The 62,280-nt window shown below is 46.0% G+C and overlaps 1 protein-coding gene across 2 annotated transcripts; it reads right to left on the reverse strand.

The window, feature by feature from the left end:
• Positions 1–303: 303 nt before the first annotated feature.
• nell2a (neural EGFL like 2a) lies at positions 304–58,932 on the reverse strand. 2 transcript variants are annotated; one of them, XM_084672626.1, is made up of 21 exons: positions 58,571–58,932; positions 58,153–58,281; positions 45,525–45,675; positions 43,742–43,915; positions 43,227–43,323; positions 40,939–41,011; positions 40,486–40,568; positions 40,061–40,189; positions 38,872–38,974; positions 36,440–36,531; positions 34,608–34,713; positions 33,868–33,996; positions 23,189–23,314; positions 16,969–17,091; positions 16,470–16,565; positions 6,872–7,012; positions 5,571–5,764; positions 4,479–4,655; positions 1,619–1,843; positions 786–872; positions 304–648 (listed from the first exon to the last, which is right to left on the reverse strand). In XM_084672626.1, exons 1-20 carry the CDS (start codon positions 58,620–58,622, stop codon positions 831–833), a joined length of 2,442 nt encoding a protein of 813 aa, XP_084528752.1. In that variant the 5' UTR covers positions 58,623–58,932; the 3' UTR covers positions 304–648; positions 786–830. The 2 variants fall into 2 exon arrangements, with proteins under 2 accessions (XP_084528752.1, XP_084528753.1); XM_084672627.1 differs by lacking the exons at positions 304–648; positions 58,153–58,281; positions 58,571–58,932 and adding an exon at positions 46,221–46,338 and having other exon boundaries at positions 669–872.
• Positions 58,933–62,280: the final 3,348 nt, after the last annotated feature.

A 62,280-nucleotide genomic window follows, 5' to 3' on the forward strand; every position in this document is an offset into this window, starting at 1 on the left:
TCAGGCATGACGATGAGTGAAGCCTTGGTGGGCTTGGAGTGCTGGTGATCCTGCTGTCATACGCGCGGTCTGACGCGACCCCCCCTCTCACCTCTCCGCGCCTGCCACGGGATGTGGAGAGGTGTGGGTGATGAGGCTCATGCTGTTGGGTCTCCTTGTTTTGATTGAGGGTGGAGATTTAGGAAGCGTGGAGCAGACCCCGCAGGTCAAATGGGACGTGACCTCGACGAGACTGAGAAATGAATGGGGATGATTTTTAAAGGCTGGCACTGTGGTATTCAAGGAAGAAGGCCAGTCGCAGGATTAATGTAAATGGAAATACTTTATTTCACCATTACACAATAACAAGCCTGGAAATAAATGACCAAAAAGGAAAAGGAAACGCTACAGAGCACCACGTAACATAGACAACTCTCAGAATGTAGCAACGGAAACCTACGCAAACTAACTTACGCTATCTACGACACCATAGAGAGGTTTTAAAGAGGTTTTTCGAAATAGTTTAGAAATCAGCTAAATGTTTCCACATCGAGCACAGTCATGCCAGTATACTAGTATTTTACATAGTCACGTTGCAGATGATTTTGGGGGGCGGGATGTGGGTGGGGAGTGTTCCTCAATGCACATGGCTCACCCTGATTGGTGAAGCTGAAAAACACAGTGGGGGGGGGGGGGGGGGTATGGGTACTGTAGTCCATCATCTGTCTGGTTTGATACATGTTTGTATTTGGTATAAAGATGCCAGGAGAGAACGGTGAAGAGGAAGGAATGTACGTTGTTTTTACATGGATAACACTGTACACATTGGTGCCTTCAGAGCTGCAGGGACACTAAAGGCACATGGGGTCCACTGAGCAACAGATATGTCCGTTCTGAAAAAAAGACAGAGCGAGAGACAGAAATAGAGAGAGAGAGAGAGAGAGAGAGGGAGAGAGAGAGAGAGAGAGCAAGAAAAGATAGACAAAAAAGAAGATAGGGAGAAAGAGAGGGGGAGAGAAAGCCAGAGAGAGAATGAGTGAGAGAAAGCCAGAGAGAGAATGAGTGAGAGAAAGCCAGAGAGAGAATGAGTGAGAGAAAGACAGAGAGACAGGGAGATAGAGAAAGGGGGATTTAGTGGATAACAGTCAGACTACGGTAGACTTCCTCTCTTTGAGGTTTGATACCTTTGATACCCTCTTAGATAGTACGATACAGAGAGTTTGGGCAGCTCTGTTGACATTTCGAATTTCAATGGGTATTTCATGTTAACACAGAAGTTCCCAAGATAGTGTATCGCAAGTGAGACACATATTGGTTTTGCCATTCAGGGATGGAATATCAGAGAATCACAGATCTGACACCGTAATGGCCAGAGAAGTGCCAGTGTGATGTGGCACACATGTAATGGTGATGTGGCACACACCCAATGGCGATGTGGCACACATGCAATGGTGATGTGGCACACACCTAATGGCGATGTGGCACACACGTAATGGCGATGTGGCACACACGTAATGGCGATGTGGCACACATGTAATGGTGATGTGGCACACATGTAATGGCGATGTGGCACACATGTAATAGTGATGTGGCACACATGTAATGGCGATGTGGCACACACGTAACGTTAATGTGTTACCTTGCACTGGCAGAGGGTGCACTCAGTGCCATGTTTGACCCAGGAGGAGCCGCTGAAGCGGGCGATGCCGTGCTCGTCAGTGCAGGTCTTGGTGATGTCGTTGCGGATGGTGTCGGCCTGGCAGGGGTCGCTGACGCAGCGGGCGCAGCACTCACCCTCTGGCACCACCGTGAAGTCACAGTCCACAGGCGGGCAGGACAGGGGCCAGCAGTCTACCTGTCCCTGCTGGGGATGGGACAGACAGGCAACAACGGGGTGGGTGGGTGGGTGGGAGGGAGGGAGGGAGGGAGGGAGGGAGGGAGGGAGGGAGGGAGGGAGGGAGGGAGGGAGGGAGGGAGGGAGGGAGGGAGGGAGGGAGGGAGGGAGGGAGGGAGGGAGGGAGGGAGGGAGGGAGGGAGGGAGGGAGGGAATAGGCAGCTGTCATAAAACAGGTCATTGGACGGATATGGATGTGGTTCACCATCTGAGTCTATCAGACTTCATTTCCGGAATAAAGACTTGGTTCATTTCACTGTGCTCATGGACAAAGTATGTATTTTTTTGTAATCATAGGTCCTCTTCAGTCAGCAGTTTCACTCTAAAACAGAGGTATAAAGTTTATTCCTTGTTTCTTAATTGAGATCCTCTGGTCTCCCTCTCTCCATCTTGGTTTGATATTAATCACAGCAACCTCCCAGCAGAGAAAACCTTATTGAATTTCTCCTGCTGCTCCTTTAAGCTGGAGAATACAGGTCATTTATTTTGGCCCAACTTTATAGATCCTGGCTAAGCTACGATTCCACATGACCTACTTCTGCTAACATTTTCATCCTTGAGCTTTAGTGGTTTACCCTTTCTTGGAAAATGAAGTGACTACACATACATACTGAGCAAACGTTCACACACACTCACACCCACACAATCAACCTACACACTATACTCACCAACATACACACAGCCAACAGTTTGACTCGATGCAAGACTCCCGTCGGGATATTTAATATCCTTGAAAATCAGCCGGCTCAGCGTTTCAGGGATGTTGTAGTAAATTAAGTGGACTGTGAAATACAGGCTCATGCAGTGCTAATGTGTGCTCTCTGCCATTTGTTTAAAGTGTCAACATTTATAGTGTGGTCGCCCAGGAGTAGATGTCTATGGCCTGAAGGCAACCACAGACTAGGACAGACAGTTAGCTTACCAGGTGTATGACTATGGAGGGGATGTACAAGCAAGACAGTGATAGTCATGAAAGTGGTCAATCATTCCTAAAAAAACACTACTCACTTGTGATTTACACAAAACAAATTTATTTTCAGGCTCTTGTTATATTTCAGGGACCCGCAACGACAAATGTAATCTCATTGCACTTCATCGAGGGAAGAGGCTTACAGAGGGTATCAGTGTGACGCGTGCCACAGAATCCTCTAGAAGGATTAGTCCTGGTTGTGACATTTGGTTTGAGGAGTTGTGGTTGGCTAGTCCGCCCCACAGCCAATGTGTCACACGCTAAGCCAGTGTTCAAGGCCCACTAACATGTCTCACCTACCCAGTCTTGTGACAAGTGTAAGCAAAAACAAAATAGAGCATAGTCTACCCTGCTCCTCACTGATTAGGTATCTTACAAATTAGCGATAAAGGCCAACTGGAGTTGGTTCAGTAAGCTGAAGGGCTGAGAGAATGTCTTGTCCCTGTGTCTCCCGTCAGTGTGTTTCCACTCCCCTGTTGAACCTGAATGAGGTGGCTCTGCAAGGCCCGGAACCATCCAAAGTTGACTTCACATCCTTGTTGCGCCACTGGTGCCTCTGCGTATCTCTCCGCTCCATTCTCTCACTTCCTCTTTCAAGTGCTGCTGTTAAGACCGTTTGGCTGGTAGCAGTGTGTGTGTGTGTGTGTGTGTGTGTGTGTGTGTGTGTGTGTGTGTGCGCGCCTGTATTTGTATGTGCGTGCCTATTAGCCTGTGTGTGCAGACAATACTGCAGCCTCGGTGCGACGGAACAAGAAAGGACATTTTCAGCTGAATCTGTTCTCCCTGCCTCTCCACCACAGTGATTCTCCATCCTTATTATGAGCTGCTGTAAGCAGTCCAAGCAGGGGCCTTCAGGCCCGGCGTTAAGGCCGGCATCACAATAGGAAGAGCAGACTATCACCACTATACAGGCCATGGATCTCGCTGCCTGGCTGGTTTTCCTGCATTCACAGATACAGCCAGGAGAATGATGCGGGGTTTTCCGGCTGTTACACAGCCAGCCTGATGGGGAGGAATTCACTGGGAGGAAACAAGAAATCGTGTGAGACCGACACACCTTTTCTCCACACCTCCAGGAGGGAAGGACGTGCTTCAAGATGACTGGAGTTCCGACGGCAAAGGCAGAGTGACATAAACGTCGGCTAAGTGTTGTTCCGCACTGGGTGAGCGACAGCTAGTGTAGCATTAGCATTTAATAAACCTGTGGCTGCCGGTGCTCAGCTGTGAGCAAAGTAAATATCAGGTAGGACGGGTGTTCAGCCGGATTTATCAAATCCTTGTAAAACCATTTTGTTTCTCATTTGAATGGAGATGACGCCGGGAACCTTGGAGAAGGTCGGCAGGAGGCGTGGAGAGAATCAGTCCAAACACTAAATATTTCTTTATGGGTACTCTCAATAGATAAGGGACTTGGCACGTCGTCATTTGGTTTGATATTTTCCATCACCCGGACCAACTTTGTCTGCACAAGAGAATCACCCACACAGACATCCAGACGTCGACGTATTCACACAAACCCATTCACTCCAGCCTTCGCCAAATCTGTTCAAATATTTGTCACAATGAATCGAGGCACCGCTGACCCCATGGAGGAGGGAAGAGAGAGGGGGGGGGGGGTTTGGATCGCTCACTCACCAGACACTGGCACTGCTGACAGTTCTCCACCCAGGTGTCTCCACTGCCGTAGGTGAGCAGGCCGTTCTGGTGCAGACACTGGCTGCTGAGGCGCGGGTCGCACTCTGGGCAGCAGAACAGGTCTGCTGTGGGGTTCTCGCAGTCACACACCATCCTCCTGCACATCACCTGGCCCGCCTGCACACACACACACACGCACGCATGCACACAAGCGCACAAACAATGACCAGCATGATTAGATGAAGACAACCTCCGTGTTCACTATTCAATTTAACGTCTTCACATAAGGGATGATTATTGTCACGTCAAATAAAAGAGTTTGCGTTAACTACAATGTAGCAACTTTGGGTCTACGAAGAAGCCATGCTTCAAGATTTAGCGGCACGAGTTGCAAGTTGTAGTTACCTACCATGTTTTTATTAAAGGTTTTGCTATGCAGCGACATGGCATTTAAAATAAAATAGTGTTTCTTAAGTGTCAAGTATACATATTTGTATATATATATATATATATATATATATGTATATATATAGACTTGGCTACAAATGTGGTGCCCTTGGTGTTGCCCTCTGCTCTTAGTATCTCTGCAGTAACGCCAGACTGTGTCCAATCCTCTCATAAACAATGACATGTTTACTCCCCTGTTCACTCAGCCGTTCCTTAGCGCTAATTGTGACAGACAGGTCTTCCATTTTTCTAATCTATTAAAATAAGTCATTTAATTAGGGAGTCATTTCTGCCTTGGTCCTCAAATAATCAAGTGACTAATCTGATGTTTGATCATTCAATAACGTGACTAATGCACTTCAGTCCACATCTAGCATTGCCACTGTACACAGAATGAAATAGAAGATTACAAAACGTGACAAGACTACAGGCTAATAATCATAAAAGACATGTGCGTTTATAATAAAATGTCATTGATATAATCTACAAGTGTAGTTGTGTGTGAAGCTGATCTACATATTATCTAAATCTTTCAATTCAGATATTTTCACCGTTACAATATCAAGATATATATATATATAGAGAGAGAGAAATCACACACAGACACACACACACACACACACACACACACACTCTCTCTCTCACCTGACAGGAGCAGACTGAGCACCTATCGTTGTCCAGCACCCAGATCTGCCCATTGTGCTTCACTTTGTTGTCATGGATACAGTCACCGGTACAGTTGTGTCCATGGGGACAGCGACAGTCATAGCCCCCCTCCAGGTTGAAACACACAGTGTCATTCGTGCAGGTGTTCCTCCCAGTCTTGCATTCGTTAATATCTGTTGGGAAAGACACAGGGAGACCACTCCTAATCACTACAGGTCTGGGTATAGCTCATTCAATTGATTGCAGATTAAGAGGGTTTGGATATAAGCATATTCTAAATGAACACTCTATACATTAGCTACATGACATGCATCTGCATAAGCAACATCTCTACTCTTTTAATAACTACTGTACAGTTAGGTTCTCAGACTACAACAAGAAAGACTTTCAACTTAACCTATTTATTTCAGAAGAAACGCAGTCTTTCCCTGGAAATCCACTTTTGGTCAAATTATAACTTTGAATTGGGATATACATTTGTCTTGAAATGGGGATTTATCTCTCTGAGGCTTTTTCACTTGGACTACTTCTGACAGTCAACTAGACAGGTGAGATTAGCCTGGTGTACTGCAGAAGTGGCCAGACTGACTGGGAGATTGAGGGTTTCCATTTTGAAAACTGACAGCTACCTGACAGGCTGAATCGCAGAATGTTCCAGGTAGACCAAATGAGGGAGTCGAGAAAGTAACTCAACGTATTTTTCCCGGGAGAGGGGCATTCTATAGCCGGTCGTACTTCTCAAATCACAAAACAATGCTAAAACAGATTATTATTTCTTTTTCCATGCTGGGTTTGAACTGTGCGAACAGTTTCAAACGAAGATATCTTATGTGTATTGGTGTGTGTGTGCTGTATGATACAAGGACATGGAGGGACACCTATCCTCCTCTTTGAGCCAGTAAGGATTGCCTGGCGATCTACAGTCGTTCTGGCCACACTGAACACCTGTATTCCCCTGGCCCACGTCAAGCTCCAGCAGTAGAAGAACAGCTGGCAGCCATTACGAAAGATTGCACACCGATCCAAAACAACCGCTGAAAAGGTCTAGTTCTTCTCCTCTCTGTCTCAACTCTGCTTGCAATCCTCACTTTATCACCTCATATCGGTAGGCTCCCGTCAACGACTCTTGTGAAGCATTATATCGGTTCGAAGATCCCATTCATTCATGGGGAAAAGAATGAATCGAAAATCTCAGAGCGCAGACAGATTGGGTTTTACGTGAGACGTTAATCCTCCTCTCACCTCTTGTGGTCTGATGAGGAAATGGAACACAGACTCACCTACGCATGATTCCCCACTGGCTGAGAACAAGCCGTTGTCGTGGTAGCCATCACGACACTCACAGTGGTACCACCCAGGCAGGTTGACACAGATGGCTCTGCTGTCACACTCCACGAAGCCATCTGAACACTCATCAATGTCTGAGGGAAAGGGGTGGGGGCAAAGAGAGAGGGAGGGAGAAAGAAAGAAAGAAAGATATAAAGAGACAGGGAGAAAGAAAGGGTGAAATGTGGGGGAGAAAGAAAAAGAAAGAGGATGGGAGGGAGAGAGAGAGAGAGAGAGAAAGAGACATAAGTTTCCCTATTGTTCCCCAACTGAAGCTTAATACCAACTTCTGCTTTCTTTCAGGTGCAGGACCTGCATATTGGGATTTAACTTGATGCCTGCCAGTGCGTTTTCTACGTTGACTCATTCATAATTAATATTAGAGTGTGCCCAGGATTTGATAGCATCTGTATGCTGCATTGATCTAGAAAAGCAACACAGCAAGAGAATGGCATATTGATCAATACTAGAGATCTGTTTATGAATGTGGCAGTGAAGTGAGTCCTAACACGTTGCAGTCGGAAGCCAGGCCTGTGCCAGCCTGCTGTTGACATTCAGACTGAGTTCAGGCAAAGTCTCATGGAGAGCGACTCTCAGAAACCTCATCCTTGAACATTCGTGCTTTCTGCTCTTGTTCGCAGTATGGATTTGACACGTTTGCCACTTTTCTCTCTTTTCCGCCCCTCCCTTGCTTATTGCTCTTTTTTTCTCTCAAGTCAAACCTCCCCATCTACCAATTCAGTCCAACCAAGCAAACCCACTGGACCCCCCCCCCCCCCTCCTCAAAGAAGACCCATGAGGAAAAACGCAATATTATCCTCAAATATTGTATATGGAAGCAGAGAGGCAGACTGTAATATCTAAAATAACATGAAATTAGACGGGGAATCTGCCAGAGGAGAGAAGCTTAGCTGGTGATTGCAGAAAGGGGGTAAGTATGTGTGTGTGTGTGTGGGGGGGGGGGGGTCCAGGTTTTTAGAGTGATTAAATGTGTTCATGCAGGCAGTAATGTCTTCTTTATGATAGTACGTGATGCATGACTCTGCTCTCTCATTATGAGAATGGCAGTGTTCTGTGACTGACCTTCCTTACCCCATACTCATAACCCCCCCCCCCCATCCTCATAACCCCCCCATCCCCACCCACAAACCTGCCATGCCACAGAACTAGTAATAGGATTAAGATCTATTGGCTAATGAGGCCTCATCCTTTTAATAGAATCTCTCCAGCAGATTAAACATTGATCAAACGCTTTGCACATCAGGCCTTTATCTACATGAGTAGTGAAATGTGTCTCTGTCAAATCTCAGTTTATTTTCAAATGAAAATCCAAGTACTCTTTTATTTCTGAATTTCATGGTGGGTTTATAATATATTCTGTTTAGAACATGTGGGCTTAATGCTAGAAAGCATTTTAATCTGTTTCTGTCCTTGAATTGCTGGCACGTTCTGCAGTTTCTAGAATCTAGAATTTGATCTCCAGTAAGACAAAAATAATTGAACATCTTGTAAACACAAACTGTTCAAATCTGAGACAGTGACTTGTACACATTTCCCCTGAGTCTAGTGATTCTGGGTTAAATTCATGATATATTAAACCACATGGTTATACCAGGAGGAATGACTAGCCAGCCCTTGAAATTCAACGTTTTCTCTTTTGACATGAATAAAGCCACATTTCTCATGCTCTTTGTAGCTCTGGAGCCCCAGCAGGGAGAGAGAGCGAAGTGGTTTTGCTGCATGCAGTCTCTCTTGCCAGCGTAGAAAAAAATAGCTGAATCTATTTAAAAACACACTCCCTCCAACATGACTGCATGTAATTGTTCAAAGAAAGACTGGACGGTTTTAGGGCCTATTTTTAACCAACCACCAAAGGGCAATGGGATTCAAAATATACATCAACTCACTATTTTGAGCCTATTCACTCAAATGCTTCATTTCAAACATTTGCCTACCCGGTCATGACGTCAAGTTACGTTTTCAAGAACCATTTTCCATCTTCATCTTTCTCCTGGCATTGAGGCTGTCAACTGCAATTATGGTAAGCACTTCCAAGCCTTTGTGAAACAGACAGCGCTTCAACATGTATACCCTCTCATGTTCACTTCTTACATCTTTAACTGGAACTTGAATTATTTCATGACGTCGTCTTTAATGCTCCCTGTATGTAGGCCAATTCACTTCCTGTGCCTTTGTGCCCTGACGTTACAATTGAAACATTACACGAACTGAAGTCTGAAAATCAAAATGGAAAACAGCTGTGAACACCAACTCCTCTTGGTGCTCGCCGCTCAGGGTCACTTGGAATGCCGGCATACAGGTAAGAAACATTTTATGAGAAACTGACAGATGACAGTCGGACAAAAACGTGAACAATGGGTCCTTATCTGGTCCAGGTCACCCTTGCAGATTTACCTCTGAGTTACCTTGACTACTGAGAGACATGCAAAAAAAAGGAGAGGAAAAAGGTGTGAGAGAGCGATGTAAGGCAATAGAAGGAGAACAATGAGGTGATAGAGAGAGGGGGAGGAGAGTTCATGGGATAGACGTGGTTATTTCACTCGTTATGCTGAGCGACAGGCAGAAAACTAAGGCTCTATTAAAGCTATTCTCCAAGGACAGCCAGTCAGTCGCTCTCTGCCTCAGTCTTCCCTCCATCCCTGGGCTTGTTATGCTGCTATGAACTACGCCTCTTCCCTCTCTCCTCCACCCTCCTCCTCTCCCTCTCATCTTCTGCCTGTCTCTCTACCCGCCTTTTCTCCCTGTACTTATTGTATACCTTCCTTGGGACTCTCTCCATTCATTCTCCCATCCAACTGTCCTTCCAACACTGTTTTGTTCATCTCTATCTCCTTTCTGAACCAGGTACCGGGTAGAGACTTTCTCTCCCTCAGCATCTTGGGCTGACAGGAGGTGCTCAGGATTAACACAGCTCCAGTGAGTTCCATAACCTACCACACACACACACACACACACACACACACACACACTTAACGAACATGTGCCCATACACACGTCACATCAAATTCAATTCTTCCAAGGAAAACATGATCATCCTCATATGAATCTGATGGATTATTCCTCACACACCATAATCCTAAATCAGCATTCATTTGCATCTTCTCCCAGACTTTGGCCCTTCCATCTATCATATGAAGGGGACAGCGTGCGTGGCATTAGCATGACAATGATGGATTCGATTTACAGTCAGACAGACTTCCAGAGAACAGGGAGGTGGGCCTCCGTTGTTAGCATGTACAAAGCCCCGTGTTGGCATGTACAGTTACATAATGACAGGCTAAAGAACAAGTGACTGAGTAAGTCAATGTGCAGTATGGAACACAAGGAGGGGTAGAAGAGTATTTCACTCATGGATAAGGTTCATTGTGACCCGCTGAATCTGATAGAGAACGAGCGTGTCATACATCAATCATTCCTCTCAAGAGAAGCTGGGTCCGGACAGAGGACCGACAGGGAAACATGGAAATGAACGCAAAATCCATAACATGAAGTGGTGGGATTTCAATACAGCAGGTGCACGGAGAGATAAGTGAAGGGCCGTTCCATAGATTTACGTGGCTAACACTTTTGTGCATATATCTTATACCAGGCTGACACTGCTTATGTGCTACAGTGGTTCTGCTTGCTGTCGTCTTCTAGCGTCTTAGCCTGCAGTCTTTCCCAAAGGGATCTCCACAGTCCCCTCTCTGGGTCTCCTCCGTACTTATTACTGGGAGATGCATCAGATGCAGCCAGAAGCACCAAGTTGTTCTCAGCTAAACACTGCTCTGGTCATTAGGAGAACTAATTACGACGCAGTAATTAACGACGGAGTACTTTGTAAGGGCCTTAAATAAATAATGCAATGATAAAAATGGAGCCTAAGCAAGTAGCTTGAGTTTAAACTGGCTACGACTGATGTGCGGGGAGAGAAAACAACGTCAGCAGTAGTGAGGGAGTCAAGGGAGGAAACACATCCAGTAAGATATGCAAGCTGGGACCCTTTCAAATGCAGGTTGTGATTGGAGCCAGACTTACAGTGAATAAGGCATAGTTTTAACCTCGTCTAATCTTCACTGAAGTCCAATCAGCTTAAAAGAGCGCAACATGTATTTTACTTACATCAAAAATGAAAAAAAGATTCATAAGCATTCTCTTTTTGTCCAAAGCGACATACAGGTGGGGCGATTTGTACCTTCGGCTTCTTGATCAGCAGTCAATATCTCTCCAACCGAGCTATACCTATTCCCATCTGTGTGTCTGTTTACTTGTGCATCAGTCTGCCTACCGGTGTCTGTTTGTCTACCTGTCTGTCTTTCTGTCAGTGTACCTGTGTCTGTCTACCTGCATCTCTGTCTGTCTGTGAGTCAGTGAGTCAGTGTCAGTGAGTCAGTGTCAGTGAGTCAGTGTCAGTGAGTCAGTCTGTCAGTCAGTGAGTCTGCTCCCTCTGCTTCCTGACCTCAATGCTAATGAGGTCACCTTCTCTTTTCCTCCCGGTCAATGTCGGAGTGACCCTGTGGCCCCCGGCTCCTCTCCTTTCCTTCTGGTCGTTCTCAAAGCACCCTTTTTGGAGCACACCTGTCCTCCCCTTTCCTCACCTCACCTCCCCTCCCCCCTCCTCCTGCCTGGCAGCAGCTAATACTGCCTGTCATAAAAACTGTAGTCTGCTGAAGGAGAGATGAAGGATTCATTTTAAAAACAGGTTGGCTGCAGGGCACTGACTAGAACAACGTTACAAGGCACTCATAGAAGAAGTGGCATTGAAATGTATCACTGGTGTGCTTGCGAAGAACAGAAAAATATGAATAAAATGAACTAGGTATTAACAGTGTGCTAGAAACATTTCTAGGCTTACTGAAACATAGAACAGTGAGTGTGGACGCTCCAATTAAACAGATATCGTTTTTTACACGATTAAATTAGTAACACTAAATCATATTCTGGACAAAGTTAGAATATGATTCCAGCTATGATTGAGGTAGTTTATCTTCAATATTAAATTTTAGACATATTATTCTGGGAAGATTGTTTTGGAAAATACTTCTAATGATTCGCAACATTTCCTCTCTGGGTGTTTTGCAGAGTAAAAGGATGTAGTCAAATCTACCCCACATCTTAGACATCAAACACTGATTCATGTCTCTATCGTGTTCCTCAAATGTCATTTCCTAAAAAGAAACCCCAAAAATTCAAAAGAGGATGAAAAACAGAGAGAGAGAGGACTGAGACATCTGAAAAAGAAAATATATAATAATAATTTCAAACCCTTTCACTAAGGCATCCTATAACCCTTAATAAGAACTCTGAACATGTCTGACCACTAGTCCTGTACTGAACAGTAGTTCCATTGCCATTGGATGTTCTAATCAGCTGCTGTGGACTCTCCCTCCATTGTCTTGTAACCACGGAGAGAGCCACCAAGGGCAACCATGGGCATCATTAACTACAGAAGGCTCGGTGTCTCGTCAGCAGAGTGGGAAGAACAGCAAGTAAACATCCTAATAAGGCAGGTAGGACTTCACAGCTACAAAAAGGATGATAATGAGCAGGAAATACCATCAAAAGTAGCTTCCACAATTCACAACAATGCATTGGTTCAGACAGTCAGTACATATATAGACACAACGGACAAAATAGACTTTCTGGTGATAATATATCAACAAAAAATAATTATGACAGTACAGATGATTTAGATATATTGTCTTGACCTTGTCCTGAACTATTCCTTTCATTGACTTGGCACTTTCAGAGCAATTGGGTATTATCTATTACGTCTTCAATAGCTAAACTTTGATGGAATAAAGGGTTATGTTTTGGAATATATAAGAACCCATGCCAACATAAAAACACTGCAGTGTCCTTCTCAAGGAAGGTCAGTCAGTACTAGACTTCTCACTTATCGCCAAAAATCCATCTTTTTGTTTATATATAGGCCATGTTCCATTGCAGGGACCAGTCAACCTTGATACGGTATATGTTGGGCGTATCATGTGGTCAGTGCAGTACATCAACACCCTCCTTCTCTGCGACTGTACTCTCTGTGCCCACAGCAGCCAGGATGCATCATTTATGTTGCATCAGAAATGCTGTCGGTCAGAGCGATGTGGCCCTGTCCCTCTAAAACCATCACCACCAGACAGAGATGACAAGCTACCAACTAATGCACAGACATGACTGCATACACACACACACACACACACACACAGATTGAGGCACACATGAACACACACACACACACAAGCTCTCCACAGACCCAGATTCTGGATGTAGGCAGCCAAAGTGCGTGTCTCTGAGTGTGTGAGTGAGCAATGCAAGCATTCATATATGAGTGTGTGTGTGTGTGTGTGTGCATACATAGCGTGTTCTGTGCATCTATCTAGGCGCATGTGTGCATGATGCATGTGTGCGTGAGTGTTGTGTGTGTGTGTGTGTGTCTCTCAGGTCTGTCGCTGGCAGGCAGCAGGGCCTGGAGCCAGCGAGCTCCCAGGGGAGGCCTCTAAAAGCACCGAGGGTCTGGCCAGGGAGCGCGTGGTGTTTAAAAAGCTTTTCCATGTTCAGACAACCAAGGCCCGCTCAACCCCCGTCACCTCAAGCTGCCTCCCACTCCCCTGCCTGGGAAGAGTGAACGGGCTAACCCCTTCCCCGTCGATCTCGCGGCCCCTTTTCCCCACCGTGCGCTTTCTTTTACCCCCGTCTTTCTTGGCCCCTCCCTCCTCCTCCCCCCTCGCTTCATCACGACCCCTGCTGTACACCCCCCACCACCACCACCCTCCTCACTAGCTCTGTCACTGTGTAGTAGAAAGCCGATCTTTTGCCTCTCTATCTGTCTATGAACTCGTCCAGTACACTGCCCCCTGCCAGGGAGAATGTCATGGTGTGAAGAGCCTTGAAGGAGCTCCCCCAACTGACTGACTGACTGGTTGACTGACTGCTGAGGGCTCTGAGGCACCAGGGGTGGCTAGGGGCCAGGAGGTCAGGGGGCCAGGGGGCCACAGGCTGAGCCCCCGGAGGAAGCTCTGGTACAAGGCTGAATGCTGGTGAGGACAGGGCTGTCAGAAGGCTGACAGGGTGACTGGAGACGGAGAGTGGGTTTACAGGGCTGCTCCGGGGAGGAAGGGATAGTGAGGAGGGAGGAGAGGGAGAGAGAGGGAGAGAGAGAGAGAGAGAGAGAGAGAGAGAGAGAGAGAGAGAGAGAGAGAGAGAGAGAGAGAGAGAGACAGATTACAAAGGGGCGATAGAGAGGGAGAGACTGAGAAAGAGAAAGGAGAGAGGGAAGAGAGAAACAGAGGGAGAGTAAGAAGAGAGAGAGAGAGAGAGAGAGAGAGAGAGAGAGAGAGAGAGAGAGAGAGAGAGAGAGAGAAGAGAGACATGGAGTAGTGATAAAGCAGCTGCAGCTGAGGTGACAAACATCTTGTCACCTGAGGCAAACAGGCGCTGGGAGGGGGTGTGTGTGCTGGTGCGGATAAGCTGAAAATGTGTTTATGTACGCTTGTGGGTGTTTCTCTCCACTTGTGTGTGTACTTGCTTGTGAGTGAGGCGGTCCGAAAATCCCAAATGTTTGAATTCTAATCAACCTCTACGATTAACTGTTGGGAGGGAGACTGGAAATAGACGGAGTCATGAACCACCCATCACACCAGATTTCCCTCAGTCAGTGATTAGACCCGGGACTGCCTTCACGCTGGTGTGTCTACGACTAATTGGTTGTAGTTGAAAACAGTTCTGTCAATCAGAAACAGCTACTTGTTCCCCGTCTCCTGACTCCTCCCATCCCCTCAGCACAGAACGTTCCAGAGGGAAATGCTGGAGTAGCGTTGACCGTCTCGTGACCGCTGTGCATGTTCCTCAGGACTACTCTACCGCAGTGCTCAGACGGGCCAGAGGATAAGAGATCATGGTTATTACTGCGTTAACAGAAAAGCCTGCCAGCTCTACTAACCATCAGCCAACAGCACCTTGAGAAAAGTCATTTACTTTAAGGCGGGCAGTAAAGAGGACGCCTCGTAAAGGGGCCTTTATGTGCAATCAATACCTGCACCAACGAGTGGGCAGATCTGTCTCTGTCTGCCCAGGAAGCCAATAGAAAACAGGGCAAAGTGTCATGTCTTTACTCTCCATCAGCTTGGGTCTGTTGTTTTAAATAAAAAGCAGTGATAGTCTGCTGTTGAGCCAGGCGTCTGGGACAGGGGTCTGCAACTGCGTTTCAGGGATAAGGTACCGGATTTTCCGGACTATAAGTCGCACTTTTTTTCGCAGTCTATATACAAAGGGCCTTGTCGGTATAGCGTTAACACACTATAAATATCCGTTTTACATTTGATTAATTCAGCACGCACTTTTATCCAAAGCAACTCCAAACAGTGTGGATAGAAAGTAGTAGTAGAAAGATACAAAGTTCTTCTTCAACAACTAGCCACATCTCAGCTACTCGGCACGGTGAACAAACAAAGACACTGCAGTATTCACATCTGGAATACAGCAGCTAGCTAACCTTATGCTACTGTACCATACCCAGAGCTCAGAAACGGTCGATGTTCACATGCGATCGGTGTGATAGACACATGCTCCTGCAAGCATCGACTCAAATGATGGCTATTCTAGAGAGGCCCTCGTGTTCTGTGCTATATAGGGCAGGAAGAGTGTCTTAGTCATTTGAATGTGATGGAAGTCCGCTAAGGGAGAAACGCCATGCTGATGAATACCAGGTGTGATCCGGAGCAATTCCCATACTGCAGAGACTGCAGTCCAACCTCTTCAACGTGCCATCGGGACAGGACCAAGCTCATTACTCACAACAGCACAGGTAGGCTCACACACAAACACACACACACACACAATAGCACAAATGAATGCACGCACACACGCACAAATACACCCCGACCAGCACATACTGACACATGACTGCACACACACACACACAGACACACATACGCAGGAGAAAACATTGGATGAAAGGCGACCACAGAGATTGATGGCTGGTTCTTTGTGATTGTAACAGCTGGCGAATACTGAAAACATCTCAATATTAATAGCACATCAGACCTCCCTCCCCTGCGTTTCATTCAGTGGAGGCCGTCTCTTCCCAAAAAATGAAATAAAACAATCTGTAAAAAGCCTTTCTAAAGCAAGCATATGTCCTCAAAACACGAAAGAAATGACATTCCATACAGCTTTAATGACACCATTTATGTAACCACACCTCTCCCACTTGTATCATGGGGTGTGTGAGATTGAGCTTCAGATATCTTAAAAAAAGCTTCGCTTCACCTTCGCCACTCTAATCTGCCACTCTCATACAGGCAACTGGGAAATGTAACAGACCAATCTATGAGGCTGAATGTATAATGATATGAATCGGCCATGACAACTGCAGGAATCATTGATTCATGTTCATTCCAACCTTTAACTGAGCTGATCTGTGTTCTTGAATACACTGGACGGTTTACTGTCTCACACCTCTGTTTCCCCTTCCGTCCCTTACCCGTCTCCCTCCCTTGCCTTGCTTGTCTCCCCTCCCCCCCTTATCTGTCCCCGCCTCTTCAGGTGTCTTACCTGTCTCACACCTCTTCCCGGTGAAGCCCTGTTGGCAGACACAGTTGTTGGGGGATAGACAGGTTCCTCCGTTCTGACACAGGCCGTCACACATAGCTGAAGGAGAACCACAGGAGAGCAGCCATTATTCACTCAGGTTCACTTCCATTACCCCTTTAATTAGGCAGACAGAAGCATATGTATTTGCATACTGAACACGAGCTAATTTGGTAATGTGATTCATTACCGCCCTTGCAACTTCTTTATTCTTAATCATTCATGAATTTCTCAGAGGTTAATTTAAGGATTCATCCTTCATGGACAGTTTGTTAACGTCAACCTAAAATAGTGAGGTCTCTAAAGTGAAGTCAAGTAAAAGTCAAGTACTATTGAAGCTAAGACAATGCAGACAAAGATTCCAACCATCCCCTCCAAGGGAGAGGAAGTAAAGGGAAGTGGAAGTACCGAGGCGAGTGTGTCTGAGCCGTGTTTACCTGCAGGAGGAGTCACAGGCACTTACCTTTGCAGACGGTGCCGTTGCCGGTGTAGCCTGGCTTACAGGAGCAGCTGTGCCCCCCCACCGTGTTGAAACAGAGGGCATTCTGGTCACAGCTATGCAAGCCGCTCTCACACTCATCATGTTCTGGGGGAGGAAACAACAAAAAGACACCTTAGCACCACAATCTAACTCCAGCTCAACATCCTCTGCATCCTCAGAGGTCAGTTTATACCTCAGCAGCAGGGGGGGGGGATACGAACTGTAATTACTACATGAGAGACAGGAAGAAGACAAGCGTGTTTCCTGTTTCGACCAACCCAGCAAATATCTATCGCAGTGCATACAGAAAGTGCATGGTTCTGTACAGTATTTCGGTGGGCAGAATCCAGGAAAGGTCTGTATTTACCAGCCACATCACAAATAACCACCTCTCAGCTAACAGGCACGGAGCACAAAAAGGAACACTATAGGACAACCTTCTGAGATAGGAGGACGAAAAATCGAAAGGTGACTGGTTATAAAATAACATTAAAACAGTGACCGGTTCACGATTTCACATCAGTTCACACAACCCTGAAAGAAAATACCAGACTAGCTATTTAGTCGAAAAAACTGCTTTGCAAAAGCTTTTCAGCCACACAAGCTTTTCAATCATCTTTTTAGACCATAGGAACAGCATTTGGACAAGCTTATTAAGAGTATGCTGAATGTTAAAGAGACAACAATGAGCAATTTCGTCGATCAAATCTGCAAATAAAACGACACATTCGTCGTTTACATGCACTTAGCAAATCTTTTCCAAACACTTTGCCCTGCTTCTTCTTGTGTAAGTAGATTTCTGGGTTACTTTTCCGATAGCAGAGCCTAGGTACGGCAAACACAATCAGGGCACCCAATCAGGGCAACGGCACACTCCATCTGTGGCGTGGAACAACCAACCGTGCGACACGTCCCCCCTGAGCGGAACACCTCAGTATTCAGACTGGAGGACGGCAATGGGAACGCCTAACCCGCTGGACCCCAACGAGAGCGCGGAGCGACGCCGAACGCCATCCATTCCACTGTCATCATCCGATCCGTCCTATCCCCTCCACGCCGTGCGGGGGGCCTGGTCCTCGTGATTGAACAAAGGACAGCGAGGGAGCCCCCGCTGCTGGATCACACACCTGCGGGAGGGCAGGAGGAGGAGGGTCCTCTCCGGACCCAGCCAGAGTCAAACAGAGCTACTGGGGGGGGGGGGGGGTGGGGGAGCCCAAGGTCACATCTGTCTTCTGAAGACAGGCCAGGGAGCAGCGAGCAGCCATCACTCTGTATCGACAGGATGGCAGGGGAAATTGGCAGGGTAGGTTAGCGTGGAAATTGGTGTGCCTTTCTGTGTGGACCTGAAGAAAAGGAATCCTGAGTGAGCGCGCGTGTGCGCGTGTGCGTGCGTGCGTGTGCGGACGGACTTTCTTCCCAACTGCCGTTGCGCACGCTTGTAGACAGATAAACAATCAATTATGTACAGCCTTGTCATCAGGGATCCCTGCATTCCCCGCCAACTCCCCTTCACAGACACACACTCACACACACAGCCTTATTTCAGCCTTTGGCTCAAGACCAACAAACACACCTTGATAAAACAACAGTATCAGGAGATGATTACAAACCATTCAAAATACTAAGATAAAATCTACAGGATAGACAGGCATTGTATCGATCGATTCTTCAAGGAGAAACAGAACTCTACACTAAATTATTTCACAGCGGGAAAAAAAACCTTTTGCAGCCTATTATGTAGGAGCATTAAAAGCTGTGAGGCAGCCCACCTTATGTGAATACTGCTAGAAATGAGACTGCTGAACAGATTCAGTCTATAGATTTTATTATTTTGGGGGGGGGGGGGGGAAGACATGGTGTGCGTGTTGAAAAAGAGATTCAAGGGAACGGAGTTGCAGTGCACACGTCTCTATGCAAACACCTTGGAATTCACATTGAGGAAGTCTTCTTTCCTTATCTCACCTGCCCTGTCTTCCTACGGTCCCACCTCTGCCTTGCCTCCATCCCTCCATGCCTTTATCCCTACTACCCCCGAGGCGAGGTCTGGTCTGGTTATCGTCGGATTAAAGCGAGGGTGACCTCCCCCCCCCCACAGTCTACCCTGGCCACACACGTACAGGCTCACACATACGCCCCCCCCTCAATCACAGACACACGCCCCCCCTCAATCATAAACACGCACACACGCCCCCCTCAATCACAGACGCACACAGGCCCCCCCTCAATCACAGACACACACACGTCCCCGTCAATCCCAGACACACACACGCCCCCCCTCAATCACAGACAAAAACACACACGCCCCCCCTCAATCACAGACATACACCCGCCCCCCCTCAATCACAGACAAAAACACACACGCCCCCCCCTCAATGACAGACACACACACGCCCCCCCCCCCCCCTCAATCACAGACACACACAACTCGGGACAGACCCCCGTTTTAATAACATTCAAAGGGAGAGCCCGGCCAACCAGTTATACCTTTCATGGATTAGCTTCTAATCTCACAGAGAGAAGCACCGCAGGCACTTCGGCGTGAACGGCAGGTAGAGGAGACACAGAGAAGGACAATCTTGACCGTCAGCATCAAGAGGAAAACACTCGTCAAAGCAGGTGAACTTGCTCGTGTTCTTTCATAGCTCTGTCAATTGGATATGGAGTAGAGCAGTGATTCCAGTGACTGTTACAGTCGAGGAAACTGAGACTCAGGCTTGGTCAGTACATCCAGCTCTGGAAAAAATTGGGAGACCAACGCACCTTTTTCTTTCATTGAAAACAAAGTTGAGAAGGACAATTTTGATTGAGGAACAGAAGGGTGCAAATTGTAACCTTCTGTTCCTCACTCGGAATTTTCGATTCTCAACTTTTTTTTTTATGAAAAAGGTTCAGTGGTCTCTCCATTTTTTCCAGAGCTGTATGTGATATGAGGAGACACGCAAGTAGCTGTGCTCCAATCCCCCTATAAGCTGGGCTGTGAACTCGTGTCTATCTTAAGCACAGTAGGAGGTGTGCAGAAGTGAATGTAGATGTGCGCCCTGCCTTGTGTACAACCAAAACGACATGCTTTTTTACGGTATGATCCCTGGATTAAGTTCTTTAATCCCAAATTCAGTTACAAACAAATTGCGGATGAAAGGGAATAGCTATTAATCTTTCTTCAACACACGCAAATGTACACGCCATAATAAAGTACAGGCATCACTTCCTGTACATTGTTTCTGCTGAGGTTTGCAATATATTAATTGCTCAACTCCATAGAGTACAATAAAGAGGACCATATATCATCAGCATGTGCTGTATAGATAAGCCACAGTATGACTACTTTACTGTTTCCCCAAACTGCAATCATTCTCCTCTCAGCCACTTGGGGGAATTGGCTATTCCCTTCGGACTCTGTTTAAACAGAAACAGATGCTCGATTGCTATTAATAAGGAATAGAGCCCCGCGGTTTCCTCACCAAGCTAACCCTCCAGCCTGTTCGAGGGATGTAGCAACAGGAACAGGAGAGATTGCGCCGCACTGAACGTGAATATGTGATTACCGCAATGTATCTTACATGCGTTTCAATGCAATCACATATTTCATTTGATTTGATTTGAGATTTGATCTGGCAACACATGGCCCACACAATGGATGGTATGACTACAATCGAATTTGACTGGAATTCATCTGTTTTATCATTGGATTAAAGGTGTATGCTGGCTATAGGGGCAGTTCGATAACACAGGCAGGGGGCCACTGTGTGATTGTGAATGCAGCTGAAAGTCCAATAACTCCGAGAGAGATTACGACAGTAATTTGACTGTAGCGGGCAAAAAGTCATTACTGCCTGTGCATCAGGCCCCGCAGAAAAAGCCTGGGTTTAATCACAGAAATGGACTTCTTATGGAGACGCAGGGTTGCGTCTCTCACTGACTTGAAGGCATTTTAATAGGCGTCTATGTAAAATATAGTGACACAATTTAATCCACCGGGCATTCATATTCATCTTCACTGTAAATCCCAGAGATATGACTGAGGACGCAGGCGGGATGACAAATAACTGGGACAGTAAAACTGGTCTCCTTGGAAGCTGCGCCACACAGAGAAACCCAGTGAGGAGAATCGAAAGTATCTAAAGAGCCCTTGACACACTGTATGTGGACGACACCAGGACGCGCTGCTGAAACGCCAGCGAGTCAACGCGTCGAAGGCAAGCGACGTGCGCTAATTCCTTTGAGATCCTTCTCCGGAACGATCCGTTCGAAAAAAAAACCTGCCACAAAACCAAACTCTGCTTTGTGTGCGTTGTGTCGTGTGTCTGCTGGTTCCAGGTGATGGAGCTGTGTGGGGGCTGTGGCAGGGAGTCTCTCTCTACTGAGCATGTGTGCCGTCTTGGTGAGGCCTCGCTGATTTAACCCCAGCCCTGATGAGGCTGTGGGCAGGCTGGACCCATTTCCTCCCTGCCTCCCAGGCCCATATATATGCTGCAGCAGACTTAAGTTTGAGTTACTGCAAATTGCTTTCTTAATTACAGGAGAAATGTGGTGTGTGTGGGTGGGTGTAGGGAGGGAGAAGGGGTTGGGTTACTTAACCGCAGTGTCAACCCAAAAAGAACACAACCATCATGCTGTTTATCGGACTCTAGAGAGATGGGGAAAGAGAGAGTGTGTGTCTGTCTGTCTGTGTGTGTGTGTGTGTGTGTGTGTGTGTGTGGAGAGGGGCCAGAAGAGGGAGGACATGAGACCTGCAAACGGAGATGCCGAGGTTGCTGACAGTCACAACACTCAGGAGAGCCGTCACGTGCGGCTCGCAGTCCTTATAGGACTGGCTCCTTCGCTTTCTCTCACGCACACCCAAACGCATACACCGTCACACACACTATCACAAACATCCCACACACGCACACACACACACACACACACACACACACCCTCACACATCCAAACACACGAACACATGCGCGCAGAGTACCGGTCCATTCAAAGGTTTGGAGAAGTTTTCAAGGTCTTTATGAACAGAAGCAGAATGAGTTCTGAGAAAAACGTCCATCTTAGAAGTCAGTCAGTACAGCAGAGTGCTTACACTGTAAGACAACTGCTGAGTAGGAGAAATACAGCACCTCAAAATGAGATGCTGAAATTATGGACGTTCGCTATCATAAACGTATCGCACTATTGAAAAAAGGGATCTGCTTTGTAATATGCTGGAGCAAACTAAATCAATACTTTTCTCGATACACTTCTCCTCGTTCTACTGTATATGAATCTATATTGATACTAGTAACTTCTTCATTACGAAGCTGCACAGGACCGCTTTCACAATTACAAATATCTATTTGAATCTGTGTGTCCATGTGACTTTAATGTGCCGTAGGCTATCACAGCAAATCCAATACGGGCCCATCACACTCTGACACTCGTTCCTGGGGTGTTAAATGTATGATTCATGTATTAATTACTGCGCTCGGGTAACACATTCACAAACTACAGGCTTGTGTGAGTGCATGTGTCAATTTGGAGGCGTTTAGCGAGGCAAGAAGGAAATCTGACACATTGTGTGCTGTTTTACAGGTACTGTGAACTGGTGCAGAACCGGCATCAAAACGGGACTTTCTTTGTGCCAGCCCTCCCAACCCCCATCCCTCTTATATAAACCCACACACATGTGTGCGCACACTCACACGACCACAACGCACGACAACGAATGAAATCACATGAGCCTGGTTCCCCCCTCAGCATCCCCCTGTGCCGCAGCGAGACACCGTGACGACGCGGCGGGAGGAGTGGGACTCGTCTGGGTTCACCTGTGCAGGAGGAGTGGGACTAGTCTGGGTTCACCTATGCAGGAGGAGTGGGACTCGTCTGGGTTCACCTGTGCAGGAGGAGTGGGACTCGTCTGGGTTCACCTGTGCAGGAGGAGTGGGACTCGTCTGGGTTCACCTGTGCAGGAGGAGTGGGACTAGTCTGGGTTCACCTATGCAGGAGGAGTGGGGCTCGTCTGGGTTCACCTATGCAGGAGGAGTGGGACTCGTCTGGGTTCACCTATGCAGGAGGAGTGGGACTAGTCTGGGTTCACCTATGCAGGAGGAGTGGGACTCGTCTGGGCCCACCTATGCAGGAGGAGTGGGACTCGTCTGGGTTCACCTATGCAGGAGGAGTGGGACTCGTCTGGGCCCACCTGTGCAGGAGGAGCGTGTCTGGCCGTGGAGGCGCTCACCTGTGCAGGAGTAGTCATCGATCCTGATGTAGCCCGTGTGGCAGATGCACATGAAGGAGCCCGGCGTGTTCACGCACATCGTGTTCTCTCTGCAGTAGTGTTTCCCCTCAGCACATTCATCGATATCTAGAGAAGGAGAGAGGGGAAAGAGGAAGGATAGAGGCGGGGTTGAGGGAGGGAGGGAGGGAGGGAGGGAGGGAGGGAGGGAGGGAGGGAGGGAGGGAGGGAGGGAGGGAGGGAGGGAGGGAGGGAGGGAGGGAGGGAGGGAGGGAGGGAGGGAGGGAGGGAGGGAGGGAGGGAGGGAGGGAGGGAGGGAGGGAGAGATTGGGGGAAGGAGGAGAAGGGAGAGAAATAGAGAGAAAAATAGAGAGAGGAATAGAGAAAGAGAGAGAGAAACAGAGAGGGAGGGAGGAAGAAATGAAAGAGCAGGTCACGCATTAACCAACACTATGAGCTTCTTGGGTGACTATGAAACACACACACACATCTGGGGTAGTTTGCCTTTATCAGTGAACCAATCTGAGAACACAAGGTTTAAGGTCTGTGCTTCTACATGCTTCATATGGATCCAAACTGTAGCTTTTTCACTCGCTCACTTCCTCAAACCTCCATATTACCTCTTGCTCACCTTAAAACATTGTTTCTCGACTGGTCTAACCTCAGGACCCACATTTCTCCGTGGTCATTAAGTTCACAGCACACTACATATACACTCATATATCATTTTAAGTACACATTTTTTTATAGAAACAGTAAGCATCAAGTTTGAATCAAGCATTCTCTCTCTGTTTTAATCTGTTGTTTTATCTGGTATGCTGTAGATAGCAGGAAGCAATATCTGTATAAAACCACCAGAGTAAACAGATCTCACTTGTGTGATGAAATCCAGTGACACTCCAAGCAAACACTACGCAAACTCGGAAACAAAATATCATGTGTAATGTATGATATAGCTGTGGGGCCTACTGTGTTCAGGGACACACTTTAACTACACTAATACAGACAGTTTCAAGGCAAAGCCACACTTTGCACTGCCAGGATCTGTTAGGTCTTTATTAAGGAACAGCCTTCACTCAGCCTTCACTCTTTGTGAAAGCTAAATAACACATTTATAAACTTCTCTAAGTGCATGGCTCGAAAAACACTTTACATGGCCCGTCAATCCACTTGGCATTGACTCCCTCGCTAACACAAGTCTTTGGATGAAGTCCTTTAAATGCACATATTCAAATTCCCTCCTCCCTCCCATTTCCTGGTTCCCCTTTTGACCTCTCCTCTGGCACTCGGTCGCTCTCTCTATTCAAGCAAGGGCCTGAATGCACGTTAGCAGACAACGACTTCGGCCCTTGAAAAAACCTGTGGCCTTCAGCCGACCACACACACAAAGCACATGGAGGTGGAGGAGGTGGCTAATAAAGGGGGCGGAAGTGAGACACAGATCGAGTTTGTGCGGATGGGGATGTGCGTGTTTGAATAAGAGAGAGAAAGAGAAGGATAGAGAGAGGGAGAGAGGGAGTGTTTGAATAAGAGAGAGAGAAAGAGAAGGATAGAGAGAGGGAGAGAGGGAGTGTTTGAATGAGAGAGAGAGAGAGAGAGAGAAAGAGAACGATAGAGAGAGGGAGAGAGGGAGTGTTTGAATAAGAGAGAGAGAGAAAGAGAAGGATAGAGAGAGGGAGAGAGGGAGTGTTTGAATAAGAGAGAGAGAGAGAGAGAGAGAGAGAGAGAAAGAGAGGGATGGAGAGAGGGAGAGCCGGATGAAGGCAGGAAGGAAATCACTGGATTTGGATGTGCGTGTGGATATGTATGAGAGACTGAGAAGATATCGAGTTTGTGTGAGAACTCTTGACAGACGGATATGTGTGTTAACCTTCAACAGGCCCGAGGTGATACTCTTCCTGGATTCCGATTGGATGCCTGGGCGGTCATTTTAATTTAGAGTCCATTAGCTGTAGGAAGCCATCCATCTTGTCTCTGGTGACACGAGTTACATCTGCTGAAACAATACTCGGGAACGTGTCCGCTGATATGACGGGTTAAGCACCTGAAAGCGAGTTTGTGCTCGTGTCAGCGTGCGAGTGTAGCCAGGTGTGTGTTTATGCGTGGTACAGAATAGTGAGAGCATTCACTAAAGCTAACGTATAATGGGCATGGGTCAGAGTGCGTGCACAAGTGTGCGTGCGTGTGTGCGTTTATAGGCGTCTATGGGGACATCCATCTCCATTAAGTGACTCCATTTCCTTGATTGGCCTGTCACACAACCACACGTGACACGCCACCCTAAGAGGGCACCGTAGTCGATGGCAGCTTTTATCTCCCCACGCGGCCATGTGGGTCAGCTCGGTGTCACACACACTCTGACGGATGGCCAGAAAACGACTGAGTTTAATTCTCCCCTCGTCACCGCCTGAATCAATCATGGTTTTACCTAAACACCAAGGCCAGGACTGGGCATGCCGACGGCTGACAATGACTGCGGCTCGTTTTTGTTACATTTCCTTGTTAGGTCGCTATTTACAGGCAGAGCACAAAGGTTATGTAAAAGCCACAGTATAAATACATGGTTTTGTTCTGGTGAAGTAGTATTAGCTTAGCATGAGCTTGAGGGACTGTTTCCTATCGTCATGGAAGCAAGAGTGACAGAGATTCCAACAAACGTGAGCAAGATCCCAGGATCAGACTGGAATGTTTCTCCGGACATTCGTCTTATATATTTTCCCAATTATTTTATGAGGTTCTACCATTGGTAGAATCTGTGTTGGTCACAGGATACTTATAATTGCAGGTGACTTTTCTACATAGAAAACCCTCCCTCATTTTTAGGCCTGCTCTGGCCTTGAAGACCAGCTGCTAGATTCTGGGCATAGGGCCATCACTAAGCCTCCTGATAGCTGGGCCTTGTAGTTTTCTATGAAAGAAACATATACACTAGTCTTCTCTCGCACTCAGTCCCTAATCCAGATCTTTACCTTTTGGACTTTATATTTAGTGGCAATCATAGTCAACAGCTTTGCCTCTGGTTTTCAGTAATTTAGCACATGCTAAAAAGGTGATTAAAAGGTTCATTTTTAATCATATAAATCCATAAACATTACCCATCTTCATAATTACAACAGTGTGATGTTTTTTTCCATAACAAAACCTTCAATGACACCTTCATGTGTGTGTGTGTGTGTGTGTGTGTGTGTGTGTGTGTGTGTGTGTGTGTGTGTGTGTGTGTGTATGTATGTGTGTGTGTGTGTGTGTGTGCGTGTGTGTGTGTGTACAGTGAGGGATTTTGTTGATCCCCTGCTGATTTTGTTTGTTTGCCCACTGACAAAGAAATGATCAGTTTATGTAGGGAGTCAGAAGGCTGAGCGGTTAGGGAATTGGGCTAATCAGAAGGTTGCTGGTTCGATTCCCGGCCATGCTAAATAACTATATTGTGTCCTTGGGCAAGGCACTTCACCCTACTTGCCTCGGGGGAATGTCCATGTACTGACTGTGAGTCGCTCTGGATAAGAGTGTCCACTAAATGTAAGCGTCTATAATTTTATTTGGTTTATTTGAACAGTGAGAGACTAGAATAACAAAACAGAATCAAGAAAAACGCTGATTTTACAAAATTGTTATAAATTGACTTGCATTTTAATGAATGAAATAAGTATTTGACCCTCTCTCAATTAGAAAGATTTCTGGCTCCTAGGTGTCTTTTATACAGGTAACGAGCTGACATTGGAGCACACTCTTAAAGGGAGTGCTCCTAATCTCAGTTACCTGTATAAAAGACACCTGTCCACAGAAGCAATCAATCAATCAGATTCCAAACTATCCACCATGGCCAAGACCAAAGAGCTGTCCAAAGATGTCAGGACAAGATTGTAGACCTACACAATGCTGGAATGGGCTACAAGACCATCGCCAAGCAGAAACACAAAAGAACTGTCAATCTCCCTCGCTCTGGTGCTCCATGCAAGATCTCACCTCGTGGAGTTGCAATGATCATGAGAACGGTGAAGAATCAGCCCAGAACTACACAGGAGGATCTTGTCAATGACCTTAAGGCAGCTGGGACTATGGGACCAAGAAAACAATTGGTGAAACACTACGCCGTGAAGGACTGAAATCCTGCAGCGCCCGCAAGATCTCCCTGCTCAAGAAAGCACATGTACAGGCCCGTCTGACGTTTGCCAATGAACATCTGAATGATTCAGAGGAGAACTGGGTGAAAGTGTTGTGGTCAGAAGAGCCAATCGAGCTCTTTGGGATCAACTCAAGTCGCTGTGTTTGGAGGAGGAAGAATGCTGCCTATGACCCCAAGAACACCATCCCCACCGTCAAACACAGAGGTGGAAAAATGATGCTTTGGGGGTGTTTTTCTGCTAAGGGGACAGGACAAGTTCACTGCATCACAGTGACAATGTGCAGGGCCATGTACCATCAAATCTTGGGTGAGAACCTCCTTCCCTCAGCCAGGGCATTGAAAATGGCTTGTGGATGGGTATTCCAGCATGACAATGACCCAAAACACACGGCCAAGGCAGCAAAGGAGTGGCTCAAGAAGAAGCACATTAAGGTCCTGGAGTGGCCTAGCCAGTCTCCAGACCTTAATCCCATCTGTGGAGGGAGTTGAAGGTTCGAGTTGCCAAACGTCAGCCTCGAAATCTTAATGACTTGGAGAAGATCTGCAAAGATGAGTGGGACAAAATCCCTCTTGAGATGTGTGCGAACCTGGTGGCCTACGACAAGAAATGTCTGAACTCTGTGATTGCCAACAAGGGTTTTGCCACCAAGTACTAAGTCACGTTTTGCAGAGGGGTCAAATACTTATTTCACTCATTACGTAAAATGCAAACATGCAAAATTGACATGAGTTTTCATGGATTTTCTTTCACGGACTGATCATTTCTTTGTCAGTGGGCAAACGTACAAAATCAGCAGGGGATCCCCCCAAAAATTCACTGTTCACTGTGTGTGTGTGTATGTGTCTGTCTGAGTGTCTGTGACAGTGTGTGTGTGTGTGTGTGTGTGTGTGTGTGTGTGTCAAAGAAGTTGGAACAACACCAATATCAGTCATGGTTCAGGTACTGCTCATCCTCATCACTCCAAAGTAACAGAATTGGAACAATGCAATTTGAGTCCTATTGTCCCCTTTACCTGTAGCCCGGTACATCCCCACTGTGTGTGGATATGTGTGTATGTGTGTGTGAGACAGAGTGTATGTATGAGAGCGTATGCGTGTGTGTGTGTGTCTGTGTGCATGTGTGAGAGACGACGTGTGTGTGTGTGTGTGAGATTGTGTGCGAGAAGCAACCAAAGGCTAAACAGGCTCCACAGTGACCTATTACTATTACCTTTACTAATAGCAATTCCAATATGTCACACTGAGCCACAGAACGAGTCCAGCACAAAGGGTTTGTTTCACGCTGATATTTCCAAAGTGTGTATTTCGGTTGCAATGCAATCGCTCCATCTCTTAGGTGTAGAGGACTAGCGGTTGCCGATGCAGAAGCGAGCTGCTTAATGCAGTCTTAACTATAGCTCTCACACTGGGGCTGGATGCCAGTGCCTCTTTGGTCTGGAGCAGCGGAGAGAGAGGTTCAAGTGTGGCTGTAATGGATGAAGGCGGACCTTCTCTTTGTGGACAGGCCCGGGCGGCCCACATTATTTTCGAGTCACACGCCAAATGCACTCGAACAAATAGGTTGCTCCAAACGACAAGGCCTCGCACTTTCTCCCGGGAAAACAATTCACTTCAAATTGTTAGAAGAATTGTGTGCATTGTCTGCTGTGTTCTAATGAGCAAGGAAGAAGGAAAGAACCTTGAGCGTAGGATTTTTTTTCTTCTTCCTGTTTTCAACTTCTTAAATATGCCCATCTTAGTCTCAGAGACTAGGCTTCCAAAAAACCAAAACACACAGGCGGAGCTTCCCAAACTATTTTGTAGAAAGCCAATTAGGATGATTGAGTGAAAAGACTCACATCGGGATGCATCGAGAGTGAAATCTGCATTTAAAAGAGCGGTTATTGTCTCTTTGAGAGCCACCCACAAGTGATAAATCATTGAGAAGTCTCATCTCACTGCGTGTCTTGAAACAATGGACCGCTATGAGCTCATCATGCACACGGGAATGGTGTGCGTGCAACTTTGTGTATGTGCACATGTGAGTGAGCGTGTGTGAGTGAGTGAGAGAGTGTGCGTGTGAGTAAGAGAGCATTTGTGAGTGTGTGTATCCTCTGTAACAAATGCCCTGCTTATGCTATGGAGCATGCAGGAGAATGATGAGCACTTAGCTGGGGGGAGTGACTGTGCTTCAGTCTTCATCCTGACACTTGCTAATGAATCTGAGACAGAGTTGCTGTGAGTCAGTGTGTGTGTGTGTGTGTGTGTATGAATCAATGGACCATCATCTGTCTTCCTGTACTCTATACCACCACAGACTGGCCAGCGATCTGGAGGGAGGAGCAGGTGGAGGGGACAGGGTGAGAGAGGCCGAGGAAGACTGTGCTGGGGTGTGTGTGATGGATGTGAGTGATGGGCAGGCCCAAACATAATGCGCATTTTTTTCTCATTTTCTGCGGTTATTCAGACTGACAATCTGCGGAAATCTGCGGAATTCCGCCAGCCTTCCTATTCTAATGTCGGAGTGACCGCAGATGTTCCACAACAGTTTGACGGCAAATATGGCTGATTGAATGTTGACAAACTTTGCAAAAAAGTATTGATCCATCCTTATAAAGATCGCCTGAAAACTCTTTGGCCCTGTCTCTTGCTGTAATTTTGGTCGATAAGTGTTTCCTTTTCAATTCTTAGCATTTTTGGATAACGTTTTAATGATGAGACGTAATATGAGTTGAATAGTGTATTTACATGTTGCCTCAGACCAATGCGTTCTACTTGAAAATCCGCGGGTTTTCGTCGGGATTCTGCGCCCGCGTATTCCGTTTGGGCCTGGTGATGGGTGTGAGTGATGGGTGTGTGTGTGTGGGGGAGGGGGGGTGTGTGTGGGGGCGGGTGTTGAGGTATGGCCTTACTGATTTCATGTATGGAATTGAAAAACAATGCTGATGGACAACGTGTGTGATATTTACCTGGTTTCAAGCATACACAAGAGGATAGTTTCTCTCTCACTTACATACACATTCAATACCTACTATACATGTGTGTGTGTGTGTGTGTGTGTGTGTGTGTGTGTGTGTGTGTGTGTGTGGACCTCTCCGTGGGGGACCCAGAGCCTCCTGGTTCCTCCCAGTAGAGACTGTGTTGGAGAGAGAGGTGTGCTCTTAAGTCAAAGCCAATTAGCCTCCATTCACCTTCTGACATTCAAAATCCAGCTACACATCAGCTACAGAATACAGCTCACTGAGCAAGCGCACACACGCGTACCCACGCACGCACCCACACATACACACACGCCTGGGGTGCACTGTATGATTACACACAGTATGTGAAACACAACTACCTATATGTTCAAATACTGCTTCTGTGAGAGGTAAACAGTTGTCTGTGTGACTTGTGGACATTAGAATGTCACCTCAGGGAAAACTGCCGTCTAGTGACATTTAAAACACCTGAGAGCCGGGAGAGGACCTTGCTGCTATCTGATTCCTTCCTGACAGGAATGTGATAGTTGCTTAACAGATCAAATATTGAAATGTTCTGTAAATAATGCACATCACAGTACACGCTGTAAGTGCTAACTCAGACTTTGCAAGCGTGTTTGTTATTGTTTATAAAGTAGAATATATAGACTTCTTCTTCTTCCATGTTTCGTTTTTATTCTGAACCAACCAGGTCAGGCCCGCAATCTCTCACTATTACAGACAATTCATAAAACGATGGTTTATTCTCATGAGTTCTGTCGGGAAAAAAAGAACGAAATAAAAAGAATGAAGATTATAATCAATTTATTCTGAACTAGTGCAATGCAATAAAGTATAGGGTAAGTTACAAAGTTACAATAGGATAAGAAAGCCTGACCTTAAGCATGCTCTCCAGCTGGAAAATAAGAAGAATGACATGATCCTTAGCACGTTCCACCAATCTGACTGTTCAATGTAGCGCCAATCACACAGACTGTCAGTTCCACACACGCCCCCTCTCTGAACACACACGCACACACCAACCAACACACACACACACACACAGGCTGTCAATTCCACACACCCTCTCTCTGTCTCAGGACACTCACACATACACACACACACACACACAGGCTGTTAGTTCTACACACACCACCTCTCTGTCTCAGGACACACACACACACACATACACACACACAGGCTGTTAGTTCTCTACACATCGCCTCTCTGTCTAATGGAGATAATAGCAAACCCACACAGCTGGGATGGAGAAGAAGACAACTTCAACTTGACTGGCTTCTAAAGAGAAATCTAGCTCATTTTGTGTCTGAGGATACACACACACAGGCTGGAGGAGGATAGCATCCCCCTGAGTCTCTGCCTACCACTGCTCTGATGAAAAATTTACACAAAAATGATCTCATAGGCTATTTCTGGCACATCTCTGACCTAGGACTGTTGCAAAGAGCTAGAGTCTTCAGTAGCACAACCTTGGTGCAGTGGATTAGGGAGTGTGTCTATGTGTATGTATGTTTGTTGTTGTTTGTCCCCTTCTTCTCTTATACAGAAACTCACGGAGAATCAGAAGTAGACAATTTAGATCTTTTGATGCTCTCAGCTGCTGAAAGGTGTTCCTTGATCCAAGTTATTACTGCCAGCACAAACATTCTCCCATCCCTGTGTGATACTTGATACAACTATTTGGGAAAGACCACACACTCCAAGTGTAAATTATTTCCAGACGCTCCCACCTCTCGCCCCAAAACAATCAATTGCCTTTGTGAGAACCGCATCAGCAAATTGAGTCCATTTCAAGTCCCCTCTGCAGTTTTAGATGCAAACCTCCATCTCTTTCTCCACACACACACACACACACACACACACACTCACACACAGGCATCCAAACACTGACACACAAACACACACACACACATAAGGAGCCAACGGCACACTCACACACACACGTTCAATTTCCTGAGACCTAGCCTGGCTCTTGAGATGAATAGCTCTGTCGTGGAGTGCTTGTGCCAGAAACTGTAGACTGTCTGCTTTGATGCAATCGCCTCTGTTATTATGGGATGGCTACTCGGTTCAACAATCAAAACACAGCTTTTCCAAACATGTCCCTGCTAACAAGATGCTACCACAACAGGGACAAACACCAAAAGAGAGATGTGAGTCGCTGAGCGATTGAACGTCTTCAATCAAAATCCTACTGTGTGAGCGTCTCAAACGGAATCAATTCCAAACTTGAGATGAAAACATGTTCCCCTTTCGTGAGTTTTTTCTCTCTTGTCTTGTCTTTGTGTACACAGGTTTGGACTTTCATACAAATAGACGATAATGGGTTCTAAGAGCAATGGAGTTTCTTTGATTCTAAAGTCTGTCGGGTATTGATGAGTAGCGCTCGAAAGAGCCAGTAAGTGCTCTTTTTAACAGAACGTATACTGTACCAAGGTTACTGACTATGAGCCTGAGTGAAGCTGTGAAGCCAGCATTCAGCAACACCCACAACCTCAAACCTCCCATTTTTTCAAGACAGGAAGTGGATAGCATCTTCAATAAGGCAAGATTTCCCGAGATAGCTTCATTACCTGGCAAACAGTTTCTTATTGGGTGGGTTCAAAATGACAGCATGGAGGCACACGTGAGTCACTTAGTTAGCGAGGCGGTGTCAAAGATGAAACCCACAGCAGATGACGTCCCCGTGATCTTGGCGAAGGTGACAGGCAAGTCATCAGAGGAAATGCATCAAACATACATAAAGTAGGGCGAGCGTTAGGCCGGAGTTACGAGCAGAGCAGGGAAGAGAGGGAGGGGAGGGGGCGGGGGGACTTTTGATGGCTTATTTCCTGCGTGCTGCCAACAAGATGGCGAAAAGCTAGAGGAGCAAGCTTTCATCTTTACCAGGAGGCTGTAGTTTTAATGATGTATGTGCCACACCAGCGCAGAAGTTGGGGCACGCGGTTGGCAAATGATTAGCACTGCTGATTGGTGTCTACATTGCGTCAGTGCTTCGAGAGGACGGGAGCTTTCATGAAGTGGAAAAGCACCGCAGGATGTGTGGTGCGAGTTGTGAGGACAACCTTGATTCGCTTATACTCGTCGATTCACTCATTGCAGGCCAAGTGAAACCAAACGACATCTCCGAGTGTCGCCCTAGGTTTTTCAATCCGCCAAAGTGGGCGGCCGTCAACACAGGGACACAGTCGTGACGGGTTTTGTAGGAGAACAAGGATGAGACGAATCAGACGATCAGTCACACCGTGTTTCAGCAATCAGCAATAAATGCTCAGCGAGGTGATGAATTACAGTACTCGCGATGGAATTCTGCTTACGGAATTGCACTCACTCGCAGAGAAATCGAGAATTCAACAGGGTAACAAAGACTTGATGGACCAACAGCATACGAGGGATATGAATGAGACAGGGACATTCTATGTCACAGCACGCCTCCCTTCCCAAAATCAAAATACATTTCGACTACCCCCACTAAACTGTGTCTCACCCCATTGACTGGAGCTGACAGCTAAACGTAGATAAGACATTCAGCCACAGTGCAAAGCTCAAAGATGAACAGAGTTCGAGAAACTGTGTTCGGTTTGAAAATCTTACTGTACCTTCACAGTAGGCATTGTCATCGCGGAGCGGGCGGAAGCCGTCCTTGCAGCTGCACCGGGCTCCAGCCTCCAGGTTCACACAGTCCGAGTGTTCGAAACAGCTGTGGCTCTCAGCACAGAAGTTATGACCTACAGGAGACAGGAGAGAAGGAAGGGAGAGGAGAGGAAACAATCACTTGGACTGCAGCAGCAGCGGTTGAGACAAACCAAGCCACTTCTCTTAGCGCTAGCTTGCGTTTCTGAGGCAGAGAGCGTGATTGAGGACATTTCTTCCTTCAATCTTTATTTGGTTTCCCTGTCAATGAGTCAATGAAGGCCAAACTGCAGCGCGCACACTAACACGTTTAACCAAGCCTTGGAGTCCCATTAAGTGTATATTGCCAAGCAACACAAATTAACTCAGCCTTTGATCATCAGCACTGAAGAGTGAGTGTGAGATGGTTACTGTTGCTATGCACTCTCAATTGACCATCAAGTATAACGGTTGACTAAACAGCCACATGTTCAGTCCATTGTCGTAGAGGCTGGCAGGAATGGGGTATTCCAAATCCAGGAAGACTGTTGAAAAGGGTCGAGAGGTCATAGATCGGACAGATCCTGAGAACACACTGTCTTGTTTGTCATAACAAGGGGGATATTCTAAGTGTGTATGCGTGCGCATTTAGCTGTGTGTGTGTGTTTGTTCTTGTACATGTGTGTGCGTGTGTAGGTAGGTAGGTGTGTGTGTGTGTTTCTCCCACCTCTGCAGACTTGGCAGCACCTGTCAGTGAGAGTGATGCGCTCAGACTCAGGGCAGGTGAGCTCAGGACAGGGACTCGTCACCACCACCCGGTGCATGGTGCGCTCCTGGGGACACAGAAGGAAAACACGTTTCCGGCACGTGCACACCCAGATACGCACACAAAAGGACACACGCGTGAGCACACGACCACACCCGCTCACACGATCCCTGTGCGCAGTGACACTGTTTCCTCCTGATTTGATAAGGCTTGGATGTAATTATGAAGGCAATTATGACTCTATTGTGTGCCATTCTCTGTTTCTCCTTTCTTCTCCTCTCAACACTTACTTTTGGTGAATGTGGCATAGCAGCTGGTCAATAGAAACGATGTCTTCAACTACGGCTGAAGCCGTTGTCTTGTCTCTGCCTTGTACAGTGTAACTCTGACTGGTTACTTATCTTTAGATCATGGAGAGTGAATACTCCTACACCCTCATCAAATACAAACATAGACCAACAGAAAGGTTGTCTCTATTTGGGGTGTGTGTGTATACAGTATGCGCGTGTGAGTGTATGTGTCTATGCAGTGTAAACTTGAGTAAGGTTGACTCATCCTGGGCAATTGTATTCATGATCATTAGCAGGCTCTGCAAAGCAGCTCCAGAGAGATAGCAATGCTACATGCTGTAGCATGTTCAAACTGTAGATAGCACGCAATTTACATAGTACACACTGTAGATAGTACACACTTTAGATTGTACACCTAGGACATATTACACATGGTCACATCCTAACTCAAACTTTCATGCCACACCTTTGTTTTGACAACGGGTTTGTTGGCATGTTATGACTTCAGGTTCATTATGTGTTATAATGCATCAAAGCCATAAGGCTTTAGCGATTGCACACCTGGCACTTAGAATAAGTTGCCTGACAATTTTGTCGCCATTAACCACACCAGCCCTACCTGACACCCAGAAGTGACATACCAGTATTTCACAAGGACTGTGCCTAGCATTGTGCAGAAGCATTTCCCTTTTGATAGGCATCATCCATAGCAGTGTCTTAGAAAGTCTATTAAAACAAAGTCTGTTTTCTCAATCCGACGCCACCCTCCTCCCTCACCCCCCACCCCCCTGAACCACCAAGGCTTAGCTGAAAATGTCCTTCTCGTCTGATGTCCTCCTCCCTTCTCCCTACTACCTCCACCCTCTTTCCGCCATCTCTCTCCTCCCCCTGCCCGGAGACAGACGATCAGAGCTTGACAAGCAGCTGTCAGGATGCTCAGCATGTGAGTGTGAAGGACCACGATGACTGAGATCGCTTCTCGTCCCGGCTGCTTTGATCTCCCAGACTCTGTCTGGTGGCAGGCAGGTGGGCCTGCGTCGGCCAGGTGTGTGTGTGCGTGCGTGTGCGCGTGTGTGTGCGTGCATGTGTGCGTGGTAACCACAGCACACAGCTGTCCTACACTCTGTAGGACAGAGAGCAGTGTACATAAGGGCTTGGGATAGAAGTTTTGGAAATACCTCTGATGTGTCTGTATACTTGTTCCTAAATATCTTGTTGATGCGAGAATGTTGACAAATTAGATCAATAAAGTTAGCTTTCGTTGAATTCTTGGAATGCTAAGCCATTCGGGTAGGATTTAGGCTGGAGGAACAGTTCTACACTAGAGTAATGACTACTGAGTGAGCTGTCACACAACATGAAACAGACATTAATACACCTGAGGTACTAGGTTTCTTTCTGTTATTTCATGGCTGCATCTTGGAAGTGGTTAAAAGGTTTGCCAAGTCTCTTTTATAAAAGAAAGTTTCAATGTTTAATGAGTTGAAGTGTCATTGTACTTACCCTGCATTCAAACAGCTGGCACCGGCCAGCAGCATCACGAACGGCGTTCTGATCCCCCTCCACAAGCTCTATCTTACTAAACTTACACACAGCTGGAGATACTCACACACACACACACACACACACACACATACCAGTTATACACAAAAAGGAACATGCATATGAAAACACTCTCACACAAACACTCTCACACACACACTCTCACACACACACTCTCACACACACACATGCAGTAGTTACACAAACAAAAAGATCACACAGCCATGTCTCGTGTAGGCTACACACACGCGCGCGCGCATTCAAACATGAGTCCTTGTACTTTAACAGCCTTTTTTCTGCTGTGGTTTGAGAAACACAGACGACAAGGGAATCTAGATCATCCAGAACTAGACGGAGGCTCAGACAGCAGGAGGGCTCTCTTTGAAAAACAACACACATTGGGGACACCTTGGGTGTCCGACAGAACGGCGAACATTTGACGAAAGGCGGCAAAACTCAATCATTTTCAATGTGTCAGTTTGCTGTCACACTCAGAGCTGTTACTCAGTTTTCCCAGTGATTAACAGAGGCCCTAAAAATGGCACTTAACATCCGGCCATGTGTCATATACCTATAAAAATGCAAATTCCTAACTTGGGGGGGGAAAGAAAGTAAACGAAGGTGAAAAAAATACAAAAATGAAGTGCCGTTTAAAGCAGCGCCCAACAAACATCTAACAAACAGAGCTCCATCCTGTGGGAAAGTGTACGCTCGGAACAGATAACGCTCTCATTCGGAGAGCGTAGTGTTTTTGGAGCGCAGCTCCTCTCCAAAAGCAGAGTGTGAGTAATTAGCCCTGTGTTTGTCTACCTCAGCAAGATAAGTGAACACAGACACACAGGGGTTTGGAGTTAGAAGGAGATTACCCACCACTTGTTTATGTTTATGTAACAAAACAACGGATTACGTTAAAGCCCTGTGCTGCTGTGCAACCCTTGGGTATGACATGTTTACGCGCGCTGATTAGCTTCTGAAGCTAATGGAGACCTCTTGAGAGTTAAACTGCGTCTACTGTAAAGTGTGCATGTTGGACAGTGTATCAGTATGTTTCTGACAGAATAGCTTGTGAGTGCGATGATGTCATGTGTGGGAGTTTCTAGCGAATTGGTATACATTTACACATAGAGACTGGAAATAGTACAGCACTTTTAAAAAAATACGTTGGGCTTCATAAACAAGAACAAAAATGGTACAAACCTGCTATGGACTAGTGCTTCTAGTATGTATGGTGGAGGTTCAGTCGGTGCGTTAACATTAATGCTCTCAAACACGTCTTTCACTTTCAAGGTCATTTGAGTCAATATAAGAGAAAAGTTGAGGTGAGAAAAGCTAATATACTTTGAAGTCCGTTTTTATATTGAAAAGGCAACAGAGCTGAAATGCACCGTGTTACATCCTGCAGAGAGGTGGGTAATAAGGATTCTGCTCTGTGCTTGGAGTCGGACAGAAAAAAGCCCTGTCTACACACTACTGGGGAGATACCAGATGAAACAGAATTATTTATCTGAGAGCAACATATCCTTGCTAAACGACTATTGATAAAATAAAGCATATGGACATTTATCTGTATGTTTCACATTCCACATAGCGAGACGCAATCCTGTTCCATCAGCTAGCGTTTCTCTGATAAGACAGTTTTTGTTTTTTTTCCAAACTTTTCCGGAAGAAAAGAAACAAAAAAACTCCCACTCCATCCTTTGAGGATGAGCTTACAGGGCAGCCCGTATAGCCTACTGTAAACAGGAACTGGTTTGTCTCACATCCTGCAACCACACATTTCTGCTTCCTATTAGTGTCAGTGGGAGCCATCTGTGTGTTGAAGCAAGCTGATGAATAATTGATTGGTCCATGTATATGCAGGAGGATGGCCTTCTCAGGGGGGTGAGCTGGGATGTAACTTAGCAACGGCAAGCCATGGTCAGTTGTCAGGCAGCCCTTGTGGAGGCGTGCTGTGCCTGTCTCTGGGGCGCGTGTGTGTGTAAGTGTGTAAGTGTGTGCGCGTGTCTGTGCCTGTCTCTGGGGCGCGTGTGTGTGTAAGTGTGTAAGTGTGTGCGCGTGAGTGAGTGTTTGCATGCCCGTGTCTGTGCGCGTGGGGGGGTGTAAACATCGGCTATTTGACAGAATATGTGTGGTGTGTGGTTTGCGTGTGTACACTGAAATACACTTACGAGTGTGTGTGTGTGTGTGTGAGTGTAATGTACGTACGTGTCCGTGTGTGTATGTGTACTGAATCCCACATGTCTGCGCGTGTGTTTGCGTGTGTACCTACTGACCGCGCGTGTCCGTGTGTGTGCAGGTGAGTGTGTGTGTGCGTGTGTGCGTGTGTGAGTGCGTGTGTGTGTGTGAGTGAGTGAGTGAGTGAGTGTGAGGGGGAGTGAGGTTAAGGTACTCACGCTGACACTCCTTGCAGCAGGCGCCCTTCACGTAGGCAGGAGCTGTGCCCGCTGGGCATTGAGGAGGAGGGCAGGAGATGCTCTCACACTGCACCGTGCCATTCTGCTGCGGACAAACACAGGGAGTCACAGCAAATCCCAGGAAGCAGAATGACACACAACACTTTGTACAGCAGTAGAGGTCAGAGGAGTAATGTGGAGAGCCACGCGGGTCTCCTATCTGCACTGCCCTGCAGTTTTGTTAACAGTCTCTCCATGGGCTCTGCCCTCCACTGGGATCTGCTCTGGTGGTACATGGCATGTGACTGATCCGCATAATTGATAACATCTCAATGCATGACCTTTGAATCAAAAAGGTTGCGGCTAATTGGCACGCAGAAGGTAAAGAACACACTCCGTCTAATTGTGAAGCTGCAGCTGGTCTCAGTCTCGCGACACACCAATGATCACCGCAATTTCATTGGATGAGCAGCCGGAACGAATCCAAGACGATAATTATCATCGTCTGTCAGGAGTAATTAGGTGAAATGTAGTGCGAGATATGCGATTTTCTCTCGTCGCACCTTGGTTAGTGGAGCACAAAGCCATTTTATTGGTGGATTGTTTGCCGTTCAGAGGGGAGGATCAGATGTTGGGGGTGCTATGGAGTGACGGGGGAGGGGAGTGAGGCTGTTGGCTTGCGGTGGTGCAAACTCAACGCACCAATCAGGGCTCCCTCTGGTGATTATTCACACTAGGTGGAGAGGAAGGTCCCCTAAGGTCTCCACGTTCTCTCCAGGAACTGTTGATCTGTCTAATCCCGGTTGCTGTGCCTTGGTTTTATACAGTTTCCGGGGCAACCAGCCTCTAACCCAATAGAATAATGAGAACATAAGCCATCCACAATGACCAAACTCTCCCTCCCCGCTCGTCCATCCTCCACATACTCCCCTGCCCAGTGTTGCCCCTACCTAACCACCACTTGAGGAACAAAACAATGGCAGGGTTACAATGGGAGCATCGAGCGAGTGCACACAAAGGCACACCGTGCTACAGTTACAAACGCACACACACACACACAAAAAGATTCGAAGGCCCCTATGACATGCATGACACTACACACACAAACGCACACACTGAGAAAGAGCAGAGGCCCCGCACACGCATGACACTACACGCACACACACACACACACGCGTGTGTATCCCACCGTGCATGTGCAGTTCCTGCAGCCATCTGTCCAGGCCTCGTCCTCCCTGTAGACGGTCCCCCTCACGTCGCAGGTCCTCTCACAATAGCAGCCGTCCAGCCCATTCATCTTCTCCTCCGCCCTGGACAGCTGCTCGCACCCCAGAAACAAAGGCGTGGGGGGGGGGGGGGAGGGGGAGGGGTGGGTGGGTGAGAGGAGAACAGAGAATTGGCCAAGAGCAGTCCTCATCGCTCATCTCCATATATTGGAAGCACCGCATACTCGTACTTCCAAGTGTTTTTCAAATGCTGTGTATTACTTGGGACTGAAGACTACATTCCTATCTATGTACAGAGCTAGCATGTTTAATTAGCAGGTAAATGAGCAATTCACGTATGTATTCCAACTCGCTTCCTATACAGGAACCAGGTGCTACAAGGGTCTACCTTGCTGGAGGTTTTGGCCAGGATATCCTGCAGCTCCATGATCTTCTGAACCAGACCATGGAAGTCGTTACAAGTAGGGCAGGCTAAAAGAAAAGTGGATATACTGTAAATAAACAGTTTAGCTCTATGATGTAATGAATTTCACACCATAGGGTGCTAGCGTATTAGCATATGTGCTAACAGTTCACAAGTTCGACTGCACCAGCATGCACTCCCAGTTCAATAATGTTCCTCTCATCATTCGGTGACTATGGAGGAGGGTAATAGCCGGTGTAGGCTTCTTTGCTAACAAAAAGGTGCTAAACAACAAAAGTGACGTCCAAAACGGACATCGCTTTTTTGGTCCAACATTTTTATGAGGGGTAACAGGTGACACATAGTAACATGGGGCCTAGGTGCATGATGGGAGACAGTTGAGATGAAGGTACTGGAATTGTGGACACGCTGACTCACTCCTGTTGAGGTCTGGACACTGAGAGATGTATCCCTGAGGCATCACCAGTATCTGAACATCCTGCATCACTCCCTGTGGACAGAGGCAGGACACACACACGCACACACACATGATTAGGGTACAGAAAGAACATCGCTGACTGTGTATTGTGCTTGATCGAAGAGAGCACCCTGAAATACGAGACTGTATAGCTGTTCCGACTGTGTGCAGTGTTACATAAACCACCTGCTACCACTGGGTTCAGAGCATAAAGCAACTGTTACCACTGTGTAAAGTGTTACATAAACCACCTGCTACCACTGGGTTCAGAGCATAAAGCAACTGTTACCACTGTGTAAAGTGTTACATAAACCACCTGCTACCACTGGGTTCAGAGCATAAAGCAACTGTTACCACTGTGTGCAGTGTTACATAAATCCGTTGGCGAAGGAGCAGAGGTAGGAAATGAACAGGAAAACACATGAATAATACTCAAACATCATACACACACACACACACACACACACACACACACACACTAATAAACAGACACACCAACCACATTGTATTTTCCCTCCACACATCCACACACACTCACACAGTATGAACTCAATAATATTTCATAAACATGACTGTCAGAGTAAATTCTTGTTCCAGTGACAAGTATATTCTCACTTATAATATTCCATGGACAGGTGGTGGTTTGCTGCTGACTACGATAATTGAACACCAATACAATGTAAAGTGAACCAATGATGTAGGAGTCATGAATGTAATAGCAATTTCTGTTTTCTCCCGATTCATTTTGATAAGCATAACTGGGGATAGAGATTCCATTTGATTTATGGGTCTCTTAATTTGATCGCCCTGTGTCCAAAACACACACACAGACACTCAGTCGCCATGGAAACCTGGCCCGTTTCTCTCCTTGAGTGCATGTATTCCCCTTACTGAAGTGGAGCCGTGCAACTGATGAGAAATTGTTTTTTAAATTGTCTTGCCACTTCAATTTACTGGCCATAAATTCAAATCCCCTGAAACAGATTTCCCAATTTCTCATGACGACAGTGGTAGAATGGAACACAGCATGAGTTGTGTTTGTTAAACATGTCACTCAGCAGACTCAAGAAATCATTAGATTGGATGTTTTACCATGTTAAATTCTGTCAAAGTTGAGGTAGGATGCATAGCTGAAATAGAGAAAGTATGACTTTAGCTAGCTTCTCTGTCCAACCAAATCCATGTCTATACAAGCCATCAGATAGAACTGAATGTTGACAACCATTACCTCAGCATATGGCATCTTCTGTCAACAGAAAGATAAAGTATTGTTCTTTGTAGTGGAGATTTCCACTTGGTTTCATTGGGTGAAATACTTTGCTGTCAACGCTATGGCAGCATTTGTCATGCCTCTAAACAAAGCCAGGGCTAACAAAGAGGAGAGGAATGTGTGAGAGCTAATGAAGGAGGCATCTATAGGGGAGATGCATCTCCTGCGCACTAATCAGACCTTCAGAGAGGGGGGGTGGGGGGACGCTGGGACACGTCAAGATTAGTGGCTGACCTCCGAGTCTTCGTTCATCTGCCAATTAACGCTGAGGAAATTCAACAGCCGGGAGCGACACATGCACGCACACACACACATAAACCGCTAACCCATGTACAGCATACACACACACAAGCAAGATCTAGTTTCTCAGAGGACGGCACGCACACACAGCACCATCAGGCCTGGTTAAACAGGTAAGAGCCAATAAGCTGACATTACACTCTAACTTATCCTCCTGGGAAGGGTGTGTGTGTGTTTGTGTGTGTGTGTGTGTGTGTGTGTGTGTGAGAGAGAGAGAGAGAGAACAAGAGAGAGAGACAGTGAAAAAAGGAGAGAGAGTGGATTACACAAGGGTTAGACAGTATAAGTGTTGAGCTCTGATAAACAATGAGCCATGTTTAATGAGCAGTCTGGGGTGTTTAATGATTTCTCCCAAATCAGTGTTGTGAAAGGGCCTGGAGAGGTAATAACAGGGTGCTTAACAGCAGAGTAGGGGAGGAACAGTATACAGACACAAAATGCCTATAACTGTGGTGAGTAGAGAAACTATAAATTAAATTGGAAGTCTTGATTAATGTATGGAATTAAATTCAGAGCGATTGTAAATAAAGGTTGGGGGGAAAACAAACAGAGCTGGATTTTAATTGTCACCAGACATTTCCTAAGACCCAAGACCTGTAATGTCCTTTAAATTACTTGAATAATTAAAAATATATATAATTTCCAAATGTAAATCCAAGATGGAGGTATGATGTTTACCTTGAAGAAGCCATGTGCGCTGTTCCTTTGTCCCAGCCAGAAGGAAGTGTCCTCTGGCATGTCCATATAGGGGATTTCAACCACCCTCTCATAGATCCTTAACACACAACACAAAATCCAGTCAGCACAATGTAAATGCACATAAACACACACACACCATCACCAACAAGCTTTGGAAGAAAATCCATGACTATGGCGTTGACAAAGCAGGCCACATTGGGTGTATCCTGTGCAGGGTGGGCAATCCTGGTCCTCAGGGGCCACTGTCCTGCATGTTTTAGATGTTCCCCTGCTCCCACACGCATGATTCAAATGAATGGTCGTTACCTGGCTTCCACCGAGCTTGACAACAACCCATTCAGTTGAAACAGGTGTGCTGTTTCAAACAGGAGCAGGGAAACATCTAAAACATGACAGGACAGTGGCCCCTGAGGACCAGGGTTGCCCAGACCCTGCTTTAACCAAGGGGACCCAAGTGAACAAGTAGCTGTTGCGAGTCCTGAAGGTGGGTCTACCTGTTGCAGTCCACGTGAAGTATGACATGAGAGGCGCTGACGGCCACCGAGACCTTGTGCCACTGGCCGTCCGCCAGGCTGTAGGGGAACACCTCTGTGTGTGGCTGCTGACCTTTGGTGCGGTAGTGCAGACGCACCTCGCTACGCTGGCCACTGCTCTCCAGCTCCAGAAACCTGCCGAGGAAACACACACGGTCACATGAGACAATCTCACGGGCACACACACATATACACACACCCTCCCGACAATACCACAGACACATCGACAGAAATACTCACACACACTTACCCTTCCATACCACCCCTCAACAAGCACACACAACCACGCCAACACACACAAACTAATTTGCCTGCGGGCAGACTTGAACCCTTTCATGAAATCGAGATCGTCCTCATCAAATACTAAATTAGAAAACACATTCATTACACATTTCTCGACATCTACATTACAACAACAAACCCAGTAGATTAGCGCCCCAGATCCAATCACTTAAACATGCATCGTAAACCCATGCACAGCACTCAACAACATCCGCAATCAACATTCGTGAGGAGCAAGACCAGAGATACACGGCTGCTCTTCTTTCTTTGCAGTGCACAGATTCACCTTGATGACATGCCGCTAATAGAGCTGCCAATACAGCCATCAACCACACTCTTAAAGAAGGCTTATTTCGCTACACAGACACTTGCTGGAAAGAACTGCTCTGAAGAGAAAGAACAGCCACTTAAAGCTTTTCAGCAGACCTGATTTATCTACAAACTAATCTAACGACTTCAACTTCACTCCAGTTTTAAAGATCCCACTGGCTGCACAGATCCAGTGGTGCTTAAACGAAATATCCTAAACATTTAGAAATTAAACTGAGCTTTCTTTCTTGCATGGGAAGTCTCGCTCAGCTAGGCTAATCAGTAGTGAGAAAAGTCATTAGCGTCGCTGTGAGGCCTGTTCTGCACACTGACTTTAATGTACACAGTTCAATCAACACATTATACAGTGTTCAGATTGCTAGTCTGATCTCTTTGGCAGCGACAGCTAGCTTGCTAATGGAAAGCATATCAGTATGCTAAAAGTCTAATCATTTTTCTGTTCACGATTATGGGGGGTACATTTTGGGATGGATGACGAACTATGAATAAATTGTTTGCACAGAGTGATTTGCTTTGTCAGTACACATTGCTGCTTAGTTGGTTTGCTTATCTGCTAACATGTTAAGCCTTAAAGATTACAAAAGCACAATGATATAGTACCATCAACTCATGTTAAAGACCTTCACAAATATAAAAGACAATGTCAATTCAGTAGGATACTAAACCAGGCTGCTAAACTACAACCTTGTAGTCCAGATAAGTGTCCACACAGATAGCCTTTTCTTTTCTGATCAGACAATTATTTTGAGAAATCTAGGTCCTCCTACCCATACTGTTCTGACTAGTATTTCATACTTTTTTTGTTCGCTGTGTCTGGTAGTTGAGATGTAGTTACTTTGTCGTGTGGCTTGTAAATACAGATTGTCCCTTGAAAATACTGCTAGAACTATGGTATGCACTTCTGATCCTTGATTTTCTTCTTTTATATGCACTGTTTGTAGGAGGAAGGGTCACTGCGACCCCAATGGTGCGGTGTGTACATTAATTTAGGTTAGCACAACACTGACATAAAGTCTCAAACACCATCTTTCACCACAGTCTTCTGTCTCCAACTTCTATTTCTCATGTTGTTAAACCTCACTGACACAAACACGTCAAATGTAATAAAGTGGGTCAGTGTGAGCTGCAGTACCTGTGGTCGGCATGATGAATGGAGAGAATGACCCCAGAGTTCAGGTGTTCCTGTTTCAGGGTCAACAGGATGGTGAACTCACTCTTCCCTCTGAGCTTGCGCAGCATCCGCTCAGACACGTCTCCAGGGGCCTGCACCTCCCTAGAGGAACCTGAAGGAGCAGGGGAGGAGGAGGACATCAGGGTCACCAAACGGGGGCCCAAACTCAATACCTAAGAATGATCCATTTTCAAAATTACCAAAGGGACAACCATACATTGATACTTGAGAATGATCAATACATACTGACACTATTCCTTTTAATTAGCATCGATGGATTCGTGACCCAAATGTCATGTGTACTTTTTTTAGATGGGGACTGTTTGTGCAGAATGATTACTGGTGTGAAGTAGGGATGGGCGTGGTTAATCGAATATCCGGATATCCTAAAGTAAGTTAGTATTCGAATACTTTTTTCGAATACTTATGAATGCCTGCGTTCTGCTGCGAGTCTCCTTTCATTTCATTTGGCGCTACAAGAAGCATAGTGTCCTGGCTAAGCAGTACCACGCAACAACCTCAGTTCCTGCAGTCTTTTCTACGCCGGCCTGCTCGTAAATCGACTCCGTAGCCTCTCCCCTGAGCATGTTTACATGCTAATTCTCCGGAATAAAAATGCGTATGGCTGATGCAGTTGTGGCTTATTTATTTTCTTACCAGTAGCCATGTAGAGCTAGCGTAATCGTCTGTTTATGTTCGCAATGTGTGGTGGCGCACCGTATCCTAGGATTCCGGTTCCAAGTTAATATCCAAGTTAATATGAAATATTTCTCCGTGTGTCTTTCGTTTTTATGGAGGATATCCAATGTGTTTAATTTAGTCCGATGTTGCCTACTTTTTATTTCACATAATAATAGGCTAATCGCTTTTCCGACAAATTAAGAGCCTATAGGCTGAAGACGCAGCGTTTTTTCAAGTTCATTGTCTTTTCGTCATGTTAATAAATGGATCTTTCATTTGTTTTCTTTATTCAACCCTTATTTAATCTAATAGTTTAACAGTCCCAATTATTGCCAGAATGTGTGGTGGTTCATGTGTTTACTGTATGCTTTGCGTCACGTCAGGCTAATTACATAACGGAACCACATTAATAAAATAGATTATCCGGATATTCGAAAATAATTTCGGATACTATTCGAATAGTGAAATCAGTTCAAATCTCCATCCCTAGTGTGAAGTACTTCTTGGATGATTTACGTTGACGGACATGCTTGTCAAAGTGCAAACCAAACAAAAGAAGGAAATAAACTGACATTCTTACCAAAAGTTTTTCTGTCAGAGCCCACAGCTACGAGACAAAATGTTTATTACAGCGTGAAAACTTCTACCCATGAAACCACATCAGATCACAGCTGGCTGTTGCCAAATATATACAACAGACGTCAAGCGCACGTCAGCTTTCCTCCCCAAATCTTTCTTATCTATCTCCGACAGCTTCAGAGGTGCACCTGGGCTTTTTATGTGGGTGCTGAGACGGACAGATATGAGACGGCAGATATATGAGCAGAGGAAAGAGAGAAAGCACGGTGGGTGGAGTTAGGCCTTTTCTGATCTTGAAGAAGCTTCTGTTCTCCCACCAGGGAGAGTAGCCACAGCTACTCTCCCTTTCCTTCCCGCCGTCCCGTTCCTCTCCTCCATTCCCCTCCTCCATTTCTCTCCTCCCTAACTAACAGAACAGACGTCTCTGCTACTTTAATGGAACCATCAATAAATGATGACGTTTCTCAGAAGCCATCACATCAAAGGGTTCACTTCCAGCCAGGGGATGCACGCAAGATGCCATGGCACACTTTAGCGCTGCAGGATGCTAGCTTGCATGGTTGTCTTTTTACTCAGTGGATGACACATTACTTCCAGCTGGTGGGAGTAGCCAATTAACACAATACTATCTAAAAGCTCTAACAAGGACTTGATGGAGCATGCCACATGGAGGGCAAACACTCTGGAGGACATGTTTTCAGTTCTGTTTGCGGTCTTATGGAAAGCACATAGCTAGCATAGTGTGCTAGCATTAATCTGATGTAAGCTAGCCACCCCATGGGGGGCATGTTTTGAGCCATTTCTGTCAAAACAAGAATGTTGTCTGGATCTGGGCCCACCAGGGAGACATAGTGTGCATCAGTACATGCTCTCAGTCTCAGCACACTGCTAGCTAGCCTCAGCCCAATGTCGTTGGCTGCGGTGAGGCAGATGGTCAGGTGACAGGTGCAGTTCTCTGCCTAGCGACATCCTGCTGCTAGCAACAGAAAGCTATTGAATAATTGAATCCAAATAAATGACCACTTCTCATAGTAGTGTAGAATTGTAGGTGGAAATGATTAATGCCTTGCAGTGTCTTTGCTGCAAGCATCTTTCCAAATTATAATGACAGATTATTATGAAATGGAGAAAGACTTTTTCTTTCACTTCTTGCGAAAAAAAGCGTTCCATAAAAAAAGTCCATCACGCAGATGGTACTTAGATGGCTGATCACACACCAGGCCTCAGTATGGTGGATGGTGTTTGATACCGGCTTCAGCAAGGACACCACATTGATATCTCAATCCCAGACACAATGGGCAATTTGGGCAGAGGGATGGTGAGGCGGGGGAGGGTTTGGGCTGAGGGGGTCTGGAGAGACCCTATCATTAGGAAACCCAGCATGTCGTCGGCCTTTGATCTAGTGGTCGCTGCATGTGCTCTCCAACCCACCGCCCGTTTCCTCGTGGTAGGGGGGAAGGGATAGGACAAACTCAGCTGCCCCTCTCCCGTAACGTCTGTGACGAGCTGGTGATGAGAGGTGCCTGCGGAGGTGCCGGCATCAAAAGCATAAGGACCCCAGCCAATGTATTCAACCTGGGCATTGGTTTACCAGGCCCTCCCCCCCATATTAGCACAAGAGAGAGGAGTTGATGAGCCTCTTTCTGAAGACAGGCCCAGCTCCCCCCTTCACACAAATCAATTCCCCTCTCTGCAGGAGCCATTAGTCAGTTATCTATTGGCAAGCTTCTGCATGGGGGAGACCACCTGCTCCTAGAATTCTCAACAACCAGGCTGATACTGACACTAAATAAACTGGCCGGAGGGAAATAGCATCTCGAAAAACAATGCTGACTGCATCACCCAGCGCTGTGATACTGCGTGTAACCTTAGTTTAGTAGTTTAGTACCTCAATGCCCAGAGGTCGTTATGAGGAAATACTGCACTGTTGAAGGCATCATCACAGAGCGCTCCGAAGCCTGAGGATCAGAACTTGTTTGTGGGAACCACAGGTTTGGACTATTGTAATCGTATCTTCAGGATTGATGTGGCTTTAAAGGGTTTCACTGATGTGACTATCGAAATGGTCGTTCTCATCACATGGATTGAGGGTAGACTTTTTCTTCTAGACAAAGCTGCTGGATGTTGTCTGACTCGTAGTCTTTCGAAAAGTGTGTCCCTCTAAAACACACACACACATCGACGAACGCACACATCACCCTTCATCCCCCCCAGACATATTGGCTGGCCAATCCTAATCACTGCTCAACAGGTTTAGCATTTAGAACAGGTGCCCCAGAGCACATCTGAGGAGCTATACACGCCTGGAAATAACACAATATTCGCACATTTCCCCTGGATTTATCTTATAAAATCTTAGCTCCAGCATATTCTGTACTGTATGGTGCAGAGAACACAAAGTTTCTCAATGAGCCTTCCCAAAGGGAGATGGGTACATTCATAACTGACTCCAAGTATGCATTACCAAATGTTCCCTGTCTGAAAGGTAAGATGTCCTTCGTTTCAAACAGCTACTGTATAAGATACCTTTCCCTACAGCGTCCCCAAAATTAGACCTAAAAACATGAATCTTGTTTAAACACCAAGGGCAGCCTTTTTGACCTTCTTGAGTGGACTGCTGGTCTCTTCCGTCAGATGTCACACTTCAATACTGAGATAAGCCCTCTGTCCACACATCTAGAATTACCACTGGGCCAAAGGAACACAGTAGGGCAATAAAGTATTAAATATATATATTTTTGGAAGATAAAGTAATTAAAGAACATCAAACTTTATGAGTTGGCAATGTGAGGCGCATTGTGTGGGAAGCACGAGGGCAGAGCGTGAGAACACCTCTGGGGAACTGTAGTCATGATAAACTCCATGATAGAAACTTCAAACACACACAAAGACAAACACACATACAGTATGTACACACACTCCCTTTTGCTAGCCTTAAGCTTTGGAATTATCCAATGCACTCTAGCAATCTGTATTCAGTGGATGGGCTCTCCCCACTGTGTGGTCATTCTACTGGAACAAATACTGAAGTGAGCCAAGGGCACCTCCAGGACTGCTGGCCCAGCATTTCTTCCCCACCACCCTCACCGGCTCCAGTGTGACCGTCACCAACCGTCTCTGCCTGACATTAACCCAGTCTCTCAGATGGTGTCAACCTACAGTCCTTGGGAATAAATGGTATACGGTGGCCTGGAGGTGACATGAATATTTGCCAGACCAGCATCAGCAATTTCTAAAAACAAGGTATCAGGTTGGCCTGAGAGAGATGAACAATGAAATGCGTTGATTGCGTTCCGGTGCGTTCCGGTCACAAGGATGTGTGTTGTCACCCAGTGTTTCTTTTGCTGGGAATTAACTACCATGTGTGTCTGTGGTCCCAAATGTAGGTGTTCCTGACTGCTCGGCGGGACACAACGCACAAACACCTACACACACACACGCAAGCAGAAATACACACACACACCTTAGGATGAGCGCTGCTGTATAATAAATGAGGCTCTTCCATCCCGCTGCCCTCCAATAGTGTTACAGTCAGGGGCATAATGGCCTTCAGATATACGGTACTGAAACACTTCACTGGCGGTGCTGAGACCCTCTCAAGGAGAACAAACATTCCTCAGACATCTGGCTGGCTGGTGAGACACAACCAACATTGCACAGGTGGAAGGAGGCCTTAGGTTGCTGGTTGCGGTCAAGAACACTTGAAGAATCTTTCTGAGCTGGCGTCAGGCTAGGCTACTCTCTCTGCATGTCCTTGCCGCAAACAGGGCCAAAAGGCTGAGCTGAGCTCAACTGAACGGTCCGGCTCATGATCATGGATCACATATCTGTGTTTAGTCTGTGCGTTGGGAAGGACAACATAAAAATAACGTGCTCAGAGTCGACACAGTAAAAACATCCTTTGCGGCATGTGCATCTCGAGCACCTTATATGGCTTGTGCAGAGAAATGCTTCCTAACCTGGTTTAGTCATACACAGGACTAAATGATCCGAGCGAAACGTGGGATGAGGTTTAGTTCCCATAGTGCCCTGCTCTAATTAGGAAGGACTGATATAGCCAGGGGCATTCCTCCAGCTCCATCTTCCCTGAGGCCCGTCTCCCTAATGCCACTCACTGTATGCCTGACAGGTACCTTCAAAGGCAACTGGCAGCAAGGGTGGGGGGGGGGTTCTAAACAGTCATCCCTCCTCCTCCGCCACACTCCCTCCTTCCTCTATCTCTTGCTTTTTTATCACAAACACAGATGTGCTTGGCACAGACGGGCAGGCAGAGAGACATAACGTACACACTATTTCACACGGCACACACCCACACACAGATCGCCTGTCCTCCTCCCTCCTCTCTTTTCAGTATCCTCCCCTCTCCTCCTCCTCTCCTTCCAACTCCCAGAGATAACTGCCATCCCTATGGGTAGCAAGCAGACACAACCAGCCCATCAACATGCTATCTAATGAGGGTTGTGAATGTCACTGCCATGCATGCATCTGCGTTAGCCAAGGAGACTCACAGTCTATTGAGCTCCACAACACTGGATGCTTAGTGAGACTGTGCTAGTCTATCCATCCTGGCTGAAAGCGAACACAGGAGGTCAGGTCTGCCTAGCGCTGTTGAGCTAGCTGCTTCCCCGAACATCACTTACTTAACAGAGACATATTAAATGAATGATGTAGGCAGGCAAAGCCATAAATAACACTGAGCTTTTTGCCGGGCTAAATGAATGTGCTTAAACTCTGCTCAGAGGTAATCCAGAGAAATAAGGGGTATATTGACGAAGCGGCCAGGGTGTGGGGAGTCATGTTTTCATTTTGTGACATAAATAGCAAACTAGAGAGGCGGAGGCGCCCTCTCTATCTCCCTCTCTATCTTTCTCCCTCTCGCAAAGGTTTTTATCTACACCTCTGAATCTTTGCAATGAAAGAGATTTGCGATTGTGTTGCTTCTACAAAGATTGTCTGTGAAGCTATGTAGTTGATTAGCCAGGAGAAGGGTGTGAACCAAATACACCACAGTGAGAGACTATCATCGAGATGTATAGATATGAAAGCAACTGTTTTAGATGCATAAGCGCAGCTAGTTCTGGCAGGGCAATCGGGCAGCGCGCGTCAGCCAGTTATAGGGGACGTAAGGCGTCTTACTCCACCTTCCTTACTCCACCCACTACCACACCCATGTAGCAGCGCATATCCATTGGGCCACATCCGATAAGGCGTCTTTAAAAGACGCGCGGATATGCACACACTCACCCCGGTCGTTGTATGATCAGTGCTGCTGCCAATGTGTTTGTATTCCTGCGTTGTCGGTTGTTGCTTTCGCCTGTGTTGCTGTGTCCGGCTCTTGCAATCCGGGGGTGGCCTGTTGTTGTTGGGGGTGTTTGCGGGAGGTTTCGGGCATTCGCCTGGATTCGCAGCCTCTGAGAACCGCCCCGACGGCGGTTGCGACGATACAGGTAGCCAGGCCCGGCGTAACTCGCGTCGGCTCAAAGATCGCCTACTACCAGGATTGGCGGGTCAACGCATCCTGGACTCTACTATGTCTTGGTCGTGTCTCTTTCCTTGAGTGTATCATGATGAACTGCACGTTCGTGGAGTGCTGCAAGGCCGCTCTTTCTCCTTCCTTCTCTTCCCGACCGGTGCCCGCTGAGAATGCTCTGGTCCAGGGAGGAAGACCCGGTCCTGTTGGCCCCTCTGGACGTCGAGGTCTCTGGCGGAAACGAGTGCTCGGGTCGTCGTGCTGGAGGAGGGGTCGACGACAGCGGTGGATCCGCCGATCCCCGGTACTGCTTCGGAGGCGCTCCCGTGGCCTTCGATTTCGCATTGACTGTAGGGGAGGAATGACGTGGTACCGTGTCTTAGGACACCACCGGCTGGTAATCAGGAATGGCGTACCCGAATGAAAGGGTTTGTGTATCTGCGGTTCTTTAACTCGATTGTATTGTTTGATTGCCATGGCATTCAGTAGGCTTAGTATACCCTGTGCAAACGGAATACTCGGATTTCGGGAATGTATTAGCCGGTGCTTACGTAACAGCTTGTCAATATTGTTCATTGTAATATTCTTTATTTCAGGGGTGCGCGCTGATCAATAGAAAGTGTAAATGAGCAGTCAGCCAGAGACGCTAATTTCGTCTGCTGTCTCCGGGCAGATGTTAGGGCAGCCAAATTAATTCAGACGTCAAATACATCCTTAAGTGAAATATGGTATCCCTATATTATCGGTTAACCAGTTGAGTAGCGTCACAGTATCTGTCTGTCGTCGTGTGAGGGCCCACAGCGTAGACTACCATCTCGGATGTGTGACTTCGGACATTTCAGATGAACGTCCAATAGACATACGGTTATCTAGCTCTATGCACTACGCTGGTGTGGCAAAACATGTACTGGCAGGAGGGTGCCGTAACGGTAAACACCAGCGTCTAGCGTTGCTAGCTACGAGTGTCATGCTAGGTACTTGACGGAAGGAACAAGCTAGCAAGCTGTGGGCCCCAATCGTACTCATGCTGTGGGAGCGTGGGGATAATTGGACTCACGCATCTAAGTGTGCGGAGTGTGGCTATGCAAATCGTTGCGGGTGTAATTGACGTGTGATGGGCCGTCAGAGTGCCCCTACCCTGTGGCTAGTATAGGCTAGTGGGTCGATGGGCACTCGCATGAAGGTACGTCTATCTGCATACATGCTTCGAAACTTTCAATACAGACATTCCACGTCTCCCGGGAGTTCCGGGTGGGAGAAGCCAATATTTAAATCCACCGCGTGTACAAATGCACTACTATATTGAATTGTATTTGATTTAAAAAACTGAATGAGATTAACCCCACCTTCCTGAGGTAGTTTGGGAAGAACCCTTGGACCAAGTGTTGATTTAGTGTTACTAGTGGTAGTGCTGAAAATAATACGCAAATACCTTGTATAATTCTGGGATTTTTGGGGGGGTAAAACATACTGTACATTTAAATTTACAAACTAAGTCGAACCATCTTTTTAGGTGTCTGAATCCAATAGTACTCAATATATTTAGGCAATTCCGATACAGGTCTCCTATGTCACGCCGTGTCGCCCGGGGTGACGCCTTCCGAGTCCCGCCTTCCGAGTCCCTGTTGTCACCAATGCCGGCAAGGCCATGACGAAATCCTGGTTTGCTCAACGATTCGCTGTGGGCTGTCCCAGGATTGGTATACATCGCAAAGCTTCCGGATTGGGGCTGCCACCTGGGCATCTTCAAGTGCCTAGCCACGCTGGAATGATGGGGACTGGTCGTCCTCGGCTTACGAGCACCATGTACGCCCCAATGCCCTGGACATCGTTAGAGTCCAGAGATCTATGAGCTTGACGTGAACAAGCTTGCGGCCATGTGGTCAAAGGACTAATTGCTGTGTGTCAATACACAAGCCTGCATTACAGATGGTGGCTGGGTCGGCTTGTTAACCCATAACAGTAGAATATCTCTTTAGATCTCGGTTTAGGCGTGGTGATCCGCAGACGTGCTCTGATCTGGTAGCTATCAATCAGAATCCATAGTCTGAATCGAGATATCTCTGGAGATGCCCTGGACTCCAGGGAACGGCGGGTGCTCTGCCGACACATTTGTTTCTCATTCTCACATAGGGACATTGATGGTACACCATGCGCCTCGCGTACATCTTTGGGGTTGCCGACGGGCGCTAGAGGAATGGGTCTCTAGAGACAGCTGTAACTCTGCCCTGTATGGATGAGAGGTTACCGGATCACAAGCATTGTAGAATGTCTCCGTAGATCTTGTCTCAGCACTGGTGATCCGCAGACGTGCTCTGATTCGGTAGCAATCGATCAGAATCCAGCGTCCGAGTCAAGATATCTGCGGAGACACCCTGGATACCGGCCAGGGAACGGCAGGTGCTCTGCTGACACTAGTTATTCTCACTAGATAAGCATATCTTCGTGTTCCGGCGTACATGCTGCCTTTGTGTACATCCTGATGAGTTCGCTGACGGGCGCAAAGAGGGGCAGCTCTCTGGAGGTAGCTATCTGCCCGATGTCGGATGAGAAGGGTACCGGGGAGATGGTCGGTGTATTTGGCTTGTCGCGGGTTCACCTTCCGTCCAGCACTGGGTCTGGACGGGATGTGCGCGTGGGACGGCTCGGTAAACCGCACATCAGATGGTATGTAACACGATGGATATGCACACATAGTCTTAGTCATCGTTAATGCTAGCATGACCCCCGCATCCAGAAAACGCTTGTTTTCGCCACTAGTACGTACGTAGTGGGATGTAAGGGGGTCCTCCTGTGGCTCAGGAGCAGCGGCGCTCCGCTCTACACATAGTCTGCATGGCGGAGTGGTGGCGTGTGTTGGGGGATTATATCTCTATTGCTCCCTGCCTCATATGTCATGTATGTATGTGTTGCATCGAGGAGGCAGGGAGTGCTTCCCTTAGATCATCCACTCCGCCAAAGTTAATCTACATGTCCATGTCATGTAACAATAAATGCTCAAATCTAATACGTGATTGTCTTGACTGAAATAAGCGCAGCTAGTTCTGGCAGGGCAATCGGGCAGCGCGCGTCAGCCAGTTATAGGGGACGTAAGGCGTCTTACTCCACCTTCCTTACTCCACCCACTACCACACCCATGTAGCAGCGCATATCCATTGGGCCACATCCGATAAGGCGTCTTTAAAAGACGCGCGGATATGCACACACTCACCCCGGTCGTTGTATGATCAGTGCTGCTGCCACCCTCCACCGTCCCCTTCTCCCCCATGCTGTCTGTATCTGTCCAACAGGGGGATTATATCTCTATTGCTCCCTGCCTCATATGTCATGTATGTATGTGTTGCATCGAGGAGGCAGGGAGTGCTTCCCTTAGATCATCCACTCCGCCAAAGTTAATCTACATGTCCATGTCATGTAACAATAAATGCTCAAATCTAATACGTGATTGTCTTGACTGAAATAATTCCCTTTTTGGAGCATATCTTGTGAGCTGCATTACGTGTGCATTATCATATGAAGAGCTTAGCCAAACTGTATGTTGGACTCCAGATACCTACATATCTGTCTGTTGTTATGGTGGAGATGGTTTAAGAAATGTTGTTGAGAAGCACTTTTTGTCATATTTGCCTAAATAATCTTTACATCTTGATAGCAACCGATACATCTTAAGGTTTGATGGTAATATGAAATGAATCCGACATCTGTGGGCGTCGAGGACTGTGATAAACACTACAAATCATTAAGACCAGTCCGAGACTAATGATTGGACAGGCTACCTGTCTGTCTGTCTGTCTGTCTACCTGCACACACTCTGCCCCTGCACTCAATGTGCATTACTGTAGTTTTCAACCAGGCTAGGCAGAAGAATTCTAAACAACCGAGCTAAAGGCACAAGAATGGCGGAGAAAGATCAGGCAATAAATTCAGTTCCAGATTTCATAAAAGACGAAAGAGAAAACCGACAGTAGTTGGAAAGGCTACCAGCAAAAGGAGATTGGATTTAGCAAGAAGTAAAACCAGAGTCAATATCGGTGTTGCTTTTCAACGCTGGCGAGAACTGAGAGATTTAAAGGCGCTGCAAGCTTAAAAGTAGTGAGTGTTAATGTTAGCCTTGTTTATGTTCGTTATGATAGTGTTGTGTGTGTTCTTACATGTGAATGTGACATGAAAAAAACAATGTTGCTCTCTCAAAAGCTCTCTCTCTCTCATGGACTAACTTGACTAGTCTCCCAGCAGTTCTGTAGTCAGGCAGCGCGTACATGTGTTTTGTGGGAGTGACTTTGAATGGACGGTGTGGGATCTTATGGTTTGAATAGTTTGGAAAAGAAGCTAAAATAGTTAGCTTTGCGAAACTTGCCAACACCAGTTTTAACATTGATGCCTATCATAGCTTTTCCCAGTCATGTGATCTGCTGAAAGCAGGAATTATATCATTTGGATTGTCATTTTGATACTCTCCAATAGTGTGATACATATCATTCTCAAGAAGAAGAAAATTGCATCTTCTCAAGCCACTAATCATTCAATCAACAATGTTTTAATTAAGATTAAATCAGCAAGCTTCTAGGTTTTTAAGACAATGTGGTTATCAGGTTGGTGATGTAAATTTCCCTCAGCGGATTAATGAAGTATTGATCTGTACATCCACCGCCCACCCACCCTTCCATCCATCTCTACATCCATCCATCTAATGAGCAAATTTTAATGTGTTAATTAACAGTAATAACAGGAGTATTACATAGGTCCGTCATGACAGTGGACCAATGCAAACACTCTACAATAAACTGAACATACCTTGTGTTAAATTAACACATTGAAATATGATGTGTATCTTTATATCTGTCACCTTCCAATTGACATCTTAGGCTGATTCACACTGGCTGACCTGTCACAGACAGAATGACAGCAGATCTCAGCTGATGACTGCATTTCCCAAACTCTTATCCTCCTGAAAGGATGAGGCAAACTATCTTAACAGCAAAATTACATTAGCTTGTGACTGGAAAAGGCATTTAGGATTACATCCATCCAGCAATAATCCACCTTCTTTCAGGTCTGCTTCCCTTCTGAAGAATCTGACAGAATACAGTAGGTTTACATTTACATTTACATGTATTCATTTAGCAGATGCTTTTATCCAAAGCGACTTCCAAGCTTTACAATAGTGCATAGGTCAATTACCATAAACTATGAGATAGCCCCAAAAACATTGCGGGTAGCCAAAACATGAAGCATACATTGTGAAAAGCAAATAAGTGCCAATGGGAAGAAACATAAATGCATGTAGTCAAACAAATTAAACAACATGAACCTCAAAAGTGCAAGGTTCCAGTCTAGACAGCCCATAGCCACAGCCCATAGCACCAGGGTCATTGAGGGGCCATTCAGACTAGGCCCATTCATGGACCATCCACAATTTATACATCTCAGAATTTAGCGGTTTGTTGGAGACTAATCTGATTTATTATTCTAACTCTCATTATTTGGCCCCCTCTCTCCTTCCCATCCCACTTTCTATGACAATGCTGGTCTTTGTTTTGGACAGGAGGCATTTTGAGGCCCCATAGCCTGTAAGAAGTGAAAATATAGCCTCACGACTGCAAGGATATCCTTTTGAAAAGTATGATTAATATAAATTGAATATGAAATTATATTGTATGAAATATTAAAACTATAGGATTTGTATTTCCCTAGGTCATTTTTGCGAAGTAAAATAACTTTTAATATTATGTATTTAAATGTATGTTTGCTTTTGCATTGTTTATCACCCATTTATGAAACATAAATTTAGCTCAGTTTGTCCTGTCTGAGTTCCATACAAAAGTAGCAAGTATAGAGTAGAGCAAGCGCGAGTCTTACCTTGGAAATGGAAGGCTCTAGACTCGCTGTGGAAACCCTGGACTTGAGAAACTCCATCAATTCCTTCTCCAAGTGTTAATTCATCGAAAACGTTGATACGAAGAGTAGGATCAACTCCAAACCCTACAACTTATTTACAAAGACACAAATACAATGTGTGGACGAAAATATTAACAGTGAGTCATTAACGAATTCCAGAATAATTCCCTTATTGCTCTTAAAGTGCCCTATTGATGAAGGTGAAATCAGTCGATGTTTTTTTTCTCGTCAACTATGAAGAGCCTAAAAATGTTTCACTATCTTCCGTGATAGGCAACAGAATCAGGTTAACCCTGACTAACTGATGTATGTTTTTATACGATTAAATATGTATAAAATGATCGTGGCCAAATTCTGTAAGGTTATATTTGTTTCCTACCTGAATAGCTGCCAAATACACTGAAGACAATAAATAACTGTAATAATCCCATTGTGAATAAAAAATTAGTCCATGTTTTGTCCACTTCAGAGAGACAGTATGGTTCAACACAAGCGACTGTATAACACCAGCGTAATCACAAATCCCAATTCTTGAACCCCCATCAGAACTTGGACGCCCAGTTTGACATGAAACGGCTGGGGTATGTTGTTATTCCATTCAGTTGGAGATCCCTTACTGATGCCCGTCCGTCCGTGACACACAGGTGGGAAGGTACGTAGAGGATGTAACAAAGCAGGCTCAGTCAGTTAGAGGAACGTTTCTGCGAAGCACAGCCAGTGGAGCGGAGAGGGTACCCTGTTTCCAGGGTGGGAAAGAAAGGAGTGAGGAAAATGGAACAGGTCCGATTAAGCCCCCTTGTGGCTTCCCTTGAGAAACTCCCATGTAAATCCAAAAACGCACTGACGCTTGTGTTGATCTGTTGTCGGTCTGATATGTACATGTGTGTACATGTGTACAGAATGGAACTGTGGGGACATTTGACTTGGAAACAAAACAAGGAACTGAAAAGGATGTACTTACCAGGTTAACTTCCATACAATAACTTTTTGTAAAATTATTCGGGTAAATAAATATGTTAAATACGTTTGCCGCAAGTTGTCATACGACGTAGGTTTGGTAGCGGCTTTGATAGTTGTGTTTTGTTGAGTCAATTCAGTTAACTCAGTAATCTGTTTGCAAAAATGTTCGTCACTCCCCATCCCCACCACGTTCCTACCCATGGGCGGATCTAGACATTTTCATTCGGGGTGGCAATGGCGTGGCAGAAGGAAGTTGTTGGGTGGCCTCCTGGAGGCGAATCAAAACCCAAAGTAGGGGGTTACAGTACTCCCTATGGTAAATGATTAGGCTATAACATTGTAGTTTAAATTAAACAGTAACATTCATATTATTTATTGAAATGTTCTGTAATGTACAAATAATATTTTTCCATCGGAAGATTGAGGTTCATGTTGTTTAATTGTATCTTGTTTAACTATATGCTCTTACGGTTCTTCCCTTTGGGACTTATTCGGTTTTTCACAAGGCATGCTTTACGTTTTGGCTACCCGCAATGTTTGGGGCTATCTCATTGTTATGATCAGTGACCAATGCACTTTTGTAAAGCTCTTTCTTGGAAATCGCTTTGGATAAAAGTGTCTGCTAAATGCATTCCAAAAAAAATAATAAAAGATTGGGGTGCTAGTATTTTTTATTGGGGTGGCAGCTGCCACCCCTTGCCACCCCTTAGATCCGCCACTGCCCTACCCCAATCCGACACAAAAGTAGGCTGCCAATAGCCTGTTTGCAACACATCCCTTTTTAGAGACCCATGCCAAGATTTTTATTTCCCCAAAAGCTAGATACACTGTATCCCATAATATTTCCCTAAAACCATAACAAACTGACTGCCAGATGGAAATGAATACGAGTCTTTGTAACAAGCAGTTCTGAAGCAATCTCCACTCTACAAATCGCTCTGTCCAAACATTTGATCCCAGAGCTAGTCTTTTGTTGGCCATGAGGCCTGTCAAGCTGGGCTGACAAGCGTTATCTATGAGCAAGCAGACTCCATTTTGGGAACATTCGCAGATCCTCTCCCACTTGGCACTACATAATCCTTCAATATATAGAATAGTGACACACTAATATACTACTAAGAGTTTCTGTGTTTTTATCAATGCCTCTCATTTCCACAACTTCACTATGCCAGTCTCTGTTGATCCAACTGAGCCATACTTTCATCACTGCTAGTCTATAGATTCACCTATGTTCCATTCACACAACAGTGGGCAGCTTTTGTCAGTTATCAGTAAAGTTCAGTAAGCACTGCCTTTGCAATCTTGCCAGGCAAGTAAGCTACATCTTCTGTGTATACGCCAACAGAGCCCTACAGCCCTCACTTCAATATTTATATAATCATATTTTTTTCCAGGTCTAGGCACAGGGAATTTAATTACTTTGCATAGCCTACAAATTGTCATTTTCGAAGGGGCCATCAGGAAAATAAAGTCATTAAAACATGGCAGTTGAGAATAAAGTGCAAGGCAAACTGCCCCTAGTGACAAGGACAAGTAGGGCTCTTTGTGATTCTGAAAACCAGACAGATCGAGGATGCATTACCATATTCTCGGGGCCTCATTCACTTCCACCATCATCTTGCTGACTAGCGATGATAATGTAGTCAAGTCAGTTTTTTCATAAAGCACATTTAAAAACAACAAAGTTATCAAGCATGGCAAACAACAATAAATAAAAACAACAGACAAACAAAACAATTAAGCACAAGTGACCCTAAACTGACTTGAAAGCCAAAGAATAAAAATATGTTTGACGAGCCTTAAATGTCTCGGTGATGGGGGATGACCTGATAAAAATGGGCAGTTTATTCCACGGACTAGGGGCCACAACTTAAAAAGGCACAATCACCTTTTGTTTTCATCCGAGTCTGTGGAATGGCTAAAAGGAACTGGTTCAATGATCTAAGGGGCCTGGAAGTGTGATACAACATAAGGAGATCTGACATATACAATGGAGCCAATCCATGTAAAGCTTTAAAAACAAGTAGCCGAACTACATCTTAAAATCTATGGCCAATATCGGGGAGATATGGTCCCTCTTCACGGTAGCCTACCATGTAGTCATTCAGCACTGACTATAGCCACTGACTGGAGTGAAGAGACATCAGCTCATCCAAACTCTTTCTCAGGCTCCCTTGAAGGCATTTTTTTACATAGCACCAGTTCCTATGTTATCTTACAACAATTGTTTTGGAACAGTGGACAACTGAGATTTGAAATCCAAATTATATTAGACTGTTTTCATTCAAAGCAAGGGTCTCAAGTTTCCTCAAAAGTTTGGCGTGAGATTCCCACCTGTTAATGTTTGATAAAAAATTCTGGCCGACGAGGGGGGTGTTGGTAATGTTTTCTGGTTGGCATTTAACTCTATATAACTCAAGACAACTATCATGGTTGAAATGTGTGAGAAATATAAGGTGTATATATGTGAGAGCGTGAGAAATGGTTGAAATGCGTCTTATGAGTCTTACAGCGAGTGCGTGAGGCTTGAGAGCCCTTTTCAAAGGGACAATATTCGTTCATGTTCGATTATTTGTGAACTCTGTGGGAGATCTGCAAACCTTGTTTTGCTGTATGTGTTGTCAAGGTAACTATAATGAAAGGCCAAGTGAAGGCTGAATGGTTTTGTTGAGACATAGGCTGATGGAAGTCTGACCTACCACTGGGGTCTGACTCTCAGTGTGTCAGATCTGGTAGAGTGGCACATGCAGTAGTGGTTCTTCTTAAGACCACTGTTTTGTCCTCCAATGATTCAAATCCTAATTTATCTCGGGCAAGGACTGTGACATTTGTTTGACAGAAAAGTTTAATCCTATGGTTTCAACTATTGATTTGAAGTCTTCAGAACTACCAGTAAAACATGGCCCAATATGTTTGTGTCATTCTTAACCCTGGCATTTCCTCCTATTGTTAAGAGAATAAAAAGTTTATCTTGTTTAGACTTAAAGTATTAAATAAATTAAGTCATCTCAAAATCGTCTTATGTTTTATAATTTAGCAACATTACCAACGCTAGTAACTGCCTAAATCACCATGGTTATATTGCCTTGTGTAGGCTATATCTTATTCTTTCAGTGCCATCTTGTGAAA

Source organism: Hypomesus nipponensis, chromosome 14 (assembly GCF_054491055.1).
Source record: "Hypomesus nipponensis isolate SF chromosome 14, ASM5449105v1, whole genome shotgun sequence".
Classification (NCBI taxonomy): Eukaryota; Metazoa; Chordata; class Actinopteri; order Osmeriformes; family Osmeridae; genus Hypomesus; species Hypomesus nipponensis.

Coding starts and splice junctions, on each gene's coding strand:
- nell2a (XM_084672626.1), bottom strand. CDS start 58,622: ATGGGATTATTACAGTTATTTATTGTCTTCAGTGTATTTGGCAGCTAT. Junction 45,676..58,152: donor TAGAGCCTTCCATTTCCAAG/GTAAGACTCGCG, acceptor CTGCTCCTTCAG/GTTCCTCTAGGGAGGTGCAG. Junction 40,569..40,938: donor GTGTCCAGACCTCAACAGGA/GTGAGTCAGCGT, acceptor CTTTTCTTTTAG/CCTGCCCTACTTGTAACGAC.